The sequence below is a fragment of the Lytechinus variegatus genome, chromosome 9, assembly GCF_018143015.1.
Source record: "Lytechinus variegatus isolate NC3 chromosome 9, Lvar_3.0, whole genome shotgun sequence".
In the NCBI taxonomy this organism is placed as follows: Eukaryota; Metazoa; Echinodermata; class Echinoidea; order Temnopleuroida; family Toxopneustidae; genus Lytechinus; species Lytechinus variegatus.
Window position 1 is genome coordinate 10,873,340 of NC_054748.1, and position 57,686 is coordinate 10,931,025.

Sequence of the window (57,686 nt, forward strand, 5' to 3'; positions counted from 1 at the left end):
CAAGAAGCACGAACATAAATTTTAAATATAAGTTTTAACCTGATTTAGAAGGGACATATAAAGGAATTTTTGCAGTTAGCAATGAAGACGATACATGTTTCAACGAGGGGCGACGGAACGTATTTTCCTTTGGAGGGGGCAAAGCCAAAAAAGTAAAAAGTGCACTTTTATGCCAAAACGGTCATTTTGGTGCACCATGAGGTTATCATTTGTGTAAAGTTGTATATTTTGACGTAATTAAGTTGAGCAAAGTTTTTTAAACTGATTTTTGATTGATAAGATATATATTCAAGTTTTATTTTCGTGAGCAAGCGAAGCGAGCAAGTGGTTTGGAAAAAAAATCAAATCTGAAATTGTAAAACTCGTTTTTTGGTCAATTGGCATCATTGTGAGATATTGCGAGCGAATCACGAGCTCAAACTTTGGAAATTTCATGTAGGCCTAAAAAGACATAATAACAATGACAATAATAATATTGGTATTATCTACCAAGGGAAGCCACTTCAGTTCTGAAAACTGTTCTCCCAGCATGCCCAGTGGGCCCTGCTATTATTATTTATGGCCTGGGGTTTAGCTGCCTAGGCGCCCAAAGGAAGGCATTTGATTAATTTCTTCCTACCGGGTACCCATTCACCTCACCCGGGTTGAGTGCAGCACGGCAGAGGCGTCGATCCTGGGGGGCAGGGGGGGGGGGGCGATCGCCCCACCAATGAAAATATTGGGGGGGGCAAACATATCATTTTGCCCCCCCAATAATTCCGGATATGCAAAAAAAAAGAAAGATTGTAATGTTCAGCAAGCGAGATTGAGATACACAACTCGTTCTTTATTCAAAATCGTGTTCAAAATGTCCACTATTGAGATCGGAATATAAACATTTTCAGCTCGCGCTTCGCGCTCGCATCATTTCTGTAGAAAAAACCCATACTTTTCACGATTGAATAGGTGAATGTAAATGTCCAGTTTTCGGTTCTATGCCTCAAAAGAACTCCTGCTTCGATTTGCAATCAACTTTTATTGGATATATATATTGTTCTTTATCAAAAACGTCCATTAAATTGTCTTTTTTTTCAGATCGAAATATCAAAATTTTCAGCTCGCGCTTCGCGCTCGCATCTTTTTTTTCTTTTAGATACCAATCTTAATCATTGGTACAAAAAATGCTTAGAATAGCAAGCTTTCAGGTCATTTCAGCTCCCTCTCGGCACTCATAATATCTGTGTAGTGAGATATCCTCCTCATGAGTTACTACAAATAGCCCTAAACAGGCACGCTTTTCCTGTCAGTATACCGAAAAAAATCAGCTCGCGCTTCGCGCTCGCATTAATTTGTTGGTGAGATACGTGTCTGTGTCTCATGAGTCATATATATATATGTGTGTGTGTGTGTGTGTGTGAAGCTATACATGTACAACAGCTTTGGCAACTCTTTTATTTAAATATTGTAAAGAAATGGATGAAGAGAACAATGGTAGACGTAGCTTAAATCAAGGTTCCCCAGAGCTATCTACCCTTTGGAAAAATTGGTTATGCCGAAAAAATGTCTCTGCCAGGAATCGAACCCGGGCCCCCAGCTTTGAACGCTTTATATATATATATATATATATATATATATATATATATATATATATATATATATATATGATTTTGCCCCCCCAATCTTAAAAATGGATCGACGCCCCTGCAGCACGGTGTGGATAAATTTCTTGTTGAAGGAAATTACGCCATGGCTGGGAATCGAACCTACGACCCTCTGTTTCATAGTCAGAAGACTAATCCACTGATCCACAACGACTTACATAAAAAGTAAACATTCAGAGCATTTTTTTGTAATCATGAAAAAGGTCATTGTTAACACTAGGCGTAACGATATAAAATGTTATTAACATTTATATTCTTTATCACCATTTTTATTATGATCATCGCTTGGGATTATCATGATCATCATTAGTACTATTTTTATTTTTATTACCAGCAAAAGCTCTCATTAAAAATGGCATCCCGTCCAATACCAATCCTATTATCTAGAGGTTACTCGCACGCGACCATTATCCCCTGCATCTTTAAACCATTTAAAATCGAAATTAAGCGTATGCTTGATCCAGCCGCCTATTCTTAATGCAATACATTTTTGGCCACAACACACACATAATGTATTATTGTTCGTTATTTTATCATTGCACAATATCATGTTATCTTGTGAGGACAACACCGTTCTTTTTACCAAACTGAATTAATTTCATTTTCGGAAATACGAACCTTATTTAATTTTCGGATTAACGAACCTTATTTCGTTTTAGGACTAACGAACCTTCGGAATTACGAACCTCATTTCGCTTTCGGATTAACGAACCTTCGGAATTACGAACCTCATTTTGTTTTCGGATTAACGAACCTTCGGAATATCCGAACCTTCAGAATAACGAAGCGTCGGAATTACGAATGTATGCAAACCTTTACAGGGCCCGCAACGTTAACATGGTTAACGTTCAGAAAAAGCTGTATGTAATGACCAAAGGTTTTTTTTATCAATTACTCGTTTGTAAAGTATTGTTTTCTCTCATTAAATAATTGTTAACTTGAATTAATTAGCTTTTGGCAGACCTAATTAATGTATTCTTCTACATAAATACATATTAATTTATTTGTTCTGTCATTCAATTATAATCGAATAGATTCTTCCTACGCCTGCACAGAGGGTTATATATACACAACAAAAAAGTAAGTCCCCCGTAAATCAAATTGCTGTAACTTTTGAACGGAATTATTTTGAGATATGATATTTCGTAGGTTTTTGGTTTTCTACATTCATTAGGCAATTCCTGGAGAAATATGAGATTGATCGGTTGAGTCATGCATGAGTAATCAAAGATTGAATTAAAAATGACCATTTTTGAAAGTCACAAGAGTCGTGTTTCACATTGTACAAATACAATGTTGGACAAAAGTTGTTTTTAAGTGAATTTTATGGTGTTATACTGGTTTACTATCCATCATTTAGCCACTCCACACACAATTTTGATATCGTATGTTCATGGTTGACTGAGCACATTGTATTGCAGGGGCTGCGGAAGCGGGGGAGGGGGTTCAGCCCCCCCCCCCTTTTTTTCAAAAAAACATGTACAAAAATGTAAAAATGACCATACGATTGTGATTTTTTGCATGGAGAGCCCCCATCCTCCCACTTTTGACTCAGCTACCCCCCCCCAACTTTGAAAACCGTTCCGCGGCCCCTGTATTATGACGTATCATAGGGGGTTATGGAAGTATCCTTTACAACTTGCTACATTATGTTAAAATATGAAAATGTTGGTGGCTCCCCCGATTATATAGGCCCCTCCAACATTTTAAAATTCTGGGTCCACCACTAATTTGCCCATAAATTAAACTGATCATGAGAAATTGTTACGAAAAGAATACATTTATGCCGTATAAAGAGTATTCATTCCTAAGTTTTCGAATGTGCTCGCTCAACCATGAAAATGTTTTAAGTTCGGAAAGTGTGTGGTGATAGAAATGATGGATGATGAAACAAAAACATTTGAAACCGACTTTGCCCTCAATATTCACCTCATTAGCGTTTAAAATGAGTCTGTGACATTGAAAATACCAATTTTTCCACTTCGATGCGTGCTCACTCATCCATGAATAAACATATCGATTTCATTTTTGCACAGAATTCTGCCCATAGGTTGATAAACATTACTGCCAAATGACATTGCTAAAGACAGCCCTGAAAAAAGTTCCACCATATTGAATGAGGGGTTACTTATTCTAAAACATATGCACCCATAATGTACACAAGTCTATGAGAGAAGAAGTCAACATTTTCACAAATGTGAAATGAGGGTTTGTTTCATGGATGGTTTTTGCTACTTCTGCCAACTGTTATTTCATGAAACCTCGCACATGGCTTCAGAGTAAGACTATCCAAAAGGCGCGCACACCAAAATAACCATTAAACACGGCACAGAGTGGGGCCAAGGCTCTGAACTTTCTTCTCATTTGCATGATTTTAGAATATTGTGTGCTCAGTGATCGGGATTTTCATAAAAAATCAAATCAAAGGAACTATGCAAGGATGTTTTTAACAGATATCCATAGTTACGAATTGCATTTTTTCCAATAACGTAAAAAAGAGAGCATCACATTCCACATGTTCATTCAAGCGTGAATGTTTAATTAAACGCCTTTGAATAATTGAAGCATGTTAAATGGTCGTGAACATAACGAAAAAGTTGAGAAAAGATTATTTTCAGTTACCAAAATGAAACAATACTTGTCTATGATATTTGAAAATCGTATTTTTGTTTTTAATAAATGTTCATTGAACCGTGAAACGATGAATACTGTTGAAGATACTCTTCCCAAAAATAACTGTCATCATATTCTTTCATTCTTACTGATATAAATGTGTAATAATCCAATTATTGCAAATTTGGACTTGTGTTTATTCAACCGTGAAATTTAGCCAAAAAAGTTGTATCGTACTTTAGAAAGTACCTTTTACAAGCCTTTTGACCATTTTTCATAAGAATGTGGAATTAGTTCCAGTAAAATGGAATCAAAGTCATGATATTTGGCTTGTGACTTTTGAAAAGTGACATTTTTGCCTTCTGACGATGCTCACTGAAGCATGACGCAAAATAAGTCAACAACTTTTACTCAGAGGGTAGCTTATAAAATTACCTACACGCTCATGTAAAAATATACTAAAAATTTGCATTGGTTCGGAAATTATTGATGTTTGTTTAAGGGGGGACTTACTTTTTTTGTTGTGTATATTTTACGGAATTTATGATTTTCCATACTCCATGCATGCACTTCGATTCAAATTTTCAAGTAAAGACCCCGGGTAAAGACTCTATCTTAATAATTGCAAGACTCGAAATGTTTTATTTTCAACAGTATCGTGACTGATGTCTTATTAGTTTCCATTCACATCCCCAATATAATAACAATATAGGTATATTTACCCAGGGATCAGTTCTGAAAACTATTCTCCCAGCGGGCCCTGCTATTATTATTACCCCGGCTTTAGCATGTTTAGCTGGGCTACCTAGGCGGTCAAAGCATTCAAGGAATTTCTTCCTACCGGGTACCCATTCATCTCACCTGGGTTGAGTGCAGCACAGTGTGGATAAATTTCTTGCTGAAATAAATTACGTCATGGCTGGGAATCGAATTCCTGACCCTTTTTTTAAAGTCCGAAGACCACAACGCTCCACTTATCATTCACTCCATCATTTCAAACATTTGGAAAACTGAATCTGTCGGCCGAATTTGCCCTTTCCGAAACTAAATTTATCCATTCATTCCTCGTCTCAGTTAATAGGTAATCCAGGTATCAATGACAATGAATGAAATTAGGATTCGCCTTTTCTAGTATATCAAAATTATGATAACAGGCAAGTAAAGAGCCAAAGAAATCGAGGAGCAGAAGTTATTAAAGATCGAGAGAGATTGGAACTTGTGCATAATTTTTAAAATTCAAATATTGGGGTGTGATAGCTTTGATTTAGTATGCAGTAAGTAAATGACCTGGGGGTGTCAAGAGCCCCAAGCCTCAATCCATTTTCGTTGCACAATGTTATCACGATATGTTATCATTTTTGTCGCTAGATGGTAGACTGGAATTTAGACAGTTCTCCTATTTATATTTCACCCATAATCATAATGAGAAGAGGAAGAAACTGAGAACGGCCTAAAAGCGTGTGATTCTAGAAAAAAATATGGATATGTCTATGACGGCACCATAATAAAATATAACAGTGATAATTATGATTACGTCTAAAATCTGCCTTACTTAGTGGCGGATCCCGGGTGGGTCCCGGGTCACGATCAAAATTTTAATAGGACAAATCTGCCCCCAACAAAAAAGTAGATTTGAATAAAAAGAGAATAATCCAACAAGCATACTATATTTTTTTTTTCTCAAAATCGGATGAAAAATCAGAAAGACATTTTTAAGTTTCGCTTGTTTTCACAATACGGTTTATTGTGTACATCTTGGTCAGTGTGCAAATAAGGGGACCTATGACATCATCGATTCACTGGTTTTATTAATTTTCATTATACGGAATATGATATATTCTGATTTTCAGCTCGTTGTCACATGAAACAAAGTTTTATTCCTTCCTAAACAATTAACATTCTGTCACTCAGTCTGGTTTGATATCAAATCTGTCAAAATTGAAATATTGTATAGGCCTAATTAAAAAAAGTATAAAAATATATAAGAATGAGTGAGCAACGTCATCTACTCCCTCATTTGCTTATCACTGAGTTGTGCATATAACAATATAATGACTAAAAGCGACACTTTAAAGTCGGCTTGTATTTTACATCCGATATTGATGAGATTTTAGCGTTATGCTTGTTTGATTTTTCTGTATTTATTCAAAATCAACATTTTTTCTGGGATGGACATGGTTTTTAACTTTAGACTGGGACGCACAATAGGTTCGTACTCCTTAGTGAGAGATGAAAAGATGAATGTATCTTTATTGTATTTGCATATGCTTTTGAAGCTCAGAAAATATGAAAAAAATTAAACTGAAAATTATTTTTCTGTTTCTTCTTTTTCTTCTTCTTTTTATTGCCCATGAATTAAAACGACTATAAAACGACAGCTACGAATTTAAAATTCCAAACTCTAAAAAATGAAGTGCTTAGTTAGAACTTACAGAGCTGATAGTGACTGCACTTTGGAGTGCTGATTTTCTAGTTATGATTTGAATGACTAAATCAGCACTCGGAAGTGCAGTCCCTATACAAGCTCCCAACGCGGTAAATTATACAGCCATTCTTCTTTATTGCGTAATGGCAAAAAATTGTATTAATAGTTGATTTCTCTTTTCTTCACCAATTAATGGACACTTTGGACAAACAAAATCTTTCGTTTTCTTCGTTTCCTAATCTTATTTCTTCTCTTGGCCGTCGAATTTTGGGCCCGTCCACATCTGGAGTAAAGTACAATCACGAACGTATCGGGAGCTCGTAGCGCAGTATAGAATTTATTGTTAAATATTTTCTGTGCTCTATAGATTTCAGTGTTGTCATGGTTGTTTACCATCGGTGGACACCGTCACGGTGGGTAGACTTTGAATACAATATCGGCACCTCACCCTAGCTGACCTGGGATACAACATCAAGTCAACGACAAAAGCATGAACCAAACAAATACCCCTGGTGAATACCTGACTTTACAAATAGACCCGAATAATCTTATTTTTTTGCGGTAGACACGATATTGTCCCTTTTCAATAGCTGCCATATACTTTGCCCGATCCGAGGGGAAAGCGGGGGATGGGAACCCACTTCATGGTGATATGAAGTAAACATTCTCCCTTATCATTCACCGTGTCTATAGAGTCCTGACGCCGCCACTGCCCAGACTAGCAAGTACCTAGGAAGATTCATTGTAAAACTTTATCAACAGGTGGATGCGCCAAAATCTTTGCTATCCTTGTGTTCGTCTAGTAAGGTTCGTCTCGAAGGTTGGTCATCATGGCGCAGGATAAGAGCCTTTTAACTGTGATTCTGGTCTGCTGTTTGCTTGTCGTGAGCATCGCCGCGTTGGTTCTCGGGATCGTCAGCCTAAACTCTCAAAGAGGAGGAAGGAGTAGCACCACGACCGATACCCAACAGCCGATAAACATCTACACTCAGTCAGCACCATCAGGTGAGTCGACAAATGGAGCCATTGGGCATGTTGGGGGTTTTCTCGGACATGTCGGAAGAAAGTTGGATGTTGCTGCTTTCCTTGAAGAAAAACTTTGATTGAGGCCCAACTTTGACAATCATTGAAGACTTCCCTTCTCACAACCTCTTCTCAACTATATTACTTTTGTTGGTAATCCAAATATATATATATATATATATATATATATATGAATCGAATGCAGGCTAGGGTTAGGGTTAAGGTTAGTAACGAGGTAATCTTCGGATCCCAAAATCCAGTGGAATATAGGCCTACTAACATGCTGATGAAGAAATAAAATGGAGGATATGAATGAGTCTAAGGTGTGCATGGTGGCGGGAAATTAAGGTACTCTTTTTGGTAACATGGATAGAAAGAGAGGTAGAAATGAGATGGAGATGGGTCAGAAACAGGACGGTTTCAAGGTAGGGCATTCTTTTTTTGAAAATAAGTATAGTCTTTTACAGTACTGTAAGACGGAAAGAAGCTTGAGTACTGTGGGAGAGAAGACTCGACGTTTCAGGCAGGGTGTACATCTCTTCGAAGACGGACAGTTAAGCTACCTGGAACGTCGAGTTTTCTTCTCCTGTTCCTACTCTCCAACTCTGACTCAAGCCAGCCTTCCCTCATCTCTCAATTCGCAATAACCCCCCCCCCCCTTCCATCAGTTAAACAGTCGTTGCCGTACGCCGAAAGGTTGTTCGTGGGGGGGGGGGCAGCACGGGGAAACTTTTTCGAAAAAAAAATCAAAATCGAGGAAGCGAAACGACCGAGATTGTCAGTGTGCACTTTTATATTTTGAGAAGTGAAATTCAAGGATTTCGCGCATAATTTTTAGTGAATTTTATGGAAAACTTTCAGTAAAAAATTTAAATTTTTCAAAATTTCTAGGAGCAACTGAAATAATGGTAATGTGACGTCACAAACGAGCGGGTTCTTCGTATTTCATGTGATATAATGTATTTCTAAAACGTTATTTTTCTTTAAAATTTCAAAGAGATTTCTATTTGTGAGGAGGTTATATCGTGATACATATCTGGGACAAAGCGTTCTGCTCTAACGACTGAGAACACTATGTATTCTATACCGTTTGAAATTTATTTGTTCCGGATGAAGGGTCAAGAAATAAAAAAAATAAGGCAATACAAATATCTAAAAAAATAAAATTACAATGAAATGAAACATACACACCAAAGGGCAATGAAAAAAAAGATACAAAGTGACTCCCGCATAAAGAAAGTAAGGAATGATTACCTCAAGTACTGCCCACTGCCACAGCCTTTATGCTTATCAAGTGATGAACAATTATATGTATCATTATCGTATTAGTTATAACTTGTGTTAGTGGAAAAGTAATATGTCGCATTATTTTATTGTAATTATTATTATTACGCTGAATATAAATATATATTCTAGTTATGATAGTCTGACTACACAATCATATAATTTTAATCATACACTTGTGCCAAGCTATTTACCCCCCCCCCCATCCCGGGCCGGAATGTTTCTGTTGAACAACACTGAAATATTAACAAATGGTTAAGTTTTTTAATATGTCTTCATAGCTTTGAAAGTAGGCCGATATGGACCTGGAGACCATGATACGTTGGCATTAGGTTAATCATGATAATGATAACTGATAATCTTGCATGACTTTCAGGGCATAAGATAGATGACCTCTGACCATGATTTGGGCAGGCGCGGATCCATGGGGGGCCGAGGGGGCCTTGCCCCCCCCCCCTTCGGCTAAAAAAAAGAGAGAGGGAAAGAAGAGAAAAAGAGGGGAAGAGGGGGAAGAAGAAAGGAAGAAGGGAAGACAAAAAGAGAGGAAAAGGGGGGAAAAGAAAAAAGGAAAAGAGAGAGGGGAGAGGAGGAAAAAAAGAGGGGAAAAAGAGAGGAAGAGGGGGAAGGAAGAAGAGGGAAAAAAGAGAGAGGAAAGGGGGAAAGAAAAGGAGAAAAGGGAAGAGGGGGAAGGAAGGGAAGGAAAAGAGAGAGGAAAAGAGGAAAGAAAGAGAAGGAAAAGGAGAGGGAAAGGAAAAGGAGAAAAAAAAGAGAAAGAGGGAAAGAGGGGAAGAGGGGAAAGGAAGAGAAGAAAAAGAGAAAAGAAAAGGAGGAAGAGAAGAAAAGAAAGGGGAGGGAGAGAGAGGAAAGAAGAGAAGAAAAAAGAGAGGGGAAAGAAAAGAAGAAGGGAAAGAAGAAAAAAAGGAGAAAAGAGGGGAAAGAAAGAGAAAAAAGAGGAAAAGGGGGAGGAAGAGAAGAAAAAGGGAGGGGGAAGGAGAAGAAAAAAGAGGAAGAGGGGGAAAGAGAGAGGAAGAGGGGAAAAGGAAAAGGAGAAAAAAAGGAAAGAGAGGAAGAGGGAAGAAAGAAGAGGAAAAAAGAGAGAAGGGGGAAGAAAAGGGGAAAAGAAGGGGGGATAGAAAAGAAAAAAAGGGGGGACAGAAGAGGGGAAAGAAAGAGAAAAAAGAGGAAGAGGGGGAAGAAAGAGAAGAAAAGGGAGGGGAGGGGGAGGGAAAAAAAGAGGAAGAGGGGGGAAAAGAGAGAGGAAGAGGGGAAAATGAGAAAAAAGAAGAAAGAGGAAGATGGAAGAAAGAAGAGAAGAAAAAAGAAAGGGGGAAAGAAGAGAAGAAAGGGGAGAGGAAGAGGGGAAGGACAAGAAGTAAAAAAGAGGAAGAGGAGGAAAGAAAATGATGTTCGAACCATAAGGGCGCTGAAATGATGTTCGAACTGGGGGCAGAATTGATGTTTGAACGGGGGGGGGCGAATTGATGTTCGACGTAGGGTCGCCAAATTGATGTTGGAACTAGGTGGCGCCAAATTGATACTCGAGCGAGGGGGGCGAAGTGATGTTCGAACTGAGAGGGGGCCGAATCGATGTTCGAGCTCTGGGGGAAACCTTATCTTGAACCATGTCTTGCGGTTTCAATTCGTGATTCTTCGACACATCCATGAATTTGTTTTGTTCACATTGAAGCTGTAAAACATTATCAATCAATACTGCTAAGACTTAGAATTTGTCTTAAATGATATTTTATCCCTTTAAAAGGGATTTTATTATTTCAATACAATCACATAGAGTCAAATACAATAAAGTATAGCATTAAAAACAAAACCAACCAACAATACAATAAAATTTATCAATGTGAATATCAGCATAAATACATATAAAACTATCTTAAATCAACATTAAGGCATATGTGGAATCTTTTCTTGATTTGAGGAAAAAAAATGGTACAATATGAATATCTAATCAATCCTCATTTTGCACAGAACAAAGAAAAGAAAGGAAAAGAAAAAGAAGTTAAGACCAAACCAGAAAAAATAATAGTTTATTGGAACCAAGATGGAAAATTCAAAGAAGTATAGCATTGAAAACTCCATTGAAGTGGGATGAAAAATGATATAAATGACATGCCAAAGTTCCATCCAACTTCCGCATGTACAAATTAGTGATAATTATGCAATGAGAAATTCAGTTGTGTGCACATCCCTCTCTCATCTTCTCTCTTCTTTAATGTTTGAATCATATCAATATTTCAATTTTTCAATCAAACTACAAATATTAAAACAACGGTAATTCCAAATGTTCAAAGGGAATTTAACTCTTGTTTGACATGACCATGAGGAGAAAAAATAAGAATATTGCTTAAAATGAAATAGAAAAAAAACAGCTGGGTGGGTGACGTCATAAGTCCCCCTCATTTGCAAACATGGCAAAGGGATCTTGATGTGCACACAACTGCTTTACGTGATGAAGCGAATCCCTAAAAGGCATTACCTTCCCATTTCACATCCGACCCCGATGAAATACCGAGCGTTATCCTTCTTTTACCCCCCCCCTTCTGAAAGAAACCTCCAGTTGGGGTGGACTTGTCCTTTAACATTTAAATGCAGTAATCAACATTATTCTTTGTTTGTTTAAATATTATTTTACATCTTCCTCTATGAATAAGATTTTTACAGTTTCAGATACAATAACCAAAAATGCCATGTAAATAAAGTATTGGATGTAAAATAAAGACATTAATCACAATAGTTAGGTATAAATACCAGTAGACACAAATGCAAGAATTATATGAAATCAATATAACTTTATATTTTTAAAGACATTCTTATAAACGAAAAGACATATATAGATGCATTATTTGAAATATCCAATTGATTTTCTTTTGGAACAAAACGGCACATTAAAGTAGATATTTCATGAGATCTTTAGAGGAAGCATATTTCGCCAATACCCCCCCCCCCCCCCCCCCCCCCGTTCTCCCTACGCATTCACATTCCCCGTAACGTAAAAGAAAGACGGAAAAATATATGATATTCATAGCGCCATCTATCGGCCAGGCAAATGAAAGTTCGGATCAATAAAATTGGACCAGTGAAGAGGAAGATATGCTAGGAGAGCTATTTAGTTTGGGGCGATTCCATGCTAGAAAAGTCAGCAATTTTCACAACATTTTTCAACCTACTCTCCAAACAAACAAGGAATTTCAATGTATTTGTGGTAATAATAAAGTAGTACTGGGTAGCCATGTAACAACATGACAACCAACAAAATTTTGTTGTCCATGTTTAATTAGAGGTGTATGCGTGTCGTACGGGACATTTCTGAGTCCCGTATGACACACGACATTTTCAGCTGTGATTCTCCCATAATCAAACTTTTTAATTTTAGTATTGACAAAAGATAAATTATTGTTCAAGCAATCAACTAAGAGACTTGATATTGTTGTCGAAATGTCCCGTACGACACGTTTGGAATCGCCCTTTGTCGCTTGATCGAGTTTACAATGTGGAAATTTTAGTGGATAGTGATGTCATCAAGTTCTTCGTCAAGGAGTCTGATAGCTGATTTAACGACATCCCACTGCAGGTAACCTCCTTCAAGATGCCTGGTTTTCTTGCCTTCGTCATACCCCTGTGCCATTCGAAAGCTACTTCGACCATGCATCGCACGGTTATTGTTGAATATCACAACCTCGCCTGGAAAATACAGACAAAAGAAAACAACGAATTGAACCACTACAGCCCATATTTAAACATACTTGACGACACGACCGAAGGCAAGATGAATGCTTATAGTCCGAAGGAATTACGCATGCCACAGTGCGCGGGGCGATTTTATTGAATCTACCGTCCTCTGCCTTTCGTCATGTGTTAACGCATGTATCAGGATTGGATATGAAAATAAATATATGTGTGTGAGGGCGGGGGGGGGGATCAAAAATAGACTGTCTTTGCAATAATCTGAATGAACATTCCTTGGGTTGTTTCAAATGACTTTAAGTTAACAAAAAAAATACGGAAAAAGACAGACAAATGCTTTGTGGAATTCTCATGGTTTTGTTTTGGACCAAGAAGAACTGCGGCATGATAACTTAATTGCACCAAACTTTTCTTAGATCAGAAGTTAATTCTACATTCGTATAAAAGATATTTATTTTACCTGCAACCACCCTAATAGCGATGCCAATGACTACATGATAATTGAACACGCCCTTTATCAAAATGGCAGTTTTAATAATGATTAAAAAGATACTGTACAACGCCATTTACGTATACATTCGAACAAAGAGAGTTCGCTCGAGAGCAAGTTGGAGTCACAAGCGGATGTGACGTTCACGTGAAACAACGAACTTTGCGCACGTGCGAAGAGAGCCGGATGTGCGTGTGGTAATCGTAATGGTCTCAATCCCAATTATATCCCGGGGGGGCCACTTCCATTCACGAGTGGATACCATGCGCGACCATGGGGTCTCAAAAAGCACCCTAAACACGTAATTTCCATGTTCTGAAAACGCACCCCTTAACAAGTATTGGAAACAAAACGATACTCTTGACAAATATTCCCTGAAATGAACCCCTAAACAAGTACAGGAATGTTTTATTGTTACGGTACGTCCTTCGGTCGTCGGCTTTACCTTATTTGGTTTAGTACGACCCCACCCCTTCTACACGTCGCTCAAATCGGACTCTAAACACGAAGTGTTGGGGCAAAAAGGACATCCTTTATAAAACATTAATTTTGTTTTATCATCCCCGCAAATTCGACCCTAAACACGTAATTTTCCTAGCGAAATAGATACCCTTTTTTCATTATTTTGGTGTTATTGATACCCTTATCACGTTACGTACGTAACGTGCCCTATCGTGAAAAAGACATCCTTTTTACGTGTTTTTTTGGTCGCGCATGGTATCCACTCGTCAATATAAGTGGCCCCCCCGGGAATTAGATACAGAATCTAACAAAGACACTGAAATGCTAGAAACACTTAGTTACCTTCCTTCAGCTTGAACTGTATCATGTTTTCTTTGTCGTTCAACTTCCTATCCAAATAGGCCAGACTTTTGTAGAAGTTTTTGGCCTCCTCAACAGGTATGTTCATATACGGTGCCCTGACAGCATTGTTATGTGATATAGCTTTGAATTCTCCTTTCTCATCGAGCCTTCAATCAACAAACATATAACAGAAGAGAAGGAAAGATAAATCAGATATTTTATTTACTAATAAAGCATAATTTAAACGAAGCTACCAGGGCAAAGGAAATGTACTCCAGACGAATAAAATCCATCAGTTATTTTGAATGCCATATCCTGGGGTAGTTTAGAGTCCGTTTCGTTCGTCTTAGTGTACCATTGATATCATAATGCGAACTACATATGTTATATGCCTATGTAATGTTTTTTGTGACAGGTAATAACATTTTAACCACTTGAATTACCATGCTCTATATTGCGATACTTACTCGATGATTGGTCGGGCAAACTGGTAGTGATAGGGGATGAAGTCTTTCCCGCGCAACCGGAAGTCAACTTTGACCCGAGTGAGGGTGTCGTAAAACTCTGGATCGGATTCTTTGAGGTCGTTGGTGACTTTCATGGCGTCGCAGAACTGACTCTCACCGCCGATAGTCTCACATTGCTTGATGCAATGGAGCATTTGGATCTACAATTGGCCAAATTCGAGAGATTGGTATTTTAGTAGCAATTATGTGGACTTCTATGCTGAAGAAAACATCATTACATTCTTAATTTGCTTGTATAGTTTCGCTATTTTGAATGTACGAGTTAATATTCGTTTATATTACATAGGTTATGTAGATTCGAATCAGTGAGAGGTCAATACGCCATCACGTGACCATAGCTGCGAGGATCACATCTGTTGTATTCGGGGTTTTGACGTCACCTCAGTGAATATAACTGCGTTGTATTGTAAATTGCGACGTTATATTCACTAAGGTGACGTCACTCGCTGCTTACAAGTTGCGTAATCAGGTAGTTTAATTGATGTGTACACGCTAGTGTTAACGCGTTAATTGCATGAAGAACGCGCTTGATGTATTTTCTTTTCTTTTTTATTATGACGTAGATGGATCAGAGCTATAGCAAGAATTTAAGTATGGAGCCAGATGATGAATGCAAGTTCTGATGGCGAATCCACATAGACTATATGATATAACATATATTGCCTGGTCTATCGTTTAAATAAATTTCATATCCCCTCCGAAGCTATATTTTTCCCTTGGGAGAATATTTTCCCTCAGCGCTGCGCGCTTCGAGCAAAATATAATCCCTTGAGGAAAAATATAACTCCGTCGGGAGAGGAAAAGATATATTCAAAGTCTAGGTAGGCAATATCTGTATACAATTATGTTATCTGTTTTTTTTTTAAATATTTATGACTTTTGTCTTAAATGTTTGGTTTTCGTTATATAAGGCTGTTTGCTCTTTTCCTCTTGGTCCCTCATTCTCATAAATATGATTTTTGTATGTTTGTGACAATGTTTTACTTATTCTTATTTTCTCCATATTTTTTCATAGTAATAATAATAACAATAGGCATCTGTATATTGCTATCTATGTAGAAACATTATATTCCGCGGTGCATTGTTATTAGTATTACCCCGGGTTTAGCTCGAGCTGCCTTTCAGCGCTCGTGCATTCAAGGAATTAATGTCGGGTACCATGCACCTCACCCGGTCAGAGTGCAGCAGTGTGGATGAATTTCCAGCTCTAGGAAAACACGCCATGGCTAGGATTCGAACCCACGACCCTCTGTTTGAAAGGCGAGAGTCAGAACCTCTGGATTATGGGAATGTATATTAACTGAATAAAAAAACAGTATTTTACGGGATGTCGGCAAGTAAGCTATCCGCCGCCCCACTTCCGCCGCCTATGCCAAATACCAGCTCTAAGTCACAGGTGGTGGTTCTCTGTAAATGGCCAAAGTAATTGGTCTACAAGAACTAAAATCATAAAAATTAGCTAATTTGGAAAGTTTAGTTCTCCTTCTTTTTACCAACAAAATTTGATGTTATAAAGATAATTTAAAATTGATATACGAAATCATTTTTCAGATAAACTTTTTTTCTGGACTTGAAAGTTTCACCGAATTAGCACAGTGTATCACTATGATTGAATGATCTCTCGGTTATCAAACTTTCTTTTCTCCTCATTCTTCGAAGTTTTCATTCAGTTTCTTTTTAAACTAATCAATTTGATTCAAGTGAAAAATAAGTCTAATGACGAATTTTTAGCACGTGTGAAACCAAACTAGAACATGATTAGAACCACGAACGCCTGCAATCATAATTTAAATTATGATTCATGATTCAATTATGAAAAGGCCCTATCAGTGTAAATGACATTTTCACATAATCGTATATGTAAACACACTGCTCTGTCAATACATGGAGCTATAATAGCTCTATGGTCAATACACCCCGATAAGGTTGTCTACTTAGAACCTTGGATTGTAATAAGTTATCGCAGCCCCTTTAAAGTATCACTTTAAAGTCTGTTATCTTTGCTACTGTTCGTGCATGCATGTTCACTTCAATTAAATAACGGCTACTTACAGAGGGAGGAATCTCGTACAATGGAAGATCCACATGCAACCCAAGTTTCAACGTGGTGTAGGCAAGATTACTTGAAGACGCAATCGCAAGGACTTCAAAGATTTTACTGAAGAAAATATGATATCAAACAATTAGCTTAACTACCTATAAAAAGTTTGAAGGCTGGATCTTTTTCTTATTTTTCAAAGCTATATCAAATTGGTTTCCTGGCAAAAACTTTAAACGAGACTTGTCACCCCCTCCCCCCAACACTTAGTCATCTGGGAATAGTCTCTGTGAATAGTCCAAATTGTAATTTTGTCTTCAAAAATCGAAAATTTGAAAATTAGCTCATCTGCATTAGTAATTCTTAACATGCTTAATACTTTCAAAATTCCAAGTTGTGGAATTGAATAGAAAACAAGATACATGAGTTTACAAATATTTGCCGACTGCTTAGATCCACTGACATCGGCAATCGCACATAAGGTGCAAATCTCAACTTTCTTTTCTACTAATGTCCTATGTAGCTCTCTCTGAGTTTAGTAAGTACGTGGTTTATCCTCTAATCATCATACGATTTGTTTGTTATTAGCGAGAAGCAGCACGTTTGAAGCAGCATGCATGATTTTTGCCTTGGTCTTTAGTCTCCTATATACATGATATAGGTACAGGGCATTGAATCGGATTAGAACTTGTTTGATAATGCACATTGAAAGCAGTCAGAGATGTTTTTCCGTCTTTCACACAGTAAAAAAACATCGTAATTTGAACGATTCCAGTGAAAAGTAAGGCTAATGACGAATTTTTAGCCAAACTCTAGAATCACGAACGCTAATCACAATCACAAATGCAAATTCTTCTCAGGAGGTGTATTCCAGATAATTTTCACTCAAATTATGGTACGAATTTTACGTGTGAAAGGCTTGACCTCTTTTGGCATCTTTCGGATCGAGGCGGAGCTTACGTGCCCTTGCAAGCACTTCCGTAGATTTGTCATGCACTCATCGTATCAATGCAGTGCTTTGATTAACAAGTTACCAAGGACATAATATACCGCCTTCGCTTGGGAATTCGAATTCAATTCACAATTTTCGAGTAAGCGTGTGAAAGGTACGATGATTCTAAAAATCGCAATCCTTAATAGAATGATGATTCAAAATTCACGTGTAAAATGCCCTTTAGCAGGTTACAGAAAATGGCGAAAGACACTGGTCACGTGTCGAATTTCGATTTTATTAGGAAGATTTCGCTCAGCGAAGTACGGAGGATTGTAGAATAGGGGAAATACAGGCCCAATAGAGAGTACCGAAGCAATGATGTCATTTGGCATGGTGTCATGGCGGCCTGGTTCTAAACAGATGAACCCGTTTTCATAGCTGTTGGTAAGTTAAAAACGAGTTTAAGAACGACTGGTGATCCCTTCTATCATGTCTATTGCGCTAAATAATCACCAATGAATATTTAATGGTGAACACCATTTACCGCACAAGAAATAATCACCAGTCATTCTTAAAGTCGCTCTCAACTTACAACTTTATGAAACGGCCCCATGTTAAACTTTCAGAATGATTGTAACCAGGAACACATCACATCACCATTTTTGCAAATACAAATTGGCATAGACGATCATGCAGCTGCGACTCAGTTTAGAACCAGCCGGTTCGTTGTCAAGACATCGTGACGTCACACTTCGGTACTCTAAAGAAATGCTTCTAAGTTGACAAAGAACAACTGGTAGGGTTTGGTCGAAGATCAGTGAACCGGAATAGCAGTTTCATTCTTAGCCTTAGAGCTGAAGAAAAGTTGCAAGTGTATTGTTTGTTCAGAATCAAAAATAAACTACAACGTTTTGACGGGCATTTGACAATAAACTTTGTATGATTATGGATCCCCCGTACGTCGCTGGGCAAAAACTGAGTATGTCAGTCGTCCAGGCTAGAGGAAGCATCTACAATGTTTTGTTTTTTTCTTGTCAATTCGAGGGTGCTGATTCCAAATCTGAATGATACCGCTTGCGTAACCTTGCCTATTTTCCGCATTGGCAACATCAAATATTGCCGCCAAATTATGCGCATTACTATGGAAATCACAGAACTGCACACACATTGAATGTAGAGATGTAATTGTGACCAAGGAGTGAAATAATGTCTCAAAACACATTTTTAACACAAAATAATTGTTTCCTTTACATTAATATGGCTGCCGTAGACCCCTGTATACTTTCTAAAGTACGATATATATATATGGGCAAAGAATAATTTTCACAAGAGTGAGCACTAAAATGCATGAAATCATACGTGTGAAGTACTGATTAAAACATGATTAATAATGACATATATCACCACATATGTCATGTTTGTAATAAATGGTGCATTGTGATATACCATATGGCTGCCATACATCCAAAATTATGTTATGAACAATTTGAATGGAGATAAACAAAAAAATCGACGAAATTCTGCTTTGCTTGACTACAAAATGCATATAATTGGGATTTGAGAGTGAAATAAATTGTCTGGAAACACGATTCCTAAAGAGTTGTATCATTTCTTTTGCGTACTATACTTTGAAAGTCAAATAATTGTCATAGGAAATGAAATACATGGAAGTGTGCGCCATTTAATACCAAATTAGATAAGCTGCGCCTCATAATGCTTCACACATTATTATACTGTCCAAAAAACACGATTGCTAACGAAATAAATCACTCATAGGTCACAGAATTACATAGATTTTAGTGCTCACCCTTGTGAAAATTATTTTTCCCTTCACATTGTACTTAAGATAGTGTACATGGGTCTCTGACGGCCATTTTGAATATCAAGAAAATGATTACTTTGTAACCAAAAAAAACCACGTTTTAAGACATCATTTCACCCAGTGGGTCACAAATGCAGGCATTTTATAGTCAACGTCAGTAGCGGACCGTGACCCGGAGGAGACAAAGCATTGGGGGGGGGGGGCACTGCATTGCTTGTGAAGAATGCTGTGCCCCCCATGCCATGTTGAGTTGAATCAATAATACAAATATTTCACATTTCATATAATGAAAAACAAAAGAAATATTTTATCTTATCATTTAAGTCAACGTTTTTACTTGGATAGACTTGTCCTTTGAAAATGTAACCCTGTATTATCTCAAGTCACGTAGAATCGGTCGTTTGAAGTCTAACTTGTCCATGTGATTTTGACGCAAATTACCTTCAGAGATAACCATTATCGTACTATTTTCGTTGTCTGTCGTCGATACCAATGTCTGTTTGCTGCTATTGATTTTTTTTTGGGGGGGGGGGTTCGACTCACCCATACATAGTCGTCCTTAGGTGACCCACGCGTTTACCAATCGCTTCAGTTACCCCCTGTTCCTTTGGTGCTCCAGTCAACATGGCAATACCACTCACGATTAGACTCCTCAAACAGTCCCGTAGGACTCTTGAGTCTTCCATTACCTGTGTCCAACGTTAAAAAAGGATAGTATTAAAATGGGTTGGAGCAAGAATGAGAGAAAGAGTAAAGAGAGGTCGTGTGGTCTAATAGTTAGGGCACTGGACTCTTACCCGTGAGGTTGTGAGTTCGAATCCCAACTCTGCCATTGTCTTTACTTTGATTAAAGACCCGAGAGTAATATATGTCGTATATTATGGTCAGCCACTCTGAGTCTATGACTGATCAATAATTATACGTAAAATGTTTCCTAGGTAATTGATTATATACCAGCTTGGCATTATACAGGCTGTGCTGCAGAGTTCTGTTTCCATAAGTCTGTGTGAATACGACCTTTTATACATCATCAATTCTTCCGAGATACAAGAACTGAATATTAACAATACATATATTCAAATTTAAGCTATATAGCGCACTTTTTCATAGATGATCGAGGCGCCTTAAACAATGTCAGAGCATAGCAAAGAGAAAGAAAGAAACAAAGATACAGATTTTTATTTTTTGTACAAAGAATGCATAAATAGAAGCTTGTCAAAAAGAGCATTCTATCAATAATAATAATGAAAAATTCATATGGTGGAAAAAGTCTGATAAATGGGGAGGACGATGCCATTTTGGTGTTGATACGCCCTCTGTACTACACCCCAATCTTTTTTCCCGCCTACAGTCTAATTTTATCTCTTAAGGCTTGGTCACACCGCCCGAGCGTTGTTGGAGCGGTCGTGTAGCGGAGAGAAAAAAAAATCATCACCGCTCGCTACCGTTCACCATTTTCGATTTCGATTGTTTTTATTTTGTTTTCGATTTTTTCCCCAATTTTGTGAGCGAAATTCAAACCTCTCCGTCTCCCTACCGCTCCACGACCGCTCCAACAACGCTCGGGCGGTGTGACCAAGCCTTTAAGGTACTAGTATGGCGGTCACCATTATAATAATGATAATAATATAGGATATTTATAATGCGCACATATCCACCTTGTTAGGTGCTCAAGGCGCTCCTATATTACCCGGCTAAGCTAGGCGTTCGTAGCGCACACAACTTTTTAAGGAATTACTTCCTACCGGCACCCATTTACCTCACCTGGGTTGAGTGCAGCACACTGTGGATCAGTTTCTTGCTGAAGGAAATTTTGCCATGGCTGTTATCAGTGGGCGCGTCGTGGTCTCGTGGTTCTTACTCTCGCCTTTTAACAAAGGGCCGTGGGTTCGAATCCTAGCCATGGTGTGTTTTCCTTCAGCAAGAAGTTTATCCACACTGTACTGCACTCGACCCAGGTGAGGTGGATGGGTACCCGGCATGATTAATTCCTTGCATGCACTGAACGCCGGTGATGGCAGCTCGAGCTAAAGCCGGGGTAATAATATCAGCGCTTGTATCCTCTGGCAAAAGGTGTTTTATAATAATATTATTATTATCACTCTGCCCTTGTCTATTCTTCCCGCCATTATCTGTACAGTGTATTGTTCGTTTAAGAAAAGCTTAGATCTGAACCATGAAAACGTAACTATGAAAATAAAACGATTTGAAAATACTCACTTTCGTATAATCGAACTTTGGAAGTTGGTTGATCATTTCCGAACCCCAAGGCTTGGGCTTGATGTCGTTCACTGAGTCATACTGTGTCTTGTCAAAGCGATTGCGATAGAGCCATCGGGATGGGAACGGACTCACATGCTTATCAGGCCAGTATATCTGGATGAAAATGTAGAAAAATGAAAAAAATAACAATCATAAAAGAGTACATGTTCACCAAATTTCGCGTGTTAAAATCTCTAAGAAACATTTTAACATACTTTAACGGAATTTATATAGTTATTACTTTATTGATATATTCATTAATTATGTGGGGTATTTATTTATTTCTTCATTAATTCATCTACTTATTCTTGTTTGTATTAATTCGTCTTTTTTCGAGAGCCGCCCGTAAACCCCCTTCGGTACGTCCACATACAGTATGTCCCTCAATCTTCCCTCTTCTTCATCACATCGGCATTTTCCCCGTGGTACCTATGTCCATATAGCATTAGAATTGAACGATTACCCCCCCCCCCCCTATGTCGTAATAGCTCCATGCTCGTAGTGTACGATTCTTTCCTGCCGGTCTATACGACTTCTTATCATGCTTACATCTCAAGTGTATGGGGTTATAACACAAACCTTGCATGTTTAATACCCTTGACTTTGGTCCTAGTCCAAACTATATTCGACTGTCTTGTCATTCAGGTATTATGTGTTAATCTGACGTTCAAGCATTAAATCAATATAATTATGTAAACAAAGGAAACATTGTAATGTAATCATCAAATATGCCTAAGGCTTTTATGGTAGACGATAAAAGACAATGAAAGAGTTGCAGTCTAAATTAATTTTGAATATCTTAAAATGATACAAACTTTTTTTTTCTTGATGGATATTATTTTTTATGCTTTTGAGCTGGCACCCCCTACTTCCAAAGTTATAGCAGATCTCGAACATAGATTATCAATAATCTACATTGGTATATTTTTTATCCGTTCATTCTCAGTTGTACTATCGAATTAAGTATTGGTTATGATTTTGCGTTCTATATATATATTTTTTATGTCGGAAATGAACCATGTAAATTTGAAATACGAATGTAATCAATTTAGTCAAGATTAAATACAAATTGGACTAGGATTCTAAGGCCAGTCGTTATTCTGAAACACACCTTAAGTTCTTCGCCGTTGTCGATGATCTCCTCGCTCTCCGGTTCTATTTCGACGTCGATGTCGCTAAGCAAAACACACCTTTGCTTCGAGCTCGGGTAGTAGCACAATGGACATCGACAGTTGTCACGTAACCAGACAAATGGGTATCGACCCGTGTACCCATCGTTCCAGGTCACTTCGTACCATTCGCTTGACCGCCTGACCTCAACGATTCGTGGTTCCTCTTCAGAGGTGTCCATTTTCTGTCTTTTTACCCTGTTCATTTTATCTGCCTAAACAAGGACGAGGTTAAAAAGAAAAAAGAGAACCATTTTGATTTTTTTTTCAAAAAAAGACCGGTGTGTTGGCTCAGTTGGTAGAGCGTCAGTCTCACACCGGGAGGTCGAAGGTTCAAACCCGGCCGCGTCAGACCAAAAGACGTTAAAAGATGGGAGTTGCTGCAACCCTGTTTGGCGTTCAATAAACAGAGCCTCGTCGATCTGGCGCTGCACAGCGGCTGCCGGGCCCACGATCAATTGGACAAAACAAATTTTCGGAGTATTTCATTTATTTCAATCAATCAAGCTATCATAAAAAATACAGGTACGTACAAATTTGATAAAAACATGGGATTGGGAGCCCCTGGAAGGGTTTTCTGAAAAACAAATTATGGGTGGGGTACCACCATGAAACAATTAAATACAAGTCAATATAAGACATACATAAGAGTAAACAACAGATGACAATGAAATGCCATCACAAAACAATGGGTGAATGTAGGGGACATAAACAAACTGGCGATAATAATTACAAATCAAAGTGGAGCGTTGTGGCCCAGTGGATTAGTCTCCGGACTCTGAAACAGAGGGTCGTGGGTTCGAATTCCAACCATGGCGTAATTTCCTTTTTCAGCAAGAAATTGATCCACAATGTGCTGCACTCAACCCAGGTGAGGTAAATGGGTACCTGGCAGGAATTTATTCCTTGAAACGCAGTGCGTGTAACAGCTGCACTGCTAAAGTCAGAGTTATGATGCATATACTATAGAGCGCTTAGAGGCTTCTGACAAAGTAAGTATTAAGCGCTACATAAGCAAGTATAATTATAGTGACCTACAGCACGCTTTTTTGCAGGATTTTCATACTGAGTGAACAATCAACTTTCAGAAGTTTTTAAAACTTATTTAGAGTTTTACTTTGTTTGATTTCATTATTCAAATCATTCCATAGCTTACTTTCTCTACAACGTAGACAGTTGTGGGGAATTTTATTTCTTAGTAAGGCTGGCGTGGCAAAAAAACCCATAGGATGGGGGGGGGGGGTCTATGGGTTGTACCCTCAATTGTACAGCATGAGGATTGACACGACCCGGTACACGTACCTATTTATCATGTTCATAGTAATTTTCTATGCGCCGTTAACCTATTATATAGCCTGCAATGATAACCATTCTTATTTAACCTATGGTAGTATTATTCAGCTCCACTGGACTGTTCTCAGAGCGGCCCCACAAAACTGCACGGGTTGTGGCTATCTTTTGACACTGGGCCTTAGAAATCAACAATAGATGAATATAACTGAAAAACACCCATCGGTTGTGGTATTTGAACTTATTCATTTATATGTACTTATTAGAATTACCCCCAATCAAAAGTAATACATTACTGAGATATCTTGTATTCTTTTCTCCCCTTCTTTCTTATAGCGTTTTGAAAGTTATGTATAAAGCGTTTTATAAATGTTGTATATCATTATTACTAATTCGATTAATATCCACGGTTATACCATTATTATGGGTTTACCTAGGGCAACTTAATTCAATTAGATGCGTGTTTGATATTTTCTTTCCAATACTCTAATCCTATACATGTATATATAGATGGCAAATAAACGTAGGCCTATATCTATCTAATGCACGTCATACTTGTCACCAACACTATACTCCGATGTATATCAAAACATAAACATTTATCTCAGGGCTATAACGGCTATATGAAAATTATTAAATGCAGGTTTTGTGCAAGAAAAATAGAATGATTCAGTTTTAATGTTAAACCATTATTGATGTATTACCTTAATCAGTGCTCAGCCTTATGAATTGATTCCTTCTTGAAGAGAAGTGTATATGCAACGCCAATCCAGTACTTTCCATGTAGTTTCTTATTCCACAATAAACTGTATAAGCATCAGTGCATATGAATTTATATGGACGACCCTCGACCAACGAACGGATTGGAAGGCCCGCCTGATCCCAGCTGATCTACATACAATTGATAGAAGCTTCCCATAAATATTTGTCATGACGGTTGCGAATGAGAATTCTAGGTCTGCTTATGTTTACATAGCCTATGGACCTATAGGAAATAAGCCTCGTTCCGGGCCTCGTTCATAATAGGTCCATGTTCAGATGAATGCTGTTTTGGCCGCAGTAATGTAAGGAGGGTCGATCGGAGGAAGCCCAATCGGAGAAAGGTTGGAGGAACTAGGGTCGCGCGGAGTAGTGCCCGTTTACACTACGATATCTTGGCCTTGGTAAAGCACCCCATAAAATCTGATGTAAATGCTCTAACCACTGGACCACTCGACATGGCAGTGAATGCATTAAAGGTCAAGTCCACCCCAGAAAATTATTGATTTGAATCGATGGAACAAACATAACGCTGTCAGTTTCATCGAAATCGGATGTAAAATAAGAAAGTTATGATATGATGTCCATCACTCACTATTTCTTTTGTTTCCTATTGTTTGAATCACACAATATTTCAATTTTTACAGATTTAACAATAAGGACCAACTTATCTTAACCATAAACTGTTAGAATAATGGTAATTCCACATGTTCAGGGAGAAATAAAAATTTGTTTTACTTGACGAGGAGGAGAAAAATTAGAATATTTCATACAATAAAATACAAAAGAAATAGTGAGTGGATGACGTCATCAGTCTGCCAATTTGCATACCGACCAGGATGTGCATATAACTGTTTTATGAAATTAAGCGAAACTTTAAAATGTCATAACTTTATTATTTTGCATCCGATTTTAATGAAATCCTCAGTGTATTGCTTGTTGGATGTTTCTCCTTGTTTTCAAATCAACTTTTTGTTGGGGTGGACTTGTCCTTTAACTAATCGATGACTGCCCATCTATCATAGGTCCATGCTCAGACCCTAGGCCTCAGTACACATTGTACGAACTATCGAAGTGTAAATAAAAATGGAACCCTAAAATGCACCCCAAATAATGCAGGGTAAAAAAGGCCGAAGGCTATGTTCATATACAGTATTTGCTCTTCGATATTCGGCCTATATGGGCATGGCGGGTCACGTCAGGTAGTACGCGTGTCCTATACTTTTATATTCTTTTGACACCGTCGGGATGGTTACCTAGGATGAAGAATATTTTAGTTTATTTATCACTTAAGTGATTTACCACTTTTATACTTGAGGTTAATTTTTGTTTTAAAAAAGAAATGATACCACCCTCTTTTTATGCATATTTTATAGATATTCTAAAATAAACTCGTTTTTAGAATAACTTCAAGCAGAGAAATTGTAAACAATTGAACCTCAGTATAACACAACTTTTAATTATCAATTAATGAAGTTAGTTGATCGAGATGGGGTTATTTGATTTATATGATTTTACACACCAAAAATCAAAAAAATGCATTTTGAGGGGAGGGGGGCTGGGGGCTGATTAAAAATACAATGGCTATGTTCCTAAATGTATGTTTTGACATTTCAAACATGTATCAGCCTAATTGATGTTTTCAATTATTTCTATTATTGCTTTGATGTCGTACGTTTGTATGGTGGGGTAGCTTAATTCTACACCCCTATTCCAGCTCTGTGAATAATGACGATATCATTTTTATGAATAATGTTTTCTTTAATTAGTTATATTTGATCGTACATTTCAACTTATTAAAATAATAATTGAATAACTAGAAATGGCTCAACTATATGCACAGCATTGCTGAACTATCCCGCGCTGGAGGTGAAGTGCTGCATATTGCTCTACTCCGTTCGTCATGTTCGTAGAATGTAGAGCGTTCGTATGAAAGTCGCTTTTCAAAAGCCAGAATATTCACTAATATAGGTATTAAATCAATGCTTTGCTTCATTGGTAAGACTAGGGTGTTAAAATATAGACCAGTTAAAATCCAATGAGGACTTAAGCGTGAGGTGTTCAAATTGAAACCCTAGAAATTTAACAAACACCGTATAGTTTTAGAGGAACAACCAAAGGTGTTACTAATAATGCTCTTTGGTACTGAACTAACACTGTAAATTAACACCGGAGTAAAATGGCTGATGCGTTCCTTCATAATACACCGGTTAAACACCACAGTTTTTGGTGTGTTCCCGAACTATATACGTTTCTTCTCAACATGCTCAATGTCGCCATTCAGGACGTCCGTTCACGTTTATCTTCCGAAGTAAAGTAAATAATATTTTGATAACGAGATATGAAAATACACGTAACCATATTTGTTTAAATTTTCATATCAATATATTTAACTAGTAGATTTTGACCCACTTCAACATTCACCCTTCATCTCAAGTCATGAATATCACTTGGATGAAAGAAGTCACTTGGGACCTGCCGTCTGACTGCTAGTCTCCTTTTTTCTTTAATGGTCAGATTCCGGTAGTCTTCGTCTTCAGTCAATGTTATTTAGTTTCTTCAGAAATTGGCGAAGGTCTATTGTTGTTATTGTCGTTATTATTATTATTATTTTTATTATTATTACCATCATCATTATTATTCTTCTTATTATTAATTATATTATTATTATCATCATCATTATTAATTATAAGTTTTATGTCAGTTTCGTTCATCCATCGGATCGTGAAGGGCCCCTATAAAGGCCCTTTTCAGTTTAGTACACGAATTATTTATTCGCATTTCCTTTTTTCACAGCATCAAGTAGCAATGAAGATAAAGTCTGGTTATTTGCCATCGGCCACTACGATAACATTCTGGAATATTTGTAAGTGTACAATAATTTTAGCTGACGAAACACAATTGATTCTGAAAGAGATATGGGGTTATTGTCGAAATCAAATCATATCGCCCAAGGTTCTGGCAAAGAGAACGAAAACACGTGAAATGGTTGCTGATGATTGTGTGATGATGAGAAGGGGAAGAGGAGCATGAAGGGCGCTGTGTTGACGACGACAACGATGATGATGACGATGATGATGTTCATGATGAAAAAGATGATAGTTATATAGAAGAATAAGGTGATGATATTGATGATTATAGTGTGGTGATCATGGTGATGGATGATTATAATGAACATTAAGATAGTGGCAATTATTTGATGATGATTTTGATGATGATGACGGTGATGTTGATGATGATAATGCTGCTGGTGATGATGATGATGTTCATGATGATAGTAATGTTAGTGATAATGAAGTAGAAGGAGATGATGATGATGCTGCTGCTGCTGATGATAATATGGTTATCATGGTGATGGTTGATGATAGTAAACAGTGAGGTCATAGAATCATGATTCAAATCACGATATCGTTTACATTTTCGTACGTGATTCTGCAGAAACGTCTTTCCAAACGCCCCTTTATTCGTGTTTCATGTTTGTGATTCTAATCATGATTATATTCAATTTCGACAAAACGCAATCGTGATTCTGCAAAATCATGATATGAATCATGATTCAGATCATCATAGGGTAAAAAAGTGGCGGATAAACACACCCTAAGAGAGTGGTGATGGTATTGATTGTGGTGGTGATGAGATGATGATAATGGTGATGACATTGGTCCATCTAATGAGGTAGACATGTAGAGATTATAAATATGTATGTTGGGAAGATGTTCCCAATTTTTAATTGTGATGATTAATTTGGGCAATGTAGTGATATAGTGCTATAAGAACTCCGATTCCACTCTAATGCGATGTTCTTATTATTTCTTTTAAGACATGTGCAACGAAACATTATGAATGACGAATGTATTTTGTTTTCATGCCAACAGGGTTGGTTGGTTGGTTGGTTGAGTTTAGTGTGGAGGTGGCGCTATCCATCGATATCCGATGATTTCCGCCAGGCTAAGCCTAAGCGAGAGGGATTCAACCCTCCCCTGTACAGCTCTCGTCATTCGATTTTGCTATTAATTGCACTGTGTGTGAGAAATAGATTCACCGAGGAAAGGCGTTGTGTAGTATTCAAATCTTATGAGTATTTTGTTTAAGCATCGTTTGTTAGATTTAACAATTAGTACTCGTGCTTGTGTTTTTCTTTCATGGATGTGGGTGTTAGTTTATTGGTTTTAATAATGTGTCTTTCGAAAGCATTTTATAAGCGCTCCTTACTCCATACCTTTGGTTTATTTAAAAAAATGAGTAAAAATGTAGCAACAGAAGAAGAAAGAAAATTGTATCTATATGGAATTCCCAATAGAATCTCCAGATATAAATGTTTTGTTTTGTTTTTTTAATTCTCTTTTTTCCCCTCGTTTCTATTTACATATATACATTATAATGCGACAGGGATCAAAGTACGTACACTATCAAGGGATTCGGACCAGACATAATAGATGGAGGTAAGTTAAGCGGTTAATCTAACTAGATCACGTGAGCTCACTCGACCCTGAACACCGAACAGACCATACTGCGCATGCTCGTAATGAATGCGAAAATTATTTTGCCTGAACAGGTTCTCGTAATTTAACGGGGAGTATCGTGATCGAGGCGATTTAAAAGCACCTTTGAGTAGCAAAATAAAAAAACAACCTGTCACATTAATTTTTTGAACAGTTACCAGTTACGTTGCTATTAATAGTAATGATGACGATGATAATGATTATAAAGATAGCAGTGTTAACAATACCAATGAAAAATGCATTCATAATGAAAGTAATGACGATGTTATAATGAATACTGATATTGATGATAATGATAAAGATGATGATGACCCTGTTAAAAACCATTTTTGCTCATTTTTTGGTTTTCTGTCTTTGTATTCTTCCATTTTTTCTTCAATATTTCAGTTTGTGCGATAGCAAACAAAAATTGTGAATTGGTTTATGATATCTACGAGAATTGTTGGGATAGCCAAGCTGGTGAGCGCCCCAGGGGAGGCAAGGGACTCATGGGTGGATGGTACGACGGGTGTACAGGTAATATTTAGAATTCATTTGTGATAATATACATATAAATGTAATATGCACAAGCATATATATATATATATATATATATATATATATATATTGTTCTCTTCATCAACAGATTTTGGCAACTCTTTTTTATTTCAATATTGTAAAGAAATGGATGAAGAGAACAATGGTAGGCGTAGCTTAAATTAAGGTTCCCCAGAGCTATCTACCCTTTGGAAAAATTGGTGATGCCGAAAAAATGTCTCTGCCGGGAATCGAACCCGGGCCCACAGCTTTGAACGCCGGTGCCTTAACCACTAGACCACATAGACGGGTTAATGGTTAGGGCGAGCCAGATCTGATTGACCGACAGATAGACAGATTTTCGACACTATACCAATTATATTTTCCTTTGTCGGGTGAAGGTGAGTTTTGAACAATGACAAGCCGCCATGCCTCAGCTGGATCGAAGCTATTGCTTTGATACAGTACACGTATGGGAGGCACAGGCGTTCAAAGCTGGGGGCCCGGGTTCGATTCCCGGCAGAGACATTTTTTCGGCATCACCAATTTTTCCGAAGGGTAGATAGCTCTGGGGAACCTTGATTGAAGCTACGCCTACCATTGTTCTCTTCATCCATTTCTTTACAATATTTAAATAAAAAAGAGTTGCCAAAAGCTGTTGTACATGTGAAGCTTTACACATTTGTATTTCTTCTCCCATACGTGTACTGTATCAAAGCAATAGCTTCGATCCAGCTGAGGCAGGGCGGCTTGTCATTGTTCAAAACTCACCTTCACCCGACAAAGGAAAATATAATTGGTATAGTGTCGAAAATCTGTCGGTCAATCGGATCTGGCTCGCCCTAACCATTAACCCGTCTCTGTGGTCTAGTGGTTAAGGCACCGGCGTTCAAAGCTGGGGGCCCGGGTCGATTCCCGGCAGAGACATTTTTTCGGCATCACCAATTTATCCAAAGGGTAGATAGCTCTGGGGAACCTTAATTTAAGCTACGCCTACCATTGTTCTCTTCATCCATTTCTTTACAATATATATATATATATATATATATATATATATGGTAAATGAAGAGACAAACAATGGACAGATGGAAAAACAATATATACGAAACACATAAAGTATAATAGAAATAATAGATAAGAAAGAAACGTTTTAACAAAATCTAACACAGGGCGATTAGAAGCCAAATGAGGCAAGAACTATATGCATTTAGAAAAAAAGAGGACGTTTCATAATGGAAAAGTGATGGTCAGAAAACGATAGAGAATTGTCCTTAGTTCGTTTTTTTACTTACGCGTATCTATAGTTATTTTGACTGCTTGAGCACGTTTGAAGTGCAAACTGACAAAAAATTAAACCATTATGGTATTGACCTGTTTTCTATTTTCTACTTCATGGCCATTACTGGTGAATTCTACGAAAATGAATATAGGCCTATACATATATTCACTTTACACTCCTTTTGTTTGGAGTTGCAAATGTTTGTCATGACATGTATCTAGAAGGGCTGTATAGGTTGCGCTTGCTGGTTGGCGATTTTCACATCCTATGCAGCGGCGTAAAATCTCTCATGCGCGTACCATTAATGGAGAGCGATGTGTTCCAGGATACCCCAAACCCTTGATTAATTACTCTTCGCTTACATCAAAAGAGCACCAGAGAGGGTGCTCTGCTCGGCGGTGCAGTGTTGCACGTGAACATATACAGAGCAAAATCTTGATCTAGTTTCTCTATTCACTACACGACAAACGAAATTGACGTACCCCTATAGCACGCCGTTTGCCCAATGACGTCGATAACATCGTAAACCTTTATCGAGCAAGAAATAAATAAACTCGGCTTATCGACTGAATAGTGTTTTTTTTTATTCCTTTGAATAACAGAGTTTTGTCCACAGTTTTTCAGTCGATGGCAGTTTTGTTTACAATTGAAACATTAACAAATAGTGCTTTTATATACATTGTTGTCCAAAGGAAGCGCCATAGCGAATCCTACCGCCTGCCTGCCAGTCAAGAGACGATATTTTGTTGATTCCACTTAGTGTAATTTTGCATGAATGTGTTTTATTCTAGGATGGATCCAAACCTTGAATCGTCGCCTGACGTATTCCTTCACAAATCCATACAAGAAAGGGAATACTGTCGCCCTCTACGCCAAGAATGACAGCACAGTGACGTATAATGATTTGACCAATCGGAAAGTAGGATTTTTAGATGGCTGGAATGCGGATGAATTTTGCCTCGCTCGCTACAGAAATATCGCGGTAAAGCATTTTTTCTGATTTTGTTAATGAAAAACCTATAAAAATCTGACTGATTGGAATAACAGAATATGTTTTGGCCGTCTATAAAAATAGGGTGTGTGTGTGTTATGCTTCATGTTTGTGGCCCATTCTTCAAAATATTCAAAGATTCATAGATGCAACCGTTTGTGATATGAAAACGTTGATAATCCAAAGACTGGGAAGGTCACAATTCATAATGTTAGGATTTTTTTTTCATTTTATTTTTATTCTGTCTGTCGATATAATACTAGCATTTTAGCAATCACTTTACATACGCTTTCTATAACACTGAGAATCTTTTGAAAAAAAAAAACTTTCATAACAAATCAGCCTTTGTCGAAGGAGCGGTGACTTTGGACAAACGGCATATTTCCCTTTTCTTGCCCGGTCCGAATAATACGACATGCTGCCCCGGCGTCTAACAACTTTTCGACATTAATAACGTATAATCTGTCCATTGTGATTCGACGGGAATTTTCATTAGATAATGAACGTTGCAAAAAGCGCCTGTGAAGTGGTTTCTAAAATACGCTACTATTTCATATAACACACAGGGTTCAACGCTTGGCCCAAACCAGATAGTTCATTACCAATCAGCCGAACGATTGATAGACGCCATCTTGAACGGAGATGTAAGTTATAGTCTTCATTTACTTTGATCTGTTGATAGTTAACCATACAAACATACGTATAGATGGGGAGTTTACGATTTATGACGGGAGCTAGAACGAATATTCTTCAGGCACATGCCTCTGACATTGTTGACTTTACATTAGTGTATAATGTAAAGTATTAAGTAGGAGACTAGAGCAACTCATGCACTGTTGCTACTTCTTACCATTTGTTACACACATAAGGTGGGGAGTCTAGTCTCCATTCTAGTCTTATTATTGTTATAGTGTCAAATTTGAGTATGTGAGTACTTGCAGACCAAGCTAGTACAATATTACATGTAGGTACAACATGTAGGTAGATCATTCGAACCTAAATAGGTAATGTACGAGAATAATCTAAAATTTTCCGCAAACAGGGTTGTGAAGAATCTAGTTACCATGGTTTACTTGTTTTCTTTATCGATCCAGCGCAGTTTCGTCAATAACCATTCCAATACAAAAGACGGAGGAAAATGTTTATGTTGCATGTATAGACATGGACGAGTAAAATCAACTTGGATGACAAGTTTATCATAACGAGTTTTCGCACCGCCATGCAGAACATTTCCAAGAACACAGAAAAATGTACTGTCCGATGCCCTTCTTGACAATGAACAACCAAGGAGTGTTTGTCGAAAATTGGTGAACCAAAACAGCAGTTTCGTCCTGGAATCTGGACAAACGAGGTTGTTGCAATTTTTCGTCAGCTACCAAACTTAGGACGATCTGATTTTCCTGTTCACCAATTTCGAGAAAGACTTTCCAGCGGTGTTTTGTCATTTCGCGGGCATTTTCATTGCATTCACTATGCGTTCTATGTGTCCAAACTTCCCTAGCAAGTCCTTAGTATTCCTTGGTCACCTAGAAATAAATGCAAGTCGGAATAAAAATAAGAAGTATGCTTGAGATATCGTTCTTATTTCATTGTGACCATGTCACACACCCGGCATGATGGTAGAGTCATTGCCCGAAAAGCAGTAGATGACGGGTTAACCCCCCCCCCATTCAAATCATCGTCCTGACTTATTTTCAGATCGAATCTGTAACTTTATTTACCCATTGCCAGACAGAATTGTGTCTACCGTAACAAAATATTTGTATTGATTTTTAAACTTGATAACAAACTAATGTTTTATTGCCCATGTCCTTCGTCACAGATTGACGTTGCGTTCGGGTCAGCCATTGCTCAGTTCGAAACCACGTTGAAACGCATATCACCTACTGGTTTTGACAACAACTGTTTATTCGGTGATGCCTCGATCATGACTCGTCATACTAACCGCAAACTGGTGGATTGGTGGAACGACGCATTCAAGCGGCTGGTCGATAGAGGGGGCTACAAGGAAATCTGTGAATCGCTTCACGAGAATCACGGTACTAAGTCATTATCTACTCATAGATCTGCATTATAAAATCAATACATTGGTTTGAATTGTGTCTTAATTTATACATTTGTCCCATCATGATAAATGAATTAGTTAGATGAGCAAAATAACATCTACAGCTAGGACCCCACTAACAGCAATGATGTATGAATGACGCAATACCATGGACATATTGCGATATGGTATGCGTAACAAAAAGTTATATTATTTTATTTTATTTATTTCCACATTCACATCAGTATCAGAATTACAAAATACATATGTACAAAATAATAACATTCGTATAGTACAAATATTGTAAATAACTATCAACAAGATGTGATATACATTTTTTTTTCAAAACAAGACTATTTAAATGAATGCAAAGCGACCGCCATCGTGAGCGATTATTGCAAAAACTGTCAGCATTTTTTTTCTGCATAAGCATTTTTTAATTAGGAGATGCTGCAATGTATTGTATATTAGATGAAATAAAACGAATTATTCCCATGCATGACCAAACACTCACCCTTTTTTACATTTTTTGTGTCAAAAATTGTATACGCAAAACTGAAGGAAAGGTGGACAGTAAAAGCGACCAACTTTGAGTGTTCGTAATTAAGATCCGCTCTTTGCTTTCCCCCGGAATACATTGGGTCCTATATTCATGATCGTAATATTCTATGATATTGTTCAATATTCAATTAATTTTGTGTTTGGCTAAAGATTAATAATTATCCTTAAGCTTCCACGGAAAATACATTTAAAATTACCACAAACAATGAATAGGAATTTCACAAGCTGCGAAAGAAAAGTGGCATCGAAGAATCGACTTTGTTTGGAACTTAAATAATTTCGCATAAAATAGATTTTATTACATGCGTAGATTACAATCTGGAATCTTTTTGTTTTCTTTTATATTGACAGGTCATATCCCTGGTCAAAACTACACAGAGCTCTGTTTGGGGTACTAACAAGCTGTACGGTAATTGGTGTACTCCCTCTCACGTGACCCGGGCTCTTTCGGAAATGATTATCGATATACAGTACATCAAGCAACTTCAATATTTAGGATGATTGACATATATTGATGAATCATCATTTGGTACAGAATGAGCCAGAGAGGGGGATGAAGAGAGCGAGTGAAACATTTGTTATAAAATGTCATTGAACTGTCTGTATTGTTCTGAACATGTACTATTACTTCGAGTGTATTTGTTAATTTTGTTGAATGGAAATGAGTCTAAATCTAAATTCAATGTAAAGCTATAGGGTGTTGGGGAAAGAACGTAATCATCATAATGCATTTGTATACAGCACTACTACTTCTAATGATAATTATAGTACTAATAAATGTGATAATGATAATGATGGGAATAAAAACTGCGTGTTTGTATATACGACTTTTTTTCTCAAACATATGATGCATGATAAGACGACCGGTATTCCTTTTTTATCAGTAAGTCTTGATTCCATTAATGTATTCTATTATGCTTAGTTTCCACTGGTTAATCACTATATATAAGTACATTCCGTTTAGATACGATATATTGATATAGGACACTGATTCCTGCCCAACCTACTATACCCCCCCCCCACAAACATACACACACGCGCGCACTCACGCACCGCTTACCGCACTGAAACTACCTAGACCAACCCACAAACCCTAGCATCTTGAACCGTATACTATATAGTCATTTATGTCGTAAATGGAAATATAACACTGATTTCCACCCACCCCCACACATAAACACCACCCTACACACACACACCCACACACTACTTCCATGTCTCACACAGAACAGCTATGAAGAATGTTACGTATACCCACACCACCCTGCAGCTGCACACACACCTTGACACCTAAAACATACCGTCTTCATTCCCGTACTGATCGAGGCCTGTCCCCTAACACATCCCCGTTGGGCACATACACATGCATACCTGAATATTTTTCATCCTCGATAATAATTCGTGCTCCCTTTCTCGCGTTCAGCTACAAGTTTTGATCGTGGTAGGGACCCATTTTATAGTTATAGAATACTACTACTACTACTACTACTACTACTTCTACTTCTCCTAGCGGGCCCAGCTTAACATGATGTTACTATTGGCCCGGCTTTAGCACGACTATGTGGTGATCGGACGCTCGAGCATTCGGGGAATTCCCACCGGGAGCCCATTCACCTTACCCGTGTCGAGTGCAGCACAATGTGGGTAAATCTCTTGCTGAAGGAATCGAACCCACGTCCCTTAAATTGAAAGACGAAAGACATAAGACCACGACGCCCTACATAGGATAGGATAAAACATCAGTCTCTCATTGTCATATATTCAATGGAAAACGTGTATATACGGTTTATTGCTGAAGTATACTTCACTTCTGTTTTGTTATGAAATATCATAGTGCGATGAATGTAATTGCTGAAATAAATTTCTTTTTTTTTTAATCTTTCTTTCATAATTGTCTGTTTTATTTCTTTCCTTCTGTCTCCAATGTCCATGATGTCACCAAACGTATCAGTCAAACATGGTTACATACACTCTTAAAAATGTTGGGCAACATACTGTCCACACAACAATTGGTTAAAACTTTATCCTATTCTGGGTAGTTTTAAACGAATAATGTGTGCTTTGGGTGAAAACTACCCAGAGTTTGATAATTTTTTAACAAATTGTCGCGTGGAAAGTGTGTTGCCCAATATTTCAAGATTGTTTCATGGTTCATGACGTGTTGTTTCGTGGATATGTGTTGTTCCTGAAGAGGACTATCCACACTCGTGTACAAAATAATACATGGTATACCTGAAACAAATATCTGTCTTCCCCATCGAAACTATCAGAAGTAAGAGATACCAGATTTTGTTTCATATACTAATTGTGCATTTTAAACAGCACTATGCACATTTAAAAAAAAACGAATAAAAAACAAACGTAAAATAACATATTAGATTAAAACAAATTAGATTGAAACGACACTGAAAAGTATTAACGTAAATTCAAATTCAGATTTGTTTTCTTTGTTTCCTCATGATTATTACTCTCTATAAAATGCAAAGGAGCTAATCACACCTAATTACACTCCTCTCAGAGTGGGTAAGATGAGGGACCACTCCTGATAGAATAATATTAGAGTAAAGTTTTACCTTTTTGGAGTGAAAGTGTGCATTTTTTACACTTTCACTCCGAAGAAGTTTATTTTAAAGTCTTGGTGGATTGAAATCTCATTCCATCGGGACGGGTACCTCACCTCATACGAAAGGAGAATGATTATGGACCAGATAAGCTTCTTTGCATTAAGAGAGTGGATTAACTATCTTTCAACCATTTCTCTTTTTCAAGGGGGCGAATCTCTATCAAATATAAACATAATTTAGTTCAATTATTTTTTTACTTCCAGTGACTTATGCCCTTCCAGGGCCTAGCTTATTCGCTTCGCGTGAAATCATCCGCAACTATATCATGTGCCATTCTTGCACATTAGTGTGCCCCCCCCCCACCTTTGAAAGACATAAGGCATATAATTTTAATGGGAATATGTCAATATGTCTTTTATAAACAAGTGAGGACCCTTTTTTTTTGGGGGGGGGGGCTTGTCGAATGTTCCCCCGCCCTTGAAAACCGTGGATCCGCCCCTGCTACTCGAGTTGGACTGAAACATGCATCCATGTTTGAATGTTCATATCAACAGAAACTCACATCATGCAATAGTGGATCCGAATTTTCCTCAACCCCAGCCACATATAGACGCTTATACTATCCTGGAACAGATCCGGGGTGATCCTGGGAGAGGTCCGTGTAGACGCCGTGGGCATCCCTGGTGGTCCATGAACGTCTGGGAGACTAACGCCGGTTTGGGGGAGTCAAAAACGCCCGGCGTCATCCTTGGACTGCCGTGATGACGCTATGATTGTCCTTGAAGATGCCGTTTACCGTCGGATTTGTCCGTGCAGATGCTGTTTTGATATTGTGTGTACAGTTATCCAAGCTCATCGACACTCCATCCGGCTGGTTAAACTACCAAGACCTTCTGGGATAGTGCCATGATGATCCGGAATTTGCCGTGTAGAACCTTGATGATCAGGCAGTTAAGAAAAGCAGGTACAAAGGGTTGAGGTGTTGTGGCTGAGAGGATAATACTCCGGACTGTAAACCACAAGGTCCAGGGTTCAAATCCCATCACAGCACTACCGTCCTTTGGCAAGGCGTTTATCTACATTTGCCACTCTCTACCCAGGTGAAGTAAATGGGTACCCGGTAGGAAGAAATTCCTTGAATGATTGAGCGTCCGATCAGGATAGCCGAGTTAAAGCTGGGGTAATAGTATGCAGCGCTTAGAAAATTTGTATTCAGCGCTATATAAATGTTGCATATTATTATTATTATAATTTTTTTCAATTGGGCAATGTAAGCGCGTACAGCAAAAAGGGTATCACAGTTGTCATATCAGGAAAAGTCGTTTCTTCACCAGCTTATTAAGCTTGTAAACGGATTGTATTTCACCTAATCATCAAATTAGGAATGCGAAAAATACTTAAGGTCACTCTGACAGTTGGCGTCTATTTGAAAATTCATGCTTGAGCATGGTGTCCACTAGCTCGAGCAACCCTTATTAGGAAGTGTCTGCATTCATTTCTACTGATACCTGCAATTTCCGACCTTAACGGAGGAAGGATACAAGAGAGAGAGTGAGGGGGGTGGGGGGTAATGACAGTTGCTCCCGGGATGTTAAGAGATGCTAGTTTGCTTCTCCTATCTGTACCTGTTTGTCTTCGAGATTTATTAATTCCATTCATTTATTCTAGAGAGCGTTTCATCAACATCTGTAGTCTGACATGTTGTCAGATCTGACAACTTCCCGTGACTTTGATTATGGTAACTGTCGGATAAATCACCCGACAAGTCATGTGACGAGACGCTCCCATGATGTCACGGATGTCGGCCCTCATGTCACGTGGTCAGATAAGCTCGGGTATCTAGAAAACGAGGGAGCGCTCTTTCATATCCTGGTAATGCAAATGTGTCATTTCAATAACAAATTTGAAAATTAGGACTCTCTATCCAGACTCCCTTTGTTTTGATAATACTATACTGTGAACAGCAACCTCGCCTCCTCCATGCCTTCCTGATGGTGACCCTATCCATGCAATCACAAACCACTTTTTAAAGCTTTGACTACGTTACTAAATAAAATAATAATCTTGGTCGCACTTAGTGCATTTCAGCTCATTATTTCATGCCCAAATCCCATCCTTCAAAACAAAAGTTATAAGTGATCTCTCAGCTGCTTGTGTAGCCATCAAACTCTAGAACTGCTTACCTCTTGATTCTAGATATCAGGGGGAGGGGTATAGCAATTAAAACCTCTATCTATTTATTTGATAAACCACAAACGCGTCAAGAGCGTTCATAATGCGCTGTAGAATATGCATGTATACGTATAATAGCAGGTAGTGCCTGTGATCAATACGCATAATATCAATATTTCTTGTTCTTTAGCACCGGGAGACAGACATGGTAGACTTGAATGCAGAGCATTTGTATTTCATCTACAAATATGAAGTTACTGACCTGGAAAGATGGTGACAATACAATCATGACAATGATAGGAGTTTGAATTGCTGAATGCCTGACGGTAGAAAGAGATATGAATATGATTTCTAACAATAAAAGAGATGATGAACGTGAAAAGATATCGTTTTGTTCAATAGCTTCCAGACCGTGACACAGCGTAGGACTAGGGAGGAACGGGGTCCTGGACCCCCTCTTTGAACCTGCCCGCTTTGGGTTTATCGTGAAAGAGAAGTCATTGCGCACCTGCTTCATTTAAAGGGACAAACATTTCTTTCTGGCTTCTCATACCACTATTTGTTTCTTAAATCTATAGAGAGTATCACAATGTGAGATTATTGTGATAATGTAGTAGCCCCTCATCTTTTTCTTCATCCTTTTTTAATTCAATTTTCTTGTCCGTTTTCCCAAATAACGTCAGTTCTTGCCATTTTTCCCCCTCGGAGCAATTGTCGCTGAAGCAAGAGTCGTGGAACTTCCCAGGCCTCTTCGAATGGCCCTGTATTTGGGTATATAGCGCTTGATCCGCCACTCTCCAACCTACATAACCTACCTGCGTTTACCAGATTACTTGTTTTCAAAACAACGTGGAGTCCTGGAGTGATACGCCCCAATCTTGTGATATAGTATCTATCTTCTATTCAAGGCTTGGTTGGCAATCATGGCCCAGGATAAGAATTCTTTAACTGTGATCCTGGTCTGTTGTTTGGTTGTTGTAAGCATTGTCGCTTTGGTTCTCGGGATCGTCAGCCTAAACTCTCAAAGCGGAGAAGGAGGGGGGAGCACCAACACGAGCAATGCCCAACAGCAGATAAACATCTACACTCAGCCGTCAAATACAGGTAGGCCCATTTCTCCCCGTTTCATTTGTTCTAAACGCTCTTATCATGCAAGTTGTTCCACGAACGTAATTACGTCTTGACATGAAAATATATCTTTTGCCGATGTTTTACTCGGAGTAATATAAGAATGCAAGTCAGATGAAAAAAAACCCATTAAAAACAGAGGAACCGAGGGCTTTGTTCTTATCTCATTGTGACTGTGTCATGGACCAGTGATGTCCTGGTGGTTGAGTCGCTGACCAGTAATCAGTAGATGGAAGGTTCAAATCCTGCTGGTTCCAGGAACTTTTTGACTTACAAGATTGATCAGTGCGATTTTATTAAATGGGTTGAATGTCCTCGGAATATTTCTTTGAAAAAAAAACTGAAGCAGTTGGGATTATAAGCTTTATATTTATTATCATGAGTAAATCAATTTCGTTTATATAAACTTTTTGCGTTACTAAAAATGTCAAAATATGGGAGGGAAGATCAAGATCATTACCCTCTCCGTTAAACATCCGTTTTATTCCTAAAACATGTCCCCTTTTCCCCATTTCATCGGATCTAAGTTCTCCTATTCATGCAAAATCTTCCACGAACGTAATTGCGCCTCCACCATGTCCACCAGTAAAATACCCCCTGTGCAGATGGTTTACTTGGAGCATTGGCGGCGGAAGCCAAAAAAATTAGGGGAGTCCACCTGAAATTTTTGTGATGGACACAGGTAAAAAAATTTGACAAGCAAAAAAAAAGGTTATCAACAAAAAAATTTAGGGGTGGGGGACCCGTCCCCCCCCCCCGCTTCCGCCGCCTATGACTTGGAGTAGGCCTAAGTGTATAGGGTGTGTATGGGGGGGTGATTGTGTGTTTGTATATATTTCAGTTCATTTCTTTCCAGCATATGCTGTCTCTAAGATTCGCACACTTCACCCTCAATATTTTAGGGTGTTTTAATTGTAATTCGAATGTCTAACCCGAATGATGGGAGTTACCAAAGTTTGCCAAGAAAACTTTATTTCGTGAAGTGAGGTGGAAACTGGCATTCGAGTTTGATAATATTTCTTGCTATATAAAACGTGCTTTCATTATTGAAAAGGTCATAATTATTTTTTTAAAGAGACATAACAATTTGAATAGTTTTATTTTTCTCTCCTGTTTGACCCTTCCATCATTAGTCATGATAATTATCCTGGTAGCGTTAACTCCTTCCGATATAAATGGTTAAAGGAGAATGAAACCATTGGAACAAGATAGCTTGTGTGAAAACAGAAAAATCAAAGAAACAGGTCAATGAAAGTTTGAGAAAAAGTGGACAAATAATGAGAAAGCTATGAGCATTTGAATATTGCGATCACTAATGCTATGGAGATAGCAAATTGGCAATTCGACGAAGATGTGTGATGTCACTTGTGAACAACTTTCCCCATTATTTTAGTATATATTTCACTTGAATTGCCTCTTTTATCTCATCTATCCATAAATCATGTGTTCTGTCTACATGAGGGCATGTAATACATATTATTTAAGAATACATCATGGATAAAGAGTTTGTATCATCATAAGAAAAAGCAAAAAGAGACATTTTGAGGGTATTTTAAAGTCCACCAAAGGGAAAGTTGTTCATCAGTGACATCACACATCTACGCATTGCCAATGTGAGGATCTCCATAGCATAGTGATTGCAATATTCAAATGCTCATAACTTTCTCAGTATTTGTCCGATTTTTCTCAAACTTTCTTTATTCTTATTCTTTGATTTTTTCTGTTTCTACACAAGCCTATTTGTTCCAAAGGTTTCATTCCCCTTTAATTTTCTTTTCTCGATACTGCAGTATATTCTTTCATTTTTCTCTGTTCTCCATGTATTATAATTTCATTTTACTACATATACGATTGTCCAGTCTTACATATTGCCGCTCTAAATTGCAAAATAAAATTTTTAAACAGAAATAGAACGCACCAAATTATAAAGAAATCAATGAATTTATGAATATACATCATATCTATATTTTTTGGAAACAAACATGCATTCGATAAGTTGACTTTGCTGGCTTTCCATAGTTGCGATTGATCAGATCCATCCCAACTCTTTGTAAAACGAGTCCTAGATCTTGGCATGCCAAGACGCAATGTATGTCTTTTACCAATCCCTAGGAAACATTTCAACAATAGTTATAAGACTCTTGCGCTAGACATTGGTATCCCACTAGGTACCCATTTCTTCTCCAAGTTTGAAAAAAAAAATTACATGGGAGACATACGATACACACATATGAGACTATAAAATATTTAAAATTTTCTTGTAATAATATAAATATCCTCAGCCCACCTTCTGAATATTCATGATACGCAGATACAGTATTGCCTGACTTTGAAATACAATAAATCCGTTATCTGTTATCACATTTGATAAATTTTTCAGCACTGTGCTCGATCAGTGCTTTCATCTATTTTGTCGGGATATAATTTTTCAGCATGGGATAAGCCCGCACTCCAAAAATATTGGAAAAAAAATGTTGATTTAACACCATCCCGGAATCTATATATGTCCACACCAGACATGCTAATATGTGTTGAAACACCAGTTTGGAATCAAACCGATGCTGTTTTAATGCTAATTGGTGTTGTATAAACACCTATCTGGTGTTAGACCAAAACGAAACTGGTGTTGTTTAGCACTTCTCTGCCATGGTGTGGACATATATATATATATATATATATATGTATATATATATATATATATATATATAGGTAAGCAATTGAGTAATGATATACTGCAATATCTAATAGTGCTCGACTGTGTAGGAGCTGAGTATAAATAATTTATTGGTTGGATGTTTAACTTAAGCTGGTCGTACAGACTGTTTCACCCGAAGGATCATCAGCGACTCTGATGTCGCTGATGATCCTTCGGGTGAAACAGTCTGTACGACCAGCTCAAGTTAAACATCCAACCAATAAATTATTTATATATATATATATATACTGTATATATATATATATATATATATAAATTTATACATATATACAGTATAGATTCTGGGCTGGTGTTAAATCAACACCAGAGTTTTTGCAGTGCGTTTGTTTTCTGCTTACACCTGTGTGTACGAAATAAACAAATCGGACTCGCGTTAGCGAAGATAGGGATATCTAAAACCCACCCCAAAAAAATGGAAACTATGAGAAAAGAAAATGAAGAAATAAATGATAAAGGAAAAAAAAAGAAAAAAAAAACAGTCATCGCAGATCGCACGTATGGAATGAGTTGACTACTTTCTAGGACAAAGTTTTGTGCTCCAATTGCTCCGCACCTAAAACTACAACTCCAAAGAATCTCTTTCGTAATGTTCAACCAACTGCAGAATTTAGTTTGTGTAAATAAAAGAGATACTTATTACAAATGAATGCCGTAAAAAGTACCTAAAAGTAATTTTCTGTAAAAAAAAAAGAACAAAGCGAAGCATGAACGTCCTAGGGCTATTCCACGTGACAAAATGTGAAAAAGGACGAAGGGCAAGTTGAACAGCTAACACATCACAAACAAGTTCAAAATGCTGGTTAACATTATATTGGCCGTGTGTAGTGGCGGCGCATTTGGCCAGTTACACAAGGCCTAGCATGTTTCATCGTAGAAGAATGTCTTTATTCCATTGGCTACAATGTTCAATTAATCATGAAAATCAAGGTTAGCGTATAATTAATCTTCAACGTTTATATTACGGGACCCAGGACTCAAATTTAGTGAATTAAATATTCAAATTTTCATGACTTTCTTATTATTCGTTCAATCGTCCTCAAACTTTCATTAATCCGTTTCCTTTATTTTCCGCTTTTCTGTGAATATACTTTTGTTGTAAGTATAAACTTGCTGTATGTTTTGTTGATTATGTCTGTATATCAAAACGAAACAAAGTGTTAATGTTGAAAATTGAAATAAACGAAATGAATGGGTATATGTGGTTCCAGTGGTTTTATTCTCCTTCAAAGACACATTTTCTCCTTTCATCAATTTAAATTGCGTAAAAACTATGTGTCTCTCCTTTTCTTCACATCAGGTATCAATGAAGATAGAGTCTGGCTGTTTGCCATCGGTCACTACGATAATGTTCTCGAATATTTGTAAGTGTATTAAATAATTATAAATCTGATGATAGCGGTGATGGTAGTGTGCCCTTGACAGAGATATGAGGTATTGCCTAAATCTTATCTCTCGAGGTGATGCCGAGGGAATGATGATGATAATGGTGATGGTGGTTATGGTAGTGATGGTGATGATGGTGATGATGATGGTGATAATGGTGATAATAATGATGATTGTGTTGATGATGTTGATGATGGTGATGATGATGGTGATAATGGTGATTATGATTGTGATGATGGTGATGATGTTGATGATGGTGATAATGATGATGGTGATGATGATGATGATGGTGGTGATGGTGATGATGATTGTGATGATGGTGATGATGATGGTGATGATGATGATGATGGTGATGATGATGATGATGATGTTGATGATGGTGATGATGATGGTGATGTTGATGGTGATGATGATGATGATGATGATGATGATGTTGATGATGATGATGATGATGGTGATGATGATGGTGATGATGATGATGATGATGATGATGATGATGATGGTGATGTTGATGATGATGATGATGATGGTGATGTTGATGATGATGATGATGATGATGGTGATGTTGATGGTGATGATGATGATGATGATGATGGTGATGATGATGATGATGATGATGATGGTGATGTTGATGGTGATGATGATGATGATGATGATGGTGATGATGATGATGATGATGATGATGATGATGATGGTGATGATGATGGTGATGATGGTGATGTTGATGGTGATGATGATGATGATGATGATGGTGATGATGATGATGATGATGATGATGATGATGATGGTGATGTTGATGATGATGATGGTTATGTTGATGATGATGGTGATGATGGTGCTGATGATGATGATAGTGATGATGATGATGGTGATGATGATGATGATGGTGGTGATGATGATGATGATGATGATTACTACAATGATAAAATGATTATGGTTGGAGTTTTTATGAAATTGGTGAGCATGATGATCTATTGTTGAAAGAAAAACAAATATTTATATTGCAGAATGTTACATATCTACGCTTTGCACTCTCCCACCATGTCAACGTCTTATATTTTTTTATTGTGCCGATAATCAAGTCACTGTGTTTTGTTTCTATGGTAATAGGATGAACGAACGTACACCATCAAGGGATTTGGACCAGACATAATTGATGCAGGTGAGATATTTGGTTGAAAGTTGAAACCTTTGAAAATTGACTTAGATAATAAATCTCACAAATGCATTTTTTTCAATTCCAAGAGAAACTGACTACGAAAAAAAATCATTTGTACTCATACAACATATTATATCTGGCCAACCAAGTACGAAGGAAATGTAATAATAATTACAACTACGAGTAGGGCTAGAGAACATGGTAAAGGAGCAGTGATGATATTAATGACTACATCAACAACAACAAAAACTATATAATTATGATAGTAAAAGTAAAATCAATACAATGTCGACACGGCTGGATGCTGTTTAAGTATACAATTAACTATATTTTATTTCTTCTTCTTAAATATTTCAGTATGTTCGATAGCCAATAAAAATTGTAAATTGGTTTATGACATCTACGAGAATTGTTGGGATAGCCAAGCCGGTGAGCGCCCGCGTGGAGGTCAAGGGTTAATGGGTGGATGGTACGACGCATGCACAGGTGATTACTATCTCCGTTCTTTCTGAGAAATTAATAATAATATACTTTCCAATTCCTTCCGTTTGACTGACTGCGAGCATGACAATTTCAGTTTTGTATATGTATGTATTCATATATAGATATTGATATACAGTGATGTTCAAAAGTTAGAGAACCCAACCGGAAAATGAATATGTTGAAAGTGTTCAAGTTCTGCCATGTTTCAGTTATTTTGATGTGACGTCAGGCGCTAAAATATTACATTCCATAAAGTTTGTTTATCTGGGATCGCCAATCATTGTACTGTTGTTGTTGTCTCCATTCAACATATGGCATGAAGGAATTCATGATGTGACGGGGTTCACTAACTTATGAGCATATGTACATTGTTGTGGGGTGAACTCGGAACCAGCAGAAATTAAAGGGGAAGTTCACCCTGAAGAAAACTTTGTTGTAAAAATAGCAGAAAAAAAATAGTGAACAATATTGGTGAAGGTTTGAGGAAAATCCGTTAAAGAGTAAGAACGTTATTAGAGTTCAAAATTTTGGATTTGTGACGTCATAAACGAGCAGTTGCCCCATGTGTTATGTAATATAAAATGCATGAATTTCAAATTTTGCATGGTTCCTGATGACTTAATTTTGTTTTCTATTCATGATCGGGTGTGAAATGATTTGTCTATTGATATACAAAAGGTACAGTGAAAGCCATTTTGAATTTTCTGGGAAAATGACATTTCATTGATTTTTTTTACCATTCGCTATGTAGGAATGCTGCTCGCATATGACGTCACAAATCAAATAATTGAAATTCTAATAACTTTTTAATTATTTGATGGATTTTTCTCAAACCTTCGGCAATAATTTTTATTATTTTTTCTGCTATTTTTACAATAAACTTTTTGTCAGGGTGAACTTCCCCTTTAAGGGAACACGTATTCTTTGCTAGGCGATGATTTTATTACTCGCTGGTCAAAAAACATTCTTTCTACCGTTGAATTTCATCTCAGGATGGGTGCAATCCTTCGATCGTCTTCTGACGTATTACTTCACAATGCCTTACAAGAAAGGGAATACTGTCGCCCTCTTCGCCAAGAATGACAGCTCTGTGACGTATAATGATTTGACCAATCGGAAAGTTGGATTTCTAGACGGTTGGAGCGCAGACGAGTTTTGCCTCGCTCGTTACACAAACATCGCGGTATAGTAAACAGAATCTGTCCGTTTTCTTTTGTAAAAAGAAACCTATTTAATACAATTTCGTCTTAATTCGAATTTTAGACAGATTAAAAAAGACTAATATTTTCAAGGTTACATAACAAAGATGACAAACGAAATAAATATCGGTGCATTCAATATGTTAGCAATAAACTTAAGGACCGGTGTAAAAACAATCATATATCAAAAGAAAGGTAATTATTCATGAAATACAAATATACCAAAAATATTTTATGTATCTTCTTCCATTTTTTTAAAAGAAATATTAAATAAAATCTAAAAGAAACTGCTCCTCCAAAGTACGCTTCGATTGAGCACCCCCACGTCGCCTGCAGTGGAAATGGTGACGTCATGTTGTGTCTGGAGGGTTTGCGATTCCATAGGTTTGTGAATCCAATTTTTTTCTTCGTTTTCAGATAAAAATGGCACGCACAATTATTCACTGTTCAAATGGATGGAAACCTACAACTATTCACTACCTTTTTTTGTGATTTCTTTGTTTGGCTCTTATTGGGCATGCTGGGCCTAAATTGCTATGTCAGGAAAAGTTGTGATACATAATCTGAATGCAGATAGAATTGAAATCTACGCCAAATAAGCAGGAAATAAAATATGGCAAAAACTAGTTCAAAACTGTAGATTTCATAATTTAAGCATGTAGGAATTTTGGGGCATATCACTCTGTGATGGAAGTGAAGAAAATAACCCAATTTTTCTGTGTACAAACCTATGGAATCACGACGCTTCTTACACAACGTGACGTCACTGTCTCGAGGCATTTGAAAAGCACAATAAAGCCTATTTTCTAAGCCGGATTCGATAACTGGAATATTTTTAAGCAAAATACTCAGCTTGGAAGGGGTGAAAATGAATAAAGCATACCTTGCTGTATTTAGTAGCTTATAGGCTTTCCATTGGTATATAATTTGTCAATTTCATTTTGGGTTCCGGTCTGGGTCTTTAAGGAGATGGTCGAGGCTGGATATATTTCTATCTTAATAAATATAAATAAGTAAAATTCACAATGCAAAATGCTGAAAATTTGATTAAAATCAAATTACAAATAACGAAGTTATTGAATTCTAAAGAATTGCATTATTCAGATAAAACAATTCTAGGCATGTCTTTATGAATATTCATTAGATGGGCTAATGATGTCATATCCCCACTTGTCGTTTTGTATTTAATTATTTGAAATTAGGTTTATTCAATTTTTTTCAACTCCTGTATGAAAAAATGAAACATTAATGAATTTATGTAATAACATAAGAAAAAAGAAAGCGCGGATTTGGCATAATCAGTCAAATTAATGAATATTCATGACGATGTGCATTTAACCAAAATAACTGTTTTTACACCTCATTTATATACTTTAAAATTCAATAACATCGTTATTTTTTATCCGATATTGATGAATTTCAGCATGCTCTGTGAATTTTACTTTATTTTTACTTAGATATAAATATTTTCAGCCCAGACAATCCCGGGCTGAACATAATTCAACATTACCAGTTAATTAAAGCTCAAACATTAATAGTGATAAATATGGCAGTACCGGTCTTTTGTGGGGTGCGAAGAAGTTTTTAAGAAAAGCCTCGGCTAACAAAGCTTAAGTTTATCGATGCTCTTAGTGAGTGACTAAGAACGTTCTTTCCTTTCTTTTGTTGCTATAAGGAATAGTAATACATTTTTTTAATGAGAAGTGTCTATTCCTAGCTCTATGACTGTTCACAAATGAACAGTTTAGTCGCAAAAGGGGTTAGGTCCACTTTGGACCATTCAAAGAAAAAACACGTTTTTTATTCTCACTTATTGCAATATTCTTATGAGAAAATAAATTGACATGATGTACTACCCTATCATGTGAATATTAAATTGGGTACAAAAGAAATCTACCTGTCTTGATTTTTTTTCTATATATTTTTGAAAGAATCATCATTGTGGACCTAACCCCCTTTTGTAAACAAACTGAAATAAATCCAATCTCTTTTGATTAAAAAAAGTGATTTTCTTTGCCACTTTCATTCTCATTTTCATTTGAATTTCAAATTTTCCTTGGTATCATCAGGGTGACTAAAAATTTAGAGGTTTAGAGACAGAAAAAAATAAATTTTTTGAAGAATGGACCTAACCCCTTTTGACAAATGAGTTCTTCAGAAGAGTTTAGTTGCAAAAGGGGTTAGGCCCCTTTCCAAAAATTATCGTGTTTTTTTTTTATTTTCCCATATTGCAATATTCTTATGCGAAAATGAATTTTCATGATACCCTATCATGAGAACATAAAATTGGGTATAAAAGAAATCTACCTGTCTTCATATTTTTGAAGATATTCTTTTCCAAAAAAAAACTCCGTGTGGACCTAACCCCTTTTGCAACTAAACTGAAATGGACCTAACCCCTTTTGAAAAAGTTATTTTTCTTTGCCATTTTAGTTAACTTTTTAATAGGAATTTCAGCTTTTCTTTGGTATCATATACTAAAAATCTATACATTGAGACATAAAAATCAAATATGATGAAAAATGGACCTAACCCCTTTTGCAAGTGAGCTCTTCAAATATTGAAATTCACTGAAAAAAAATCTAGACTGCTATTTTACGATGGCACATATTGTCACGGTGTGTGGCACACAGAGTGTTCATCAAACTTTATCAAAACTATTTTAATTTCATCATTCATGAAAATTTTTGTATACATTATGCAAATCAGACGTACTCCTCGAGCTTTTATTGAATAATTTATATATTATTCATTCAAATTGAAATTGTCTGTCGTCTGACTATTCACAGGGCTCAATGCTTGGCACAAACCAGATATTTCATTACCAATCAGCAGATCACATGATAGACGCCATCCTCAACGACCAGGTCAGTATTATATACACTTGATAGTATAACATGGTATAATGAGCCCAAGTACAACAGGGAGGAAAATGATATTCTTCCGCCCCAACCAATATCCAGAATCTTATGTGATACAGCTGATCGACTAAAGTTTACGCATAACTATGATTCGCCATTTAACACTGAATCTAGGAAGGGCAATCACTGAACTTCCTTTGTCCAAAATAGGTGAAAATATCATTCAGCATTTAGAACTTATTGAATGGCGGAAGAATTGGGATTATTTTACCGTTTCAGATGATGGATTAAAGTTTGAAAGTTTTTTTTATGTAATAAATATGTTTTGAACTTTTTGTTATACCATTGTTTATTGCCTCTAAGTGAAAATGTTTACTCGTGTGGCACATATATAGTACAAACGCATTGATGGAGCGCCGGTATGCATATTGCCGATTACTCTACACAAGTCTATTTTCTGTTTGACCTCATCCCAAATAACAATATGCATTGTTTCGCCGTCTATATCTTTGATATCTATGATTTTTCGACCCGCAAGAAAAACACAAGGAATAAGAGAGTTTCGATGAGTGCCAAAGTGCCAAGAGCTGATATTGATTTGATCATTTTTTTTCTCGCCTAGAACCGGTTCGTTTACTAACCATTCGGTGTAATAGTCATTTCCAGATAGGCATACCCAATCTCGTCTAATTTCTACTTTTATTATGACAAAAGAGTCTTTGTCGAAAATCCGGGAATCAGAGTAGGAGTGTCGTCCATGCAGTACTGACCGCACAGAAACGTTGTTCGCGCCAACAGTGCACTAACAGAGGCCCTGTTACAACCGGTAATGTGGCACCAATGCCTAATGTTACAACAGTGCATTGCTTAACATTGAAATAAATGTTTTGACTTAACAATCCAAAAGATGTGACTGGGCTTACAGTTGGCGCTCTGTTAGGCTAACAACGTTTCTGTGCGGTCGGCACTGGACTCTGAACAAACGACATATCTGAAATTTTTCGTCCGGTCCGAATCTAAAGAAGATCTGCTGTCCCGGCCCAAATCCTCCCAGCTGTCCATTGTCAATTTGACAAGCATTTTCAATACATATTCCAGGTTGCAGAATCCATCCCCGTGGCAGTTGTGAAAAGTCCCTAATAAAAAACGTTGACGAATGAGGTGAAAATTAGACCTACTATATATTGAATTAAATAAGCAGTTAACTAAGTGGAAACTAATTCAAGTTACAAGTGAAGTTATGACCATTTCAATAAATGTGTCTCATACATTGCGCATTTTAGCTATTTCATTATTATTGCACATGTTCCAAATTCTTCTGTAGCTATCATTTTTACATTCAAGTTCAGAGTGGAGGAAGAGAAAAAGACAGAGTTAGGGAGAAAGAGAAGAGGGGGGGGGGGCATAACAGTAACTAGGAGAGAGGAAGACAAAGCCACTCGGAACAGTCATCTGTAAGATTACTAATGTAGCAATTTTGCATAATAATAATTGTTCTTTATATATCCAGTTTGGCTGATTGCAAGCCTTTCAATATCATATCGTAGCCAATTTTCGATTGCTATGACGTCATGACGAATAGATATTAAGTTAGTTTTTTTTCTTATAAGGATGATATATCATAGTCACAAATTTGAACATATGAATTCGTATTACTATTTAGAACGTTAAAGTTGATATTAACCATTTCCACTTCGTCTTATTCCAAAATCGGGTCGCAGACGTGGACCAATCGCAAGATGTTCGACCTTTACACATTCAAAAATTTGTCATTGCTGTCAATAGCGTTCCTGTGTATTATTTTCCTTTTAGATTGACGTTGCGTTCGGAACAGCCCTTGCTCAATTCACCACCTCCCTGAAACGCATATCCCCGTATCCTGGTTTCGAGAATAACTGCGAGGCCGGTGGTTCATCCATGATGACGAGACACACCAGCCGTGATCTGGTGAATTGGTGGAACGACGCTTACCAGCGGCTTGTCGACAGAGGGCGCTACAATGAAATCTGCGAAGCGGTTCACGAGAGACACGGTGTGTTGATTTTCATCCTCAGATCTGCCTTATTCCGTATAGAGTGAAAGTCAATCTCATGAAATGTGGACAGGATCAAAGTTTCAATCGAATTAGATTGAATTGTGAATTTGTTACATTGAAAACTTTTATCCAACTTTGGATCGATCCCTAATCGCAATGTATTTAAAAAAAAAAGAGAGAGATTGTTAAATCAGTGTATTGCTCCGATATGTATTCCTCCGATTTATTCTTTTTTTCATTTGGTCCGACCAGGACTGACAAATATATAATAAATTCTTGAAATAATCTTTCAGATTGGACCTTCCATAAGCAACAATGATTTTGAACTGCGGGATTCGTAGCAATAACCAGGCCTGGCAATAACAATCAATAACAAACAAACAGTTTGGAAATACAGGGTGTTTAAAAAAAGGGTAACCGAAATTCAGAGGTCGGTTTAATTATAGTTTTTCCTTGTAATTTCTATAGACCAATTTCACAACGTGAGAGGGCAGCAGACTGGTCGCCATGCTGCGGTGGGCGAATCAACTTTTATAGTACACAAGTCAATAGGGTATTTGGTACATTCGTTCGATTTTTTTTTTATTTGGGACCAATATTGAGCAGATTTCTTGTAAGATTCACAATGAGCATTAATCAGAGAAGTCCAGGTCGAAGCTGTGCTGTGTTCAATTGCCACAACAATTGGAGAAAGCTTCAGGATTGGAAGCAAAGTGAATGTGAAATTCACTCGCCTTGGACTCATGAAGCCTGTTTGTGTGTGAAGCCGTACTCCCTGCATAGGTTTCCAGGCCGTGATGAAGGAATGCGTCGCCAGTGGATAAAAAACATCAACAGAAAGGACTTAGATGGAAATATCAGTCCCTCTCTCTCTCTCTCCCTCTCTATCTCACACTACCCCTCGCTCTCTCTCTCTCCCTCTCACTATCCCCTTCTCTGTATTACACTATCCCTCTCTCACACACTCTCCCGCTAGCCCCCCCCTCTCTCTCTCTCACTACCCCCCCCCCCCTTTCTCACTATTCCCCTCTCCCCTCTCACTATCCCCCTCCTCTCACACATACTCTCTCCCCCCTCTCCCCTCTCTCATCCTCTCCCTCTCTATGTCTCGTTCACTCTCCCGCTACTCTAACAATTTACTAGCAACAAGAAGTGAGCTCCCTGATGAAAACCAACAACGATTCTTGGTCATCATCAACTCACTTTTACTGACAAATCTAAGGGGAAAAAGTAGCCAAAGAGCAAAAATTCATCATACCTTCATCGGTCAGATATGGCCATTGTCTTACATCGTCTACCCAGGTGTCCATGCTTTATTTTATTGTTTTATGATGAAGTTAATGACACAATATCAGAGCTTATCTGTAATCTTTCATTGAATTTGTACACAGAGCCAATCGCGGTCACCGCACTTGCCCACCGCAGCAATGGCGTCGCCGATAGAGGGCCAAATACATAAACCAGCCGTGAAATTTCTATACTATGATACGAGCGATTTGGTTCAGAAATTTCATCAGCTGTGCATGTGCCATCATGTGCATGTAGGTGTAAATAGATGACAATCTCAAAATCTGTTTTTCTTTGTGTAAACAGGTCATATCCCCGGTCAAACCTACGAAGAAATATGTCTGGGCTATTGAAATGTTTCAAGCTGATTGGTCGACACACTCACCTGACCCGGGCTATCTCGGTGAAAGTTATCTTATTCAGGAGAAACCAGCAACATCAATGAGATGATCGGCATAAGGGATTCATCATTCAGTCATCTTCATAATCACTTTCTTTATCATTACATGATATAAGGAGGGAGTGAGGGGAAGGGGGTTAAAGGATGATTCATAAAGGAACTTTCATTGTATTAAAAATTAAAAGTGTTCATTTAGATCTTAAAACGGTTTTCATAGTGCACACTCAACCTTGACAGATCGCCTTGATATAAGAATAATCGTAATAGTGATAATGAATAAATAATGATGATGATGACAATAGTGATAAAATAATAAATATAATAATAAGAGTAATGAATGTACTGTAGTCTTTTTGAGCACGACTCGTTCGAAACAGGGATAAATCCTTTTTTTAAGTGAATGATTTATTGCAGACATGGTAATGCACTGGACCTTTCCTCCATTTACCTTTCAAATCCTAAACAAGGCACCATATACATATCATGTGTCCAATTATATATGGGGGTACCACAGGGATCATCCGTCGGTCCACATTTGTTCAGAATTAAATTTTTGAAGGGCGTTTTTGTTGGGATGGTTCCTCTTGACTTCTCCCAAATCGATGCGTGACTCTGTAAAACGTGAAGTATTACTAAAAAGTAAAGAAAGAAGGGGTTCGAACTCAGCATCCTTGGAATGATTCAAGTGTTACTTAACTAATCATCGTCATGTTCACTCTATGTAAATATACTTTCAGATTATATGCCTATGACATGTGAATTACCACGGGGGCATACTAGCCCCCATTCTTATCGTGTACTTCATTAATGCTACGTGTATTCTTTGTTTACAATGGTCACTCTTTTATGCGTGTCGTCTTTCTGGTACGAATCGTACACTGACTGGGGGAAAAAACACAGAGTATATTTATGGTGGTGAATTGATGGTATATAACAAGCCTACAGTTTATATTTTGGGCATGGCATGGACCTACTATAGATGGGCAAGGCAAGGTGTATATGGACCTAGGTCCATGCCAAGAAGCACCAGTTGGTGATTTCAAGTCCGGTATTGGCCTTGGTGTTGGTGTTGAAATTTTGATTGCTTCCCCTAGCTCCAAAACTTACTCAGAGTTTGTAAAACTGATCCAGATCATATTATTGACATCTCAACAACTAGTGAGTGACCTTTCGGGACCAACTTGATTTTATGTTTGGTGTTATAATCGTGTGAAAATTGACCTAACACCAACACCAAAAGGTCAACACCGAACTTGAAATCATCCAATATGGCCAATGAATGTAACATGTTGGGAGAGGTGAACTTGAAAAAAAGGCAGTCTTCTATAATAGACATGATATTGACCTCGCTAAGGGGGGGGGGGGGGCGGATGGGGCATGGTGTGATAACTTGTACTACATCATCAATTTCTCTACTCAAATGTATATCATTCATGAACATTGTTCGATGAAAAAGTCGATGAGAACGATAAATTCAAAACTAAATGTAAATTTTGTAATTCATACCCTAAATAATCATATTGCATCAGCTGATTTAATATTTCCACATTGAAAATAGTTTTATTGATGCAACATAATTGTATAAAAAAAACATGTCTCCGCTCTTTTACTTAGATGTTTATCATAACTTGAATGTGTCTTTTATTTTGATTGTATCCTTATATAACCACATAATTGTGAAATTAAAGTAAAATACACTTTTAAAAACACATGCAACTACAAACGTACGTCAAACAATTCTTTAGCACTCATTTGACAAGATAATCGTAAACTGCAAAAACTCCGGTGTTGATTTAACACCAGACTTGAATCTTCATATGTCCACACCAGAAGAGTATTGAAACATCACCAGTTTGGAATCAAAGCGATGCTTTTTTAATACTAATTGGTGTTGTACAAACACCTATCTGGTGTTAGACCAAAACGAAACTGTTTAACACATCTCTTGTGTGAGCATATATATATTCCGGGCTGGTGTTAAATCAACACCAAAGTTTTTGCAATATAAATCTTATACGTATCAATATAATCATATTAGCAGGTTGGCAATTGAACCACTGAATGACCTAGTTCTTGTTCAACAGATGTTCAATGCGTTAAACTCAATATCGGAAAACAAGGTTGCTAGTACTAGCGCCATCTGTACTCTAAAAAAGTACACTCCGAACCGGTCGGGGGGGGGGGGCTGGCTTCTCATAACTCTATGATCATAGCGATTGTTTAGTCGGGAAAATCATAACCAGGAAATAATTTTCGAGGAAAACATTACTTTCATACAAAGAGGAGCGGGTGTTGCATGGCGATAGCTCAAATTTTCTATAAACATGATAAAGGATCTACATCTTCTTATATTTACGGATTTTTTTTTCTAATATCTCACATAAAAACATTTCGCTTTTCTCCCAGTCTGGATTTAATAAATTTTGATTTGTATTCGGCCCTTTGATGCACCTCTTCACGCATACCCCCCCCACGCACACACACGAACTGTGATATAGGGCGGGGGGGGGGGTCAATCGCGGATATATGTCGCCCCAAACAATTAATTGTGTAATTATTGTATTATAGGCCTTATTGTTTGACATCATAAACTTCATCCAGTTTCCAAGATTATATGTCCCGTTTGTACGCTAATATCTGCATAAACAGTGAACATGCCTCATTACAACATTGCATATCAATCTTTCTTGAACCTTATCCCTCGAGTGCTGAAATAACTTGACTCAAGATAACTCAAAACACTTTTAAAATAAGAGAATGCACTCAATTTCCTGTTCTGTTTCGAGCCCATAACCCAATAATTTATACTGATTTTAGAAATATCAATTAATTTTAACATTACATCAGAATTAACAATGAGACCAGGTACCAATGAAAATCATTAAAAGTGACTAGTTTGGTAATTTATTTTCCCACGCTATGATAATGATTTGAGCATGACATAGACAGGTATACAATAGCATAGATAATGTAAGGAATTTATTTTTACTGATCAAATATTTACGACATGTTTACCTATAAGAGTAATACGTTGAATGGCAAAAACGTGTTTTTTTTTCAATGGCTTGAAAACTAATGAATATGTATTATGAATGTTCGAAAACTGTGAAGAGTGTCATTGAACATGTTGAATTGGTGTGTGGCGTGCGTTAAAGGGAGTGACTGCTAATGATGATGGTGATCATTATCTTGGCGATCTGTTAGATTATAATCTAATGATGGTGCTTATGGCGATGGCGACGATGACGATGATAATAATTGACGATACTGATGATGATGATGCTGATGATGATGGTGATGGTGATGATGATGGTGATGATGATGATGGTGATGATGATGATGGTGATGATGATGATGATGGTGATGATGATGGTGATGATGATGATGATGGTGATGATGATGATGATGATGATGATGATGATGGTGATGATGATGATGATGATGAAAATGATAATGATGATGGTGATAATGATGATGATGATGACGATGATGATGATGATGATGAAGCTGACGATTCTTCCCTCATGATTCCTTATCGAAAAAAAATTCTAATTAAATTTATCAATCCAACTTGAAACTTGAATAACCTCCAATACAATTTTGATTGTTCAATAAATCTTAACCATA

The 57,686-nt window shown here is 37.3% G+C and overlaps 3 protein-coding genes across 3 annotated transcripts; 2 read left to right on the top strand and 1 right to left on the bottom strand.

The window, feature by feature from the left end:
• Positions 1 to 7,288: 7,288 nt before the first annotated feature.
• Positions 7,289 to 36,162, top strand: LOC121421334. The gene is made up of 8 exons (XM_041616018.1): positions 7,289 to 7,683; positions 27,576 to 27,645; positions 29,169 to 29,221; positions 29,669 to 29,797; positions 31,868 to 32,058; positions 32,634 to 32,711; positions 33,890 to 34,106; positions 35,024 to 36,162. The coding sequence occupies exons 1-8, from the start codon at positions 7,509 to 7,511 to the stop codon at positions 35,068 to 35,070; spliced, it is 960 nt and encodes a 319-aa protein (XP_041471952.1). The 5' UTR covers positions 7,289 to 7,508; the 3' UTR covers positions 35,071 to 36,162.
• On the bottom strand, positions 10,717 to 25,074 carry LOC121421333 (gamma-butyrobetaine dioxygenase-like). Its single transcript, XM_041616017.1, has 8 exons — positions 24,725 to 25,074; positions 22,673 to 22,945; positions 21,520 to 21,675; positions 19,843 to 19,988; positions 16,558 to 16,663; positions 14,446 to 14,645; positions 13,979 to 14,145; positions 10,717 to 12,681 (listed from the first exon to the last, which is right to left on the bottom strand). The coding sequence occupies exons 2-8, from the start codon at positions 22,934 to 22,936 to the stop codon at positions 12,500 to 12,502; spliced, it is 1,221 nt and encodes a 406-aa protein (XP_041471951.1). The 5' UTR covers positions 22,937 to 22,945; positions 24,725 to 25,074; the 3' UTR covers positions 10,717 to 12,499.
• Positions 36,163 to 39,644: 3,482 nt separating the features above from the next.
• LOC121422057 lies at positions 39,645 to 54,381 on the top strand. Its single transcript, XM_041616860.1, has 8 exons — positions 39,645 to 40,512; positions 44,550 to 44,614; positions 45,746 to 45,797; positions 46,152 to 46,280; positions 47,270 to 47,460; positions 50,266 to 50,343; positions 52,150 to 52,369; positions 53,966 to 54,381. Exons 1-8 carry the CDS (start codon positions 40,332 to 40,334, stop codon positions 54,010 to 54,012), a joined length of 963 nt encoding a protein of 320 aa, XP_041472794.1. The 5' UTR covers positions 39,645 to 40,331; the 3' UTR covers positions 54,013 to 54,381.
• The last annotated feature ends 3,305 nt before the right edge of the window (positions 54,382 to 57,686 follow it).

Excerpts from the sequence above, each read along its gene's own strand:
- LOC121421334 (XM_041616018.1), top strand. The coding sequence starts at position 7,509 with ATGGCGCAGGATAAGAGCCTTTTAACTGTGATTCTGGTCTGCTGTTTG. Across the intron at positions 7,684-27,575 it reads CACTCAGTCAGCACCATCAG|CATCAAGTAGCAATGAAGAT; the intron begins GTGAGTCGACAA and ends CTTTTTTCACAG. Across the intron at positions 29,222-29,668 it reads ACCAGACATAATAGATGGAG|TTTGTGCGATAGCAAACAAA; the intron begins GTAAGTTAAGCG and ends TCAATATTTCAG.
- LOC121421333 (XM_041616017.1), bottom strand. The coding sequence starts at position 22,936 with ATGAACAGGGTAAAAAGACAGAAAATGGACACCTCTGAAGAGGAACCA. Across the intron at positions 21,676-22,672 it reads ACAACGGCGAAGAACTTAAG|ATATACTGGCCTGATAAGCA; the intron begins GTGTGTTTCAGA and ends ATTTTCATCCAG. Across the intron at positions 19,989-21,519 it reads CAAAGTTCGATTATACGAAA|GTAATGGAAGACTCAAGAGT; the intron begins GTGAGTATTTTC and ends CGTTGGACACAG.
- LOC121422057 (XM_041616860.1), top strand. The coding sequence starts at position 40,332 with ATGGCCCAGGATAAGAATTCTTTAACTGTGATCCTGGTCTGTTGTTTG. Across the intron at positions 40,513-44,549 it reads CACTCAGCCGTCAAATACAG|GTATCAATGAAGATAGAGTC; the intron begins GTAGGCCCATTT and ends TCTTCACATCAG. Across the intron at positions 44,615-45,745 it reads ATAATGTTCTCGAATATTTG|GATGAACGAACGTACACCAT; the intron begins TAAGTGTATTAA and ends CTATGGTAATAG.